This window comes from Rhipicephalus microplus, chromosome 2 (assembly GCF_043290135.1).
Source record: "Rhipicephalus microplus isolate Deutch F79 chromosome 2, USDA_Rmic, whole genome shotgun sequence".
NCBI classification, from domain to species: Eukaryota; Metazoa; Arthropoda; class Arachnida; order Ixodida; family Ixodidae; genus Rhipicephalus; species Rhipicephalus microplus.
In genome coordinates this window covers 260,023,175-260,082,814 of record NC_134701.1, presented here as the reverse complement: position 1 = coordinate 260,082,814, position 59,640 = coordinate 260,023,175, and the positions used below count along the sequence as shown (strand labels likewise).

Genomic DNA, 59,640 nt, shown 5'->3' with positions numbered 1-59,640 from the left:
TTTTTCCTGTAACCAAACAAGTATACGAGCAACCATCGTAGGAGTTTGCTTGTAAACCGAAGAGACAAATGCTTGCTTCGCAAAATGTCTCGAAATGCAAAAAACCGGCTGTGCTAAACAATCTCACAATGCAAGTCTAAACAAGTTAAAACAGGAGGAACCTTTCACTCATTTTAGCACTTAAAGCATGTAAGAGGGGAGTTAAAAAAAACAGCTTGCCCAACCACTTGCACTACATCTTTTTCAGTGCACAAGCGTGATGGTGAAGAGAATGTGTGTTCATATATAGATTTATATATATATATTTATAAGGCCCACATGGGTAATGCAGTGAGGACGTTCACGCACTGATTTTAGCCAATCAATACAAGTATAGTTATTCATCATGCAACATTGCATCGCATGCAGAATTTTGAACCGAACTTGTCAGAACATGCCCCAACCAGGGCGTTCTCAGTTCAAAAGCAGCAAGAGCGCAAGAAGTGCAGGATTTTTCCATTGAAGCCAGCCTTGTAGGAGCATCGTGCACTGCACAGCACGCATGGAAAATGAGCTACGCTCAAAACGGTCACAAAGTTGCAATAAGTTTGCACACAAAATTGAAAAGCAACCCTGCTCATGTCACCAGCACACAGAAAAATTGTGTAGTTTTGAGAAGCAACAGTCTCGTCCTCCATCTTTTTTAATCAGCTTTCGTCTTTTCCGCTTGCTGATTTTTTTTTATAAGAGCGGCCTACACGGATGCTGCCTCTTGCACCCTGATCTCGCTCTTTCGGTGCCTGGTCTTGCGTGGGTAGGGGAAGAGGCATTTCTCTCGGGAAGGAAAGGGAGTGGGTGGGCCAAGCGTTGTGGGTGGTGGTGGATCAGCAGGATAAGCTAGGACGCTTCCTTTTTTGATTCCTTGGCCTCATCGTCGTTGAAGTTGAGCCAGCTCTGCTCAACGATGGCGGCCACTCGTTTCTCGTACTCCCGCCTGTTTTCTTGGTAGAGCTGTGCTGCCAGACTGTTCGCCGGGCTGTTGGGATTTGGTTCGTCCAGAAGAGACTGCAATGAGAGGCAAACAGAACAGCTTCTTTTGAATGACTGCTTTGACCCTGCTTCGAGTCTGTAACTACCAGTTTAGGCGAGAGAACACTCTCTCCACGTCTTGTAAGGACAATAAACAAAGAGCTGACAAGGACAGGCACTTGTCTTTAAACACAGCTTCTTAAAAATCCACTATACTTCAAAGGACCCATCATATACGTATTTGTGTGTGGGTCCATGCTATCACAAAACTGAAGGTTCAAGCGTAGATTGATGCATAAGGTGACGAAAAAATATTCAAACAAGAGATGTCGCTGGAGCCCATGTTTCAACAAGCATTGTAGGAGATGCAATTTGCACATGGCAAGTTCTTGCATCCTACCATTCAGTACGTCATGTACGTCGTGCTCTAGATGGGCATGAATAAAGACTGTGCTACTTTTACTATCCAGAGTTCTTCAATCTTACAAGTTGCGAGACTCACTCCCCATAGGCCCCATGCATTGAAGTTTAGATGCACCATTGGCTGAAATCGCGGGGGTCTGCCGATTGTTATCAGCTACTGAGCAAAACAATACCCATAAATGTTTGCAGCAGTGCCAGCACTGCATGCGGTGTGGCATCACCACGAACAACGTTGAGCAGCTTGCAAAAAGCACATGCAGGGGGCAGCGCTGTGGCACTCTAGTGCTTTGTACCGTTGCTCTCAGATGGCGGGACAATCTGCAGGACCCGCAGAATCAGCCATGGCATGTCAGGCTTCGGAACGCATTTTTGCCATTGGTAAGTTTGAAGCGCACCTTCACGAGACGTGCATGATGAGCCTAGCTTACTCTGACAACTTTTAATTTTTTTTTTACAGTGCAGTGCACTCGCAGTGGCAGTATTGTCACTGAATAATAGAGGTCATGTGCTATGGTAAGACGCATTTCAAGCAGTGCATCTTATATGAGGAACTCTCACGTACAGCCACAATTTTCGCTTGAAGTGGGATTCTCTAGAGAAAAGGGGTCTCAAGCACACTGCCTGCAGACCTTTTGTTAACAGCCTAACCTGCACGTGATTGTGTACATTTTTTTTTCTTTTTTAAAGGTAAGGAGTGAAGCTCCTATGGCCCCACCCCACTGTCACCTAAGCTTTCTGCCGCATTACCGCTAACCACCCTAGCATTTCTAGAACCAAGTCAGTTTCGCAGCTCCCCATGAACGCTTGCTCTCCAAACTGGACGCAGCGGCCTACGCAAGAACTAGCAGCACTGATCATGAATGGAGCATGGAAAAACGCACAACGTGTCTGAAGCGGCTACTCCTTGCGTGTCTCGACTAGCTGCAGCATGTGCGTTGCCTCCGTGATTAGCTTCAGCAACGCACAATTGAGAGCAGTGGTGCGCTGCTGTATCGGATCCCATGGGGCACAGCAAGTCAAGCAAAATGGAACAGCAGCACCGTGCCGGCTTGCGAGCGGAGCTGCGAAACTGTACTGGTTTTATAAATATTGCCCCCCCCCCTACCACCTTGATGAATGCCAGCAACGAGATCAGGCACATTGTGCCATCTGCATCCCATTTCTCAGGAGCTTTTCCATGGCTGCGACACCACTTACTGTTCTGTGAAATGTAAGGTTAAAAGGAAGACCATCAACAAACAAGCGATAAGCAACTAGGGTTTTATTTAATTTCCCAAAGTACAGTTATTCCTCATTATAAGGAAGTCAGCGGGAGGGTGGTAAAATGTGCTATAAGTGGTATTTCAAATAATCGACCACTCAAGAAAAGCTAAAGCAGTCAAGCTTTAACTGCACTACAACTGAGAAGTCAAAACATATTATATTCAACGAAGCAGAACTTTATTGAGGTACAATAAAAGCACTCTGAATAACACAATTAGATGGCCAATCGCGGAACGCACCCAATGGAATGCTACGACGAAAGTCCGTCCGGGATCATTTGGCAACATTTTGGCATATGTGTGATAATAGTTTTATGGCATCCCAAAGCGACAGGGAAGCTTACTTTCATGTAGATTCTATCACTGGACACACCGGCAATGCGACTGCAACTGAGATTAACAGTATGGGCATGTTGCACCATAAAATTTGACAGCTCTCATTCATTCTGCAGTACAGTTGCCAATAATTGATTTTTCTGGCCTGGCGGGAACCATAAAACAGTCTACAAATGTTAAGACATGAAAATAAAGTTCATACGGATTACAGCAGCCTAAAAAGTCTTCGATAATGCCCTGCTTCATATAAACTTAGACAAGCAGATTTGGATGTATTTGGGGCTACAGTTACACCGTCATCGCACTGGCGATTGCTGCTACTGACCATTTTGCGTAGCACAGTTGGTGGCTTCATGGCACCAACAAAACAAAGCTAGCGTCAGTTTCAACAAGATGCTCGCAATGTCTTGTCTGGTTGGTTGGAATTAAAGACGCTGTTCCGAACTGACATCGCACAGTAGGCGTCCCTTCAGCATATCACCTCTATCAAAATGCGGCCACAATTGAACCAGCATGTTTCAGGTCAGCAGCCGAGCATCCTTAACCACTGAGCCACGACAACGGCAGAGAAAATGCGACGCGCATGATGATTAAAAAATACTTGACACACACACAGACCAACACAACTACATGCGGAGTGACAACAGGAAGAAACACACACAAAAAAAAAACCCCATTGTCATATAATTACGACGATAAGAAAAGTTGGCCTCTGAAACTGAAAAATTGCGTGCATTCCAAATTTTTGAGCCACAAAAACTGGCCACTGGAAGCCAAACTTGAACAAGGCAGCAAGAAATCCAACATGGTAGCTTTCAAAATGAAGTGGTGTGGCTCTAAATGAGCAAAAAAAAAAAAAATCACACTTTTGGACATGAAATCATCCAAAAAATCAGTGCCAAACATGTATTAGTGTTATGGGAGCCCTGACTGCATTTATGACGTCAAAAGTCTGTTGGAACAGTTAACAGCTGGGAGCACAGGATATTCTCTCAGCTTCCGTTACTAGATGGTCATCGGTCGTGGGTTTAGTTTTTTTGTGGCTTGTTTTGTGCCTATGTGAAATGTTAGCAATATTAACTCGACATTGCAGGAAGTGCAAAAATGTTGCTGCCACTTTGCGACACTTCTGCTCACCGCTTTGTTCTAGGCGGGTCAAGCTCTTAGTTTGCTTCTAGTAATGCAGCTTAATATGTAGGCATTTGGGACCAGAAGAAATTTTGAATACACAATATTACAAGAAAGCAATTTTATTACTTTATGTTCATGAGCTACACAGACGCAACTGGCCTCATGAACTGTTTTCACAGGCTGCCTTATCAGTTCACTGTGCATTGGAACAACAGTGACACAAAAGCTATATATTTCAGAATCAATGCCCAGATTTTTTTACTTTTTTTAGTCCACCCGGAGATCAGCATCAATACCATGACACCAAATCCCTTTAAAAGATGGCCCATATATGCGATAGCAGAAAGGCCATCTTTTTAATGGCAACATTAACTGAGCATTGCACAAAAATGTCCCTACCACCACCCCCACCTTTTACCTTTTTCACTCTTCTGGACCTCTTGGGCCAAAATTTCGTGACTGCAGCCCCCTAGCCAAGGTGAGTTTGAGACACCTGCTCTAAAGTCAGAGAACACGGTCTTCTATTTGAAATTTTGACTATTTTCGTGACCTACAGTAATTCCACACATTGCAAGAACGACCAAATAATGCTGCGGTTGTTTGCAAAGCCCTGTCCCTTTGGCATGCTACAACTAAGAACTTGATTGAAGGAAAAATCATAATATACACCTACGAGAAATTTAGAAAAGTTTCGTAACAAATGCGTCTAAATTGCTGCTGTTGCTATCGTACTGGACATGAGGTGGATCTTAGCAATGTCAATCTGTGTTTGAATTCTTGAAACATGCAACACAATGCGGAATTGATTGATATGTGGGGGTTTAACGTCCCAAAACCCCCTTATGATTATGAGAGACGCTGTAGCGGAGGGCTCCGGAAATTTAGACCACCTGGGGTTCTTGAACATGCACCCACATCTGAGCGCACGGGCCTACAGCATTTCCGCCTCTATCGGAAATGCAGCCGAGTACCTTGGCCACTAGACCACTGCGGCGGGGCTACACAATGCGGAAGGAGGTGAACAGACACCTGAATGGCAAAAAGCATTCTGTGATAGGATGATATAAAATGTCTCACCTGAATGGACGTGAGGATGGCAGACACATCGTACGTGGGGCTCCACCGGTTTTGAAGAATGTCTAGACAGATGCTACCATCTGCGTACACTGTAGGGGAGAAAAAGAGGTGGGGGGTCCAATATGATTAACTCAAACAAAAGCAAAGGGCTTTCATTAATGGTGTAAATAACCACTAACAGAGACATATTGCATGTATGTGAACAGTGATAAGCACCACACCCCCCGTCGATATATTTAGGGCCCTTGCAGCAAGGTTGCAGTGTGTTGGCTCCACCCAGCCGCACCAGCACAAAGCTCGCGACTGCCCTCTATGATCACTTGACAACTGGCGCAGCAGATGCAAAAGCTGCCTCTAAGCATAGCGCGTCACGGCACCCTCCACGTGTTTACAAGCGGCAGCCGCAAAAGAGAAAGTTGCAATAGCTCTAAAAGAAACTCTTGAAATGAATACGAGTCGCTGTTTTGTGTAGCTCTAAGTGTGAAGACTTCGTCATAACACAAGGGTCTGAACAGTGGAAATGTGACTCACTTAGGAAATGAAATGTCATCACTGTTGCGGCAGTCTAGGTAACACATGTACATTCTAATTTGTTAGCTAATGAAACAACAACCTACACAGTTTAGCAAGAGTCTCTCGGGTACGATATGCAAATGCACGGAGTAAATCCTCGAATATAACAAATGCGCCAGAGAAGTTATTCATGCAAATGACAAGGGTGATATGAGCAACACCTTCATCCGGGATATGCTTGTGATAATGCTTCACCTGCATGCTATGGTTAATGGGATTACGTACCTGCCAGATTTGTGGTTCTCTTCATATGCTCAAGTCAAGACCGCGAAACTTATACAGCCCGTAAAGGCGCACTGAAAATTGCTCCAATGCTGCTTTTCTGTGAATTTTGACATCTCGTGAAAGGCATTGCAACTAGAACAGTCCTGGCCGATACATGTGTCAGGTGTGTCATCTCAGCCACGTAATATTAGCAAAATCATAGTTGAAGTTACCCAATGTCGTTCGCTGCTGTTTCAATGAACTGTGCCCACGCCGAGAAACACATGCAGCATGACCAAGTGACACTTTTAGTTCACACGAGTATAACAAAATCTTTTTGGTGTCTCTAAGACTTCTGTGGTTGTATCAACAATGGCAAGCTCGCTCGCTATGGCTCCACACAGGACTTAATCCAAATAATGCAGTGCATCACATTACGATGACAAACGCTTGACAAAGCTAATCCTCCCTCTGGGTAAAACAAGCCACTAAAAGATACAACCAAGGCTCTAGCTTCGGAGAAAAGTTCTCGCGTTTCGGAGCTGCGGCTAATTTTTCTAGTCATTGTAAAAAAAATTAAGAAAAAAGAGAGATAGTGAGAGACTTAATCCATCTTTTTGTGCCTTCAAAAAAAGAGACTTATTCCATATTTTTTTTTTCCTTCTCATGCAAATAATTGTGACAGTTCGTCGGTACACTATTTTTTTTTTCTTTTTTGCATGACAGCACACGCACCAGCGAAAAGACAACAACTGCGGCAGGCACAGTGGTTTTTGCTTACCACACCAATCTAAATACCTGATAACGGTGCCACTGCATTTTCGCGACACATGTCCAGTGAAATGCATGCCAAATGAGTGGGTGAATTACACTGTCCAGTTTTCCAGCAAAAGATTTATCACCACGTGTGAGTGGTGGTGGTGCAGAATAAGGGATGGGTTAAGAGCACTTTTTGGCTTAAGACACCAAGGTCTTGAGCCACGTGTACACTGTGAAAGTTGTGAATGGCGAAAATTGTAGCTTTTACACTGCTACTAGTAGGAAACTAAGTATGGGATTTATGTATTCATTAAAAAAAATAAAAGTATATAGATATAAACAACTTTTGTTAGTTGTTTGCTCGACACTTCAATGATTCGGCATTCAGTTACTTGCGACATTTCTTTCCGGCCACATGAAATTTGAATTATTGAGCGTTTACTGTGTAACCATGCCCTTAACACAGCTCTATTGAGCTAAGCTGCACTAAAGGAAATCAGAACCATAATTATTCACACAGGTACTATTAACAAGGTCTAGTCCTAGATCATGCTAGATAATTAGAGAACTTTTCCGTAGTCTTTTTATAGTCATTGTGCATAGTCTTTTCATTGTCTGCAGGTAGTTGCTTAAACACATCTTGCGGCAGACACTATTGCGGCAGACACTATAGGTGTCTGCCGCAGGTTGTGTTCACTTGGTTATGCACAAGTGGTGCCTGGCCAATGATTGTGGTGTCTCGACTACTTATGTACGTGTTTGCACTCCCTGTCTTTTTAAGGTGAATAAGAACCAACTTGCTAGGCTTTATGTAATTATTCCAAGCTAAACATTAAAAAAGAATTCGTTGAACTACAGTCACCTCTGGACCCAACATTTCCACAATCCCTTGACTTGGAAACATTTGCTCTAGCAACATTCCTTAATTGACCAATTGTCGTCACTTCAATCTTCGGCCTACCCCTGAAACTCTGCTTTGCTCAACCAAGAATTCTGGCACGCGAGTGAAAATTTCTGGATCACCTTCGCACTACATCAATGTCTACACCTATAATGGCAACAATTACACTCTGGTGTGTGGCCAAATTTGCATCATTGCAAAGCCAAGGCGTAGCTTCATAGTGCTCAGGACCAAACGATAAGCTCAGTGCTTTCAAGGAGGACTGGTTAGGTGCTGGAGAGGGGCACAAAATTGGTTTTTGAAATAATACATCGGTGCGTGGAGTAGTGCTGCAACATTCACAAAGTGTCACCACCGCAGCCTTTCATATAGATGAGCAAGCTTGTTTGGGAGATGTAGAAGCAAAACTCTGAGCCTGTTTGCTGATACTTTATTGGTTCCCACCAACATCACATGTGTGCCTGCTGGTGACAATGCAACAGCAAAGTGGTGCTTACCGTTCGGATGAAACATCTTGGAAACAAACCGAACTGTGGGCGGTTTGTTGGGATACTCTTCTGTGAACTCTAGGGTCAGCTTGAAGGTGCCATCTTCAAAAGGCGTGTCATGCGGCCTGCAAATACACATGCCCATATTAACACACAAATGCAAGGGCATCACTGTACATGTTGCAACAGAGGATGCAATGAATGACGAAGAAATGTGAGGCTTTTCATCTGTGCCGATACACAGTTTTCATAGCATAACAAACAAATCAACACCCTTTGAATGGGATTCACACAGCTTTGCATGCCAAAGGGAAGCTGCTGCATTAGATAATTTAAATGAGCGAAGCATGAGGCACAAAAGGAATTGAAGCTTCTGTTCACATGTGGCTACACATACACGGCCTTTGGCTAGCCGAGGGTTTCTGAATGAAGGACAGTCTCCTACTAAACGGTTCATACGAAGCAATATCGCGCTCGTTGAACTGGGGACTACAAGCATACGAATGCTCACCCGAATATAACTGCATTCCAGATCATGATATTGTTGTCGGTAGGGGCTCCACTGACACCTGCTGGGGGATCTTCTTGTAACCTGCAAAGCAAGCACACTTGCTTTACGTACACTTACTGCCATAAACCCGTATGCAAAAGGGTTCTCAACACGGGCCCAATTTAAGCAACGGCATCTACCGATACGAAAGATTTAGGATAGCAGGACTCGGGCGTTGGGGGGCGCCGACTTCCAGATGAACAAAAAAGAGCCACGCAGATTACACAAGAACGCAAGTTGTTTGTGGCCACATTTCCCTAAAGAGCGAGCGCTTGTTTCGTGCAGCGCTGCCGTCGCATCTCAGCGACCAAGGCACTGCGATTCGATGTACTTTCGCGAGTAGCTAAACGAGTGCAGGGTTGCGGAATACAAGAGGGAATCACGGTCGACGGTAAGCGTGTACTTGGAGGTCAACTAGTCGCGCGAACCAGCCACGAGCGTTCAGCGCTCACTGATGGCTCGAAATGCACCGTGATTACGCAGTTTGGCGATGCCCGACATCGCAGCGTCAGCTGCTCGCCCGCTGGCCAAGCGGATGCTCAGCGTGCGGAGACGGCCAGACGAGGTGCAGAAAGGCCTTAACGCACTTGGTAAGAGTGAAACCATTCGCCACTCAAGGTCAGTCAAGCACCGAAAACCTACTAGGCCTAGGAGCACATCGAAAGAGAAGACTGACTGATGCAACAGCTGACGCTCCTCAACGCGAATCACGCTACCCTACGAAGGTCGTCGCAGAATTAAGCGCGTGGGCACACAACTCGCTAGTGTGAATGAAGATCAAACCACGAAGGGAATGTTCGGAAGCCTCAGGAAATTACGCCCAGACGAGTACTGGGTACACAACTACTGAAAGGAAATATTACGCGCACGGTTACAGTCACTCAAAGCGGTGCTCCATTTCGACTTAACAAAAAAGAATACTGCACGGTTATGTGATACTTATAAGTACAAAACTCGACAGCCCGTTCAAAGCGCAAGCAGTCAATCGACAAAAACGCAACCAGGCATCTCGACCAAGTTTACTACAGCCAGTGCTACCGAAAACTTTGCGCAGGCGGATGCAGGCACTTACCTTTTAAAGTCCCTCATGAGTCTTCGCCTAGCTGGTGTTGACATATTGAAATACCTAATTACCTCAGTTCGCGAAAGAAAAAATCTTTTAGCATCTAGTTGTTTCCAAGGGAAAAATCTTGTTATTCTACAGAGCAGTTGCGTGACGTCTTCATCCGGGAACCCAAAGAAATGACGGTGCGGTGACGTCACCAGTTAGAACGAGAACGCCACCTGGAGGAAGGACAGCGAGTATTCAGTACTTTCGAAATCCGTGGCGACTTGCTATTTTTGCGCTCGTGAAAGCACGCGTTGCCGTGCGCTGGCCTTTGGCGATTAAATAATAGCTGCGCGCAGGACTACGTGAGGCAAGCTACTGGCGCAAGTGACGCTGTTGTGAAAACGAATTGCCTTGCATATTTCCCAGTTGTCTCCGCTGCTTGTGCCAGCGTTTTGCCAGCCAGCAACGCACCCTTGAAAAATCACTAATAAAAAAAAAGAGAGACAGAGAGAGAGGAGGAGAGATATAAATGCTGCAGTTGCCCCAACCAGCGCTAAATGCTACGGTAGAATAATAGGTTTCAATATCCTAACAACTTTCAAGAACCAGTGCACTCAATGTAAATTTGTTTTATTAGACTTAATTCTTTATCTAAGGCGCTTTTTTTTCTTCAAATAACCATTATTGTAAAAACGGTTGCACTGTCGCATGTTAATAACACTGTAAAATGATTCATGTCTTCAAAACAAGGCAATAAACTTTTGGTTAAAAGATTTTAAAAGTATGCATTCATTTTGTAAAATCAGTTTGTACTTGCTTTACAGTCAAGCACGACTATAGCAAACTTGAATATTTGAATTATGGTCGCTTCACGTTTTGGACGACTTGACTGCGTGAACAGTACTCGTCATAAACTAATGTACTCGCTTGTCAATGCACATGGTTCGGCTGGTTAGTTGGCCATTGTACGACTGTCTGTACAGCCATCAACAAAAGTTTGCCAACAAAGTGGCACTGCAAAGAATCTCTTCTTTGTAGCTTAAATGTGTGGGTTGAAATCCAATGGTCAACCAATGTTCATGTTGCAATGTTCAACCAATGCAATGTTCTGAAGAAATTTTATGCTGTGAAGCTGCATGACAAGAAGCATTTTTCACGAGTGCTATACGGTTCTCTAACTTTAACACGTGATCATACAGTTTCTTCATTTTTTTTTCTCAGGAGCCTGATGGAGCTTCTCAATTTAATGGGGCACACAAGATCGACTCAGGGTACTTATAAGTGTGGCAGCTTGGGCTAGTTGGTATGACATGACGATAGTTTAGCACGAGACAGAACGACGACACAGAGACAAGAAGGACACGAGCGCTAACTTCCAACTAAGGATATTGCACAAAGCGCGAAAATATATAGAGGAGACAGTAAACCATGTGACGAAAACCATATGGCACAAAGAGCAAAACATGAGTAAGAGAAAAAAAACAAAAGCACAGAAAAAGGCAAAGAAAAGTCTATAAGGAAACGAAACAGAAAATCAAGGTAATATAACAACTTGCGCTCACTGAAACCTTCGAGGAACCTTAGTTCCTTCTCGGACAGAGACATGGAGCGCTTGCTAATGCAAGACACCTGTTCGCGTGCCATCTGCGCGGCCTCAACGATGACTTACTCATGTTCCTTACTCACGTTTTGTTCTTTGTGCCATATGGTTTTTGTCACATGGTTTACCGTCTCCTCTATATATTTTCGCACTCTGGGCAATAATCTCAGTTGGAAGTTAGTGTTCGTGTTTTTCTTGTCTCTGTGTCGTTGTTCTGTCTTGCGCTATAACTATCGTCAGGGTACTTATGTTTCGGCAGATATCAATATGCTTTACGTGCCATCTCTCCAAGTGGGAAACAGTAAAACACTTTCCAAAAAGGAAAGTCAGCTTACTCTCAGTCATTTAATGCTCAGTGGAGTTACAGCTGTTAAATGTAGATATGATTTTGCCGTGTCACAAAGTAACTGTAATGAAAATAAAGACGCGTTTAATTTTTGAGGCAATTAGCTCACATAGACTTGTCAGTACCGAGATAAACTTCTCTCGGCATTTTGTGAATTTTTTATAGAAAACTTGGGTGCTCATTATCCCAACACGCCAGTAGCTGAATGGCAGTGCTGGTTGTAACATTATTCCAGCTTTACATTTTTACACAGTCATGAGTGTGCCCAGTAGATGCATAAAGCAAAGAAAAACAGTGCATCAGACCTATTTTTCTAAGCTTGAGCGAATAATCGAATGCTTCGAATATTCGAACGGATATCACAGTGTTAGAATTCACTTCAATTCGAGTCTAGAATTATTGAAAATTTCGAAGTATTCGAAATGAACGAATGAATGTATGTATATCAGTCCGCATGTAGCCCCCGTAAAGGTGGTTTCAGTTCAGTAAAGGGGTGCCAAGCTGTGAAAGCACCTGTATAAATGCTATCATCATTATCAGCCTGACTACATTTACTGTAGGACAAAGGCCCCTTCCATGATCAGCCAGTCAACTCGGCCTAGTGCTTGGTGCTGCCACTTTATAACCCCCAAACTTACCAATCTCATCTGCTCACCTAACTTTGTCTCCCCCTAACCCGCTTGCCTTCTCTGGGAATCCAGTCAGTTATCCCGACTAGAGGTTATGCTGTCTCTGTGCTACATACCCAGCCGATGTCCATTTCTTCTTGATTTCAACTATGATATCTTTAACCCCCATTTGTTACCTGATCTACTCAGCTTTCTTCTTGTCCCTTAAGGTTACACCTATCATTTTCCTTTCCATCGCTCGCTGCATCGTCCTCAATTTAAGCCTCCAAATTTCTGCTCTGTAGATAAGAACTGGCAAGATTCAGATGTTCTATATCTTCCTCTTGAGGGATAGTGGAAATCTACCTGTTGTGATTTGAGAGTGCTTGCCGAATGTGCTCTATCCCATTCTTATGCTTCTGGTTACTTCAATCTCGTGGTTCGGTTCAGCGGTTATTACCTGTCCTAAGTAGACGTAGTCTTTTACAACTTCAAGTGCACTATTACCTATATAAATGTAACTTTCTGAAAAGGTGGTTTCACTGCAGTAAAGGGGTGCTAAGCAGTGAAAACGTTTATTTATTGGAAATTCACATTGCCGCAAAGCTCCACTTCAAGGTTAAATGAACACGTCACCCTCACCTTGATTAATCATTTTTGATGCTTAAAAGTTTGTTATACAAAACATAACATTTTGCAGGGTATTTGCATTCTACCAAAAGTCTAATCCTGCTACTATTCAGTGTTGCTTTTCTTTCAACCAAAAAAAATGGCATTTGCACAGGCTTTGTTTCAATTTATAAAATATATAGGCTAGTTAGGTCATGCCAAATATGCCCATTTTCCTTTATAACATGCGATATATAGTATTCGAATTTGATTCAAAATTATTTGACAAAAATTAATGTTCGCTTCGAATTTGCTTCAATCCTAAAAAACACTATTCACACAAGCCTACTAATGTCTTTAGCAGTTTATGACAACAGGCAGTCTAGGACTAGGTTAAACATTATGTCAGAAAATGCTGAAGAAAAAGAAATTCAGATCTATGTTTTCAGAAAAGGGTAGAAAAAATAAACAAATATACAAATTGCAACTGCAAACACTTTATAACAACAATACGGGACTAAAAGCAGACACCACAGTACTACAAACTGTTATAGTTTAAGATAGCTTCTTATTGTTCAAATAAAATGTATACACATAAATGTTTTCTGACGAAGACTGTTATAAAATCAGTATTTGGAACCCTTCCGCCACCACTCTACATAAACCATGTCACACTGCGTCAACACTACATAACAGCTGATAATGGCAAATGGCGTGGCTTATCGAAATACACTAATAGTGTCCATGTTTCAAGTAACCAGCGGGTCGAGAGGTACAGCAAAGATCCAAGTTCATGGCAAGATTGATGATGTTGCTCCACCAAACACTGTGCCAACGACATCCTGGGAACAGTTTCAGCAAGCACATTGATGACATGTGCGTGGAGTAAGAAGGCATCTTTTCGAGTCAGCCAAGTGTCACCGTGGCACTTCGGGGATGTGCTGCCCTACATTCGCAGCCGGCAATGCTAAACAGTGATGGGCGATGAAACTCTTGGTGGGATGCGTGACATCTTTGATTCGTGTTCCTTCTTCAATTCTTCAAGCTGCCTCTGCAGCTGCGCACGCAACTGCAGAAGCTCTCGGCTACGCACCTGCAATGGTTCCTGAAAGAAATAATTTCTTCATAGTTAATCATTGAGGTTCCGTAACAACCTAAATATATACAGGGCCCCATTTGAGGACCATAAAAAGGAAAGTTTATTAACCATGCAACACACTACAATCACATACTACACTTCAATAACATTTCTTTGTTAAACTTATGCTTCTTGCTGATTCACACCATTATTCATGATATACAACCAAATGTATTAACTTGAACAGTTAAGAGCAAGGGTCAGCAATCTTTTGAGACACCAGGCCAATTCACATTAAGCCAACACGGTGAGGACCGGACAGCCAATCGGGGGGGCGGGGCTTCGCAGGCAAGGAGGAGAAGTCGACAAAGTTACAATAATGCACCGAATTGCAATAAAAGTCGCGTTTGTTTTCTGCACACATTTCACAAACTTGAAATTAACGATCATAGGTTGCAAGCGAAATCCCAATGCCATTCGATGTCCGAACTGCTATGTCAGCCTTCAGATAGGAACGGGCAGGGTAGATGGTGTACTTACATATGGTAACTTTCCTGCGAGGCGTAGGTTGCTGACTCCCGAACTAGAGAATTTGGTGTTTCGCGATTCTAATCATAATAATATTCGGGGTTTTACATCCCAAAACCATCAGATTATGAGAGACCCCGCAGTGAAGGACTCTGGTAATTTTGACCGTCTGGCGTTCTTTAACGTGCATTGACATCGCACCAGTACACGGACCTTTACCATTTCGCCTCCACCAAAATGTGACCACCACGGCCGAGATCGAACCCGCGACCTTTGAGTCAGCAGCCGAGCGCTATAGCCAATGTTCTATAAAGGCAGACGGTATTTTGCAATTCGTGATATGTGCTCCTAAAGCAAGCTATTCAGTCACCACTGGCCTTCATCCCCATATCAATGTTGTGATGTTCTAAATGAATGAGCACAACAAAAGTGTGATATAAAATTATGTGGACAATAGCATGCAGATTTCACGACGTAGGAGGCAATAATAGTAGTTAATTACTTTTAGCGGCACCTCTTGCTGCACTCCTACCTTTGCAGGGCAAAGATTTGTGCCTCAAGAGTGCTCAGTCAAAACTAACATTCGTGCAGCACAAATACTGTGGCACGATAAAGCACCAACCTGAAGTCGCATACGTGGGTTCCAGCGGCAGTAGTACCCTTTCCAGAGCTGGATGCGACGCAGACTAGCCACCGGAAACAAGACGTGCTGCTGTGGGTAGCTGGCGTACAGAGGGTTGGTGTACTCGTCGATCTCACTGTTCACCATCGACCAGAGCGACTGGGTTCGTTCACGCACATTCTGCACAATAGACAAAGCTCTTGCAGAAAACAGAACGAATTCTCCTGGGCCACACAAAGAAAACATCTCAATCTAAGCTGATATAACATTTCAATTTAGTGTCCCTTTAATGCATCACTCGGTAGGCGAAACAGGCAGAACATTTTTATAATCACTTCACTCACCTCTTTAACCCGCTGCTGCTCTGAGTTGTAGAGGAATGTGCCAAACAGGCAACTGTAGAGATGGTCCAGGATAGTTATGAGGAAGTGCTCGTTGAATTCAAAAGCATTTTTGAACTGGAAAGAGATTGCAAAGGACTTTTTGTGAGCTCATCACAGGGTGCTTTTTAAGATGAACCCGACCAGCTTATCACACTATGTAGGGTCAATGAATTCCATCTAGTTAATGCACACAAGATATGTGCAATAAATGAGTTGAGTGCTAAACTAAAAAAAGGGTCACTGTTCCCAATAAAACAGAAAAATAAAATTTAAAAAATTATGCATAAAGTCATAAAACATGGCAGGTGTTCAGTCAGGAAATTGACCCTTACTTGGTTCATGATCTGCCATGTGCAGTCAATGAACTGGAGAAAAACGGGCGACCGGTCTGCATCCGAGTGTTTGTCGTCTCCGTGACCGATACGCTGCAAGAGGAGAACACATGCAACAACTATAAATGCACAGGCATTGTGAATGGGCAATGTATCTCGTCAGTCATTTTATGAATACACACAGATATACAACTGAAATCTAAATACCTCTTTAAAAATTGCACTTCAACGGTGATGCGAAATGAAGACCAGAAACCGTGCGGCTACTGCTGACACTTATGAATAATGAATCCACGAGACATGGCAACAGCATATGCATTTTGCGAGAGTACAAGCTGTTTTAAATCAGTTGCTGACTGAAAAGAGCCATTCATTCAGGGCAGCTAAAGCCTATAGGACAACTGAGAAGGAGCTGCAGATGCACAACTTGACTAGGAAGATCAGACTGGCGAGACTTCGCTTCTCAAGACACCACCATCCTCTCGAGAACAACCTAAGTGCAATGAACCCCATGTCATTTTCATTGGAAACAGTACCGCTTGTTCCCACCTCTGAAATGCTATGTGCACACCAAATGATATCACTGTCATAGTTTGTGCCAACGAAGCCAATTTCACTACATAGGTATTGTTCCTTAGTGGAGTAGCTCGTGTGCCCGAGTACTAATAATACATGGGTGATGGTGTCTATGCCTTTTTCTTTAGTCAAACTAATGTCATGACTATGGTGGAAGTCAACGGCAAGCATCTGTACACATTTGGTTCATTCTAATGTTCTCAGCATTAAGAAAAGAACCTTAGATTAAAGGAACTGACACCCAGAAGGAGAAGTGGAGGCTGTAGAATGACACTGAATCAAGCGGCCTCCACAGCTACAAGTGTCCTTACTCACCTGAGCGAACTTGTGGCCAAAGCTGAGCCACTCCTTCTCGACGAGAACCTCGAAGCCTCGGATGGTGCGGTAGTAAGGGTCAAGCATCAGCATGGCCAGACTTGTAAGCTGCGCGGTGCGGTCCCATCCATCAGAGCAGTGCACTAGCACCGACCCCTTGGCACCTTCGAGGCGATGTGCAACACGCAAGGCCCCAGCCAGTACAGCACGCACGTGCTGCAGCCAGTGGGTGGCTTCGAGGGCAGACAACCAGCGAGACTCGTCGGCAGCACTGGGAAAGCAGGTCTCCTTGAGCTTGCGCAAACTCTCCCGCATCACGTGGATGTTGTGGATGTCCAGGAAGCACAGCTCGGTGCACCGGTATGCCTCGTCACTCTCGTAGCCGCCACCTTTCGCCTGCACGCGAGTTCGATGCAGACAGCATTTTTAGCATTTGCTCGTCTATAATGTGAGTGCATATTCTGATCTCTCAAAAGTGCAAGCAGTACGAGAGCCGTGAAAAGTGGCGCATAACTGTGACCACACAAGGTGCTCTTTAAGGTAACGTATTTTCTCGCATACAACCCGCACAAATATTGTAAACAATGAACTTTTTTTCAAGCACACGAGTGCCCCCAGTGGGCACATAAGCAGCCGCTGTTGCGAGATTGCAGGCCTCATGCTGTAGCTTCCAGCTTGCGCCATGCCAGTGCATGTCTCAGATAAACTTAATTTGGTCAGGTTGCTGCGCAATTCAATTGCGAACTTCGGTGTTTAGCTACAACGACCTCTCTAGAGCTTCTATCAGTCCCACTGCTATCAGTCCCACTGCTATCAGTCCCACTGTTGAACCAGTTGAGGGACTTAGAAGCTTCACCTTTTCCTTTTTTTTTTGGCTCCAGTACACTTTACGGCATAAATGAAATAAAAACATAACTCAGCTGCTCATGAAATGCAGGGCCGGTGTATATTTTGCAGATTAATTTGGAATTAACATTCATTGACACTGACGACTAGTACAATTTAAGGTTCTGATAATTGAAAATTACATAATAAAGTACAGTATAACTAACATTTACTGAAAAAAAAATACATAAACTTGACAGCGTGCATGTCTGGCAATAAATAATAAGGGACATCAACTCTCATTGACGATGCAACTACATATGTTAGAATAAATCTTAGAGTGCAATAATAAAGGAGCAGGGCATTGAAAGAAATACACACACCACAAGCACTCAGTTATGCCGGCAAGATTTCTCGCATGGTCAAAGTTACTGTGCATTCACAAATTAGATTATATTTGCATGACTGACAATGCGAAGTGAGATGAGATGGCTCCATTCCATGAATTTGGATGCTCTGTGAGGCACGTGTTAATATAGAATGATGGACCAGCCCCAGCATCAACCAGCACGCCCGGGCAGTCAGTTGCGCCAATATAACAACCCCAACATAAGTGAAAAACAAACAAACAATGGGAAAGCATCTTGACACATTTTTATTTGCCCACAGCAGATTTCTGTAGCCTTTTCTGCACTATAGAACAAATGGGACTAAGCTTATTCTAGCGGAAAACATTATACCTCACCCCATATCACTTCCCTAGATTTTCCAGCCTTGCGATATATCTTATGCATAGATGAAGTGGATTGCACAATTTCTAGTTTTTTCATTATTCTCATGTGGAGAATGTTCATATTTATCTTTCTTTGCAATACGAATGAGCAAACGGATGCTAAGATATGCATCCCTTTTTTCGCCTTATTTAGATGATCAATTCGCAGCTGGAAAATGCTGCGCAGCTCATGCGTGCAAGCTTTTATCTAGTGGTGTGCACTCGCAAACATAACATCACAATACCTTGTTTATCAATCATCAAATGGGCCGATAAACGTGAAATAAAACCTACTTTCACTGAAGGCTGCAAGCATACATGCTCCGCAGTGAAAATTAGAAGCATGCATCAAGAAACTGCCAATCATCAGTGGAAGGTAGTCGAATATTCCATTCTCATATTCCTTTCTAGTTTGAACATGTTTAGAACTTGTTCACTTCTATTTATAGCGTGTTACTTGTAAATTTAAAGCAGACAACCTCTATACGTATACCAGAATAGTGCAGCACTTCTCTGTAGTTTGGGGTTAGCTGCCTCCAATGAATTAAATGCCATAGCAAACAAAGTAATATCAAGTAAATATGAATTTGGTGTTCCAGTTCACATAGCTCATGATCACACGTTTTGACTACATGAATTGGCACGTGACAACTCCGCATGCCGCTTAACTGCTCCATCTGACATACATCCACTTGACAGTACCTACACTGTCTGACTGCATTATTTCTTTCACATTTCATGTGTAGACATACATACAGGCGCTTTCAGACAGGTGCAGTATTTAAGATTTAATAGCAGTCAATAAATGGCAACGTGTTCTTTTTGTGTTATGCTTCCATGGAGCAACCAGCAGCGAGTGACGAAACAGCGGGCCAGCCGCACGGAAGAAGCAAAATTTAGTAGGTGCAACTCCGCTCCTTGAGGCGACCAGATAATGTCACAATGCCAGAGGGCCAAATCTGGCTGGCGGCATCTAGCAATCATTGCCGCTGTTTCAGTTACAGAGCAAACCAGTCGCGCACGTTCTGCCGCAGTCATGAAGCGGGAACATGGCGCGTTTGGATGTGCTTGGTCGGTAGCGTTGCCTTTTCTTTTTTTCGTGGTTGCGCCCTCATGCCGCAAAGTGCCGCTAACTGAAATGTCTTTGTCCGAGCATGTTATTTTTGTTTTGTTATCTAGACGCCCACGGACGGCGGTTCTATCGAAAACTTCACCTCCTAAATATTTCTTCCTCCATGGCCAGCTGGTATGCTCAGCGTATATACACATTTTTCCCATAGTGCTTTATGTGCCCGCATAGCATTCTGGGATTTCAGTAAAACTTGCGTTGGGTCTAGTTGGTACATAGCACATTCTGGGATTGCTTGAAGAAAGTCTGTTGGAGCTAAGGTCGAGATAAAAAATGCAAATACACCAGTCTGCAAAGCTGAATTCACGAAAGTGCTTAGAAGCTATGTAAAAAACGTAGCTTTACATCAAAACGCGAAATCATTTTTACCAAGTTTACTGCTCATCGTTGAGGGTACGAGCTATGCGCAAGAACATCCTATGCCTTAAATTATGTAAGTAAATTCAACAGTGTGTGCAGAAGTGACAGAGCACTATGAATCCTGCAGTTCTAGTGTGCCCCTGTCGACAAAGAGCAGAGCTCCGACAAGAGCGCAGTTCTGGGCAACTTTTGCTGTACTGCATTGTGGGTTCACATATTATAGGATGCATTTTATTTTTATACAAGCTGCAATGGCTACACTGGCATGCATGATGGTGTGCAAAGCACTCAATGAGCTGGTGGACTAGGTGATTGGCCAACACTACGCAGTTTTACCCTTACTTTTCAATTTAACTCTTGTTGCACTTGGAGACACATCCCATGCTTCTCGGCACAAATTTCTACTCTCCGTACAGCCTCGACAAGCCAGCTTACCCATCCAACTTTTCAATATAGCAGGTGAGCCTACTTCCACAATAAATGATTAAAGAATGGATAAATGTTCTTGTATAACATTAGAAGCGTAACTTGCAAGCACAACACAATAAAACTTTTCAGGTCAGTAAATTTACAAAAGAATATTGCACTATACTTGTATGCATGCTGTAAGCTTGTGATACCTATGAAGCTCAAGTGTCTTGCTCTTGGGAGGCATTCTCAGATACTTGTGAGATTGTTTTTTAAAAGGACGCTAAAGTGATACAATGAATTGGTTTAAATTGACAAGTTGTACTCTGAGAACTCCCAGGTCATTAATTTCACCATCATAGGTTTCTTAATACAGGATAAAATCAAGGTCAATGTTGCACTTTTAAATTTTGAGCCGAAATCTGCACATGTGTTATCACAGATTTCAAGGTGCATGCAGTATCTTCACATTTTGGAGACATTAGCTCAACAAAATTTCCTGAAACTTTCCTGAGTGTTAAATCTATGCTCCCCCCCCCCCCCCTTAACGTAGAACATTGTACTCCACTTTTGCTGATTAGGAACAATGTACAACTTTGTAGACGTCCTTTACGACATCACAGCATTTGGCGCGGTAATTTGTAAAAACGCCGCCACCAGTTTTTTTCTTTTTTTTTTATGCTCATTTAATTACGGAAAATTTTCTTGGGGCAAGTGTGGAGATTTTGGATTTGTAAAAAGCAACTTACTAGCACAAGAAAAGTCATTTTGCTCATTAGTGTCCTTTTAACTGGTTGCCCGACAAAGATAGCATGAAGCTTAACTGAAAGGTGTCAGCAATGAAACGGTGAAACACATCAAGAACAAGTGCGGCAACCCTGCGGAAGCTGCCAGGGCAAGTTCACCTTGTTGGCCACCGCGTTCACGCTAGGTCGAGCGTCCATTATGAAGAGCTTGTGCGAATGTGCATTGGCGTCCATGATCATCTGCAGGTAGCTCTCGTCCTCCGTACTGCGCTTGCCGCTCACACCAACGTTGGGCTGACTGCAACGGGTTATGGTAGCCTGTCCCTCGGGGTGGATCCAGGACAGAACCTGGCCACAACCGGTGGAAAATGTAGAGAAACGTTAGCTTCTCGTTCACTCAAATAGCCGAAGAAACGTTGCAAGCCATAAAACACCAGCACCAAACTTCAGCCTTTTTTAACAGGTGTAATGTATATATACTATGTGGTCAACCTGACCGTGTGGACTAAATGAACGTACCTCAGCACACACAACTGCCTGCATTGGCTAAGGCTAGACATACGGCAGCCCTGATGGCTGTGTGCATTCTGGATTTGCCTAAGATACTGTTTCGTGCTTCACTCCAGGATGACATTAGGTGAGGCTTTTTGGTTAACAGCCGCAAAAGGCTCTCAACTTATATGAAAAGTCAAGTATGTGGGGTTTAACGTCCAAAACCACCATATGATTATGACAGATGCCGTAGTGGAGGGCTCTAAGAATTTAGACCGTCTGGGGTTCTTTGACGTGCACCCAAATCTGAGCACGGGCCTACAGCATTTTCGCCTCCATCGAAAATGCAGCCGCCGCAGCTGGGATTCGATTCCGCGACCTGCAGACCAGCACCCGAGTACCTTAGCTGCTAGGCCACTGCGGCGCGACTGAAAGTCAAGCATATAAGCAACATGCAGAGACATGAGGTACAAACGTACTGGAATTCGGCCCCGGCTTCTAAAACTGGCCACTGCTTCCAAAAGACTGTCATCGGCAGCGGCAGGAACGGCTAGCTGCAGCACATAGAAACAAGTTGATAACATCAACACGCAATTAGAAAATTATTAGCGTGGCTAAGCAGTACATAAAAACACATCCGAGCCTTTCTATGTAATAAATGCCCTTTTTGGGACTCCAGTACATACATTCTTACAAGCCTGAAAGGTTACAAAATAGATACAAAGACTTACACAAAAACCTAATCTCAATTTATAACATAAAACAAATACATTTATAAATTAAATAAGTAAGATACCAAGCAGCCCTCTCAAAAAAGACACTAAAGAGAAACAATGACTTGGTTTAGATTAACAAACTGCACTCTGAGAAGTATAATGCCATATGCGGAGAAAATCTAGGTTGAAGTTTCATTCTTGAATTTTACACCGCAATCTCGGCACCCCCGTGACAGAAATTATAAAGTGTATTTTCCCTATTGTAGTGACATTGGCTCAATGAAAATTTCTGAAACTCATATGCTAGGTCTATGGCACCCTTTGATGACAATGTACTTTATTATTGGTTAGAAGCTACACAGAACCCAGTAGAAACCTTCAAAATCTGTGACTCTAATTGCAGATAATACTTGTGTTCAGTTGCAAGCAAGCAACAAGATGTGCTCTGCATGCAACACAAGTGAAAGAGTCAACACAGAAGTGCAGCACCACGGCAACTCACGATGGCAGGATAGGTGTCGCACAGCTGGTAGTTCTCGTTTGCCCGGCTCAGCCGCCAGCTCTCGGTGGGCAGGCCCTGGCGTCGGTACTCGGCCAATGGGTCGTAAACAGCCCAGCCATTCACTGTGAATCGTCCACCATACTCGAAGGCGAACAACGGCTGAAATATGTAAAAAAAAAAGAGCCACCACCCAATAAGCAAATTTGGTATCTCATTCCTCTGTAAATGAGTCAGTAGCTTCGACATTCATACAATGCTATTATTACTGACTACAGTGTAAACAACTGACTATACTATATCTTTTGTGAGCAATTACGGCCGTATGCCACTGAGTGCCACCACTTGTCTCACTTTTGCATTATTTCATAGCTTGGCAAGCTTCTAGTCACAGCAATATTGGCATTTTTGGTTTTTGTACTTCAGGAACATAATCTATTGATTCGGTTTGAAACTTCAGTCTTCTATGTGATCCCAATTATTTATAATTGAATCCTAGTGGGTTCAAGGCAACTTGAATATAATTCTAGTATTTCTTACAGGTCAGTTCAGTCACATTGTTTGAAGAAAATCCATATCACATAACATGATCTACACTGTGTAATAAATACAAAATTAAACATCATTCAGGGGGTGCTGGAGTTACTTGATTGGGGTGCCTTGAACATACTTGATTCAAGGACACCTCATCTGATTTTGGCATTGCAATGAACAAGCCCTGCCTCTAGGTGGCATGCACTACAGTCAAAATCTTTGAACAGAAGGCCATGTACGAATTATCTGACACAAAATGCATTGCTTACAATGCCACCAACCATGGCACAAGTCTTCGTGATGTTATGTTATCGCCGTCCACTTATCACCATGAACAGGCATGTGACGTATGAAGCGATTGTTGGTAGAAGCCGAGGAAGAAGAAGTCAGAGAGAAGAATAAACATGGAGTATGAGCCGGGCCACATCACCCAGTCATCGTAGCGTCACACGAGTCGACAGGATGAAGACCTGGCCACCACTCATCAACCTCGACACATCATTCACGAAGCCACCTGCAGTACGCCTCAACTGAATATCGACCACAGAAGAGGTGATCTCAGGCGCATACAGTTACCGGCACCATGACAGAACCATCGACTGAGCTCGACATCCCCAAGTACACCGGATCAGCGGACGACGGACCCGTACAGGACTGGTTCAACCTATTCGAGGTCCACGCCGCCGCTGCATCCTGGTCGGAACGGGAGATGATCATCAACTTCACTGACTACATCTCCGGTGAGGCATTCAAGTTTTACCTGACACACATATTCGAAAACGACGAATCATGGCAAAAGATCAGGGAAGAGATGATTACCCGCTTCAAAGAATACGATGAAGACATGTTCATACCTCATCAGCGGAAGGCTTTTCAACTGACCCATCACAGTTACGCGAAGTCTTCCCACAGTAAGCCTATTTTCCAAACGAGATCTCAGAGAAAATATACCACCATTGTACCATCATATGACTCTTCCGAAAAAACGTCACGCATTCGAACACCGACTGGTAACGTGCACGTCGCAACAGACAAGGTAAAGCGACCGTATACTGAAAGGAATCTAGAAAATTTCACCAAAAAACTGAACCTATACCCGCCTTTCCCAAGTGCAATGAAATCGGCAATTACAACGTGTTCACTGAACCACAACACTTCAGATTTTACAGAACCACTCAAATGCCTTGATACATCGTGTCACACACAAGGCCCAAATGGTTTTGAGCGTGTGACGGAATTTGCGTGTGACGAGCTGGTGAATCCTCGCAATACCAGCCCCCACCCTGACGTTCCTGACCAGGGTCGTTCGACAGACACTGTCAGCCTAACTACGCTGCAGAAAGAAAAACATACGCCATCAGAACCACCTGAAGCCATGTCTGTTGTGCTCTCATCGTCAAGTGCCAACACACATGTGAGTCAAAGCACTGCAGAAATTTCGAATCCACCAACGCCGGCGCATTGTCAACTGACAGAAGCATTTACAATCAAGGATGACTCGCAACCATCTTGGGAGCGTTCTCATCAGCCTGTCACGCTGCTTTCATCGCAGGACAAGCCTGGCAGTACAGTGTCGACTACCGACAATCTACTGATCACATCACCATCTAAAGAAAAGCAGACTCATGTTCCTGAAAGAGGCCCATCTGACGAACTTTCACAAGAAGACGAGCAATTTCAACAAAGGCAACTCCACGAACTCCAAGAACTGCAACGGCTACTCGAACAAGAACAACGATCAAGTGAAACCTCCTCACGAGTACACTTGTGGCTGAAAGATCATCAGAGACAACATCGATTAAAGAAGCAAAGACGAAGTCGATGCCTAAGCCATCTGCACAGAAAGCAGCGTCTACGACGGAGAACTTCGTGCCTACGACATCCGACTCTCAAATGCTACAAGTACTTCGACCCTTGCTCATTTATGACGAGAATCGCTGTGTCATCAGTAATTTCTACGTTCAAGGCGTGCTTCAGTTGGCCAGAACGCAACAGTCAACCTCGCCCACCAGAATTGCTGCGTTTACCGAACTGCTGCACTCTCCCCTGAAGTCATTGAAAGTTTACGGAACTACCCTGGAGCATAGGACCAATTCTGAATTTTGACGTTTGTGACTTTTTAACCTCTCCTTGTTTGCTTTTTCTTGTTCGTAATCCATGTCTTCTTTCGGGGAGAGGGGGAATCGTGTGACGTATGAAGCGATTGTTGGTAGAAGCCGAGGAAGAAGAAGTCAGAGAGAAGAATAAACATGGAGTATGAGCCGGGCCACGTCACCCAGTCATCGTAGCGTCACAGGCACACACATATGCGCAGAGCTGCCGAACAGGATGCGCGCACCTGTTAATGGTGACAACTGGACTGCGTGCACTATACCATCACAAAGGCTTACCGGTGTTTGGGTTTCATTTGCTGATAGTACCCAAACCTGAGAAAAGAAACAGCTAGGATATAAAGCGAAGAGCGTTGCCTATCCTTTGTTAATTTTGTCTCTGCATTGTCCCATACGTAGAAGAAAAAAAATACGAACACTGCAAGCTCCCCTTGTCTCTGCATGCCACTTTAATAGAGTGAGACTAAAGCTTTTTTTCCCCCATACCATGTGGCTTGTCACTCACCAGGCTGTTGGAGAGTGGGAAGGCCAGCTTGTGCAGTTTGTCGAAGATGTCTCGGCGTGAGTGGTTCTCCTGCTTGTGGGCAAACTTCAGGCTGCGCAGGTCTTTGCAGAAGAGCTCGATGCCGTACGCATTCTCTCCGCGACTAGACGCGTAGCCGACCTTCTCGATGCGACTCACGACACCAAGCGGGACTTCCAACGTAAACCGTGGCTCCTGCCCCGATCGATCGACAAGTAAAAAAAAGACAGCGAAGCTCAAAACAATTGTTTGTGCAAGAAATAAATATTCCATCAAGATTGCTTGTGCAGGATGCTAAATGTTCGTTAGAAATAGAGCAAGAATTCAGATTACACAAGTTTGGTGACAGAGATAGAAACAGTTTAATGTATTGTAATAGAAAGTGAAAAACACGCTTAAAATTTTAATGTCAGAAATGAGGGAAAAAAGGAAAGAGTTGTTCTATGTAAGAATCACAATGCTTAGTAACTAAAAAAAAAAAAGCCAGCTGGTAGCAAAGAAAGCAATAAACCCTCAGTTAGTCAAGTAGAGGTGTAACCATGGGCTTGCATCGGCGATGTTTGTGATGGCAATATTATGTGTGAGAGCATTTCAAACTATATGCAGTTGTCCTACTATTTAGAATAGCTAGCTGCAATTAGTGAATTTCATCGAAAATTTAAGAAAAGCAAGCATTCGTGTAACAGCCACACAGACATTTCCTGCACTATTCTATTCAAGCTACTGGACAGCTGTTACATAGCACTACTATGAAAAATACTATGGTAACAATACAATAATAAGCTTTACAATGAATGAGATATGGTTTTGCTTAGAATCCAAAGCATACAGCATTCGCAAGGTTTCCATATTCTTTAATGGAATGTAGTGCCACAGCAAGGCTTTTATAATGATTTAATTTTTAACATACATTCAATCCTGTATTTATTGAGCGACTAAAGAGGCATGCTGCCAACATTACAATTAGAAGCAGGAAGTCCTGATAGGGAGATGATAAGAATGAAAGAGAACTGCAGAGTTGTTACATTAGAACTAACACTGACATTTCAGCTTACACAGCTTATGTAAGAAGTTAGATAAAAAATGAAATATTAATGCTTAAAATCAGCAATGGTCAAAAGCCAACAGACTAAGAGTGTGCACAGGCTTAGTTTTTTTTATTTTGCATTAGCTGAATACGACCTGACCTAGCAATGTTAAGAAGCACACATAAAGAAAGCTAGTGGCAGAATGCCTGTACACTTACAGTGAACTGTTTGGAGCGGGAATTCTGTGAGAGGAAAAAAGTATGGCATTATTCTAACTGCCCTTCCACAGAAAAACTCCACAAAGAATCACTAACAAGTCTCACAGTACTACAACTCAAAATTAATGCACTTGGCTATTGTAAGAACTAATGAACCATTCCCTTCGCAAAGAACAACAAAGAAGGTGGGAACAGCCATCAAGTGAGGTTATCGCAAGTATACCCCTTTCAGCCGCGGCGGCGATATCTGTACACAACACGTTTATGCTATTTGTGCCAACTAGTGGCCAAATAAGAGAGCAAGATATATAGCTCATTAGATAAACTGAACTTTCTACATACTAGTCAATATGTTTTCAGTAAACCTTAATGTGCTGCGTATAACCATAGCCGTAGCCTTTCCTAAAATTAACAAAAGGGGACTCTGGTGCTGCGATCGTTGAGCGACCATGGGAGTGATGGGTAGTACATGGATTTACCTAGTCCTCGTGCTTCCGGGCGGCGAACGCACTTGTGACTTGTGTGTTTTGGTTTCGTTTTGAACCAAAGAATGAACCGTTCTGAACATCATGACCTGTTTTGAATTGGCAAGCCTAAAAGGTTATGGTGGTGAAGCGTAACTGCCGAACATTTGACGATTGTTGTTTCGTGACAAAACAGCTTCAAGCTATGCAAAGCTAAAAGGACTGCGAAGTACAAAAATAGGCAAAACTATGTAGTACCCATCATGCTCGCAGAAGCGCCATGTGTTGCAGCTCCCAATGACGCTAGCGGCAGATTTCTCTCGTGTATTTATAGGAAACTCTATGATCATAGCCAATCACATCCGTGAAAGCATAATGATGTTCGATGAGACATTCAACATTTCCTATCCAGAACCAACGACAAAAGTACTACTTTCCAAAATTAATGCAACTAAAAGCTATTTTTACACACGTTTGGGGCCTGTGATCTCATTCTTTTTAGTCAAAATTAAACATGGCTGACAGCATAATAATAAAGTATTTAATTTAATGTAAATTACAATGCAATTGATCGATATGTGGGGGTTAACGTCCCAAAACCACCATATGATTATGAGAGACGCCGTAGTGGAGGGCTCCGAAAATTTCGACCGCCAGGAGTTCTTTAACGTGCACCCAAATATGAGCACACGGGCCTCAAGCATTTTCACCTCCTTCAAAAATGTGGCCACCACGGCCAATCCCTGCGATGTGCGAGTCAGCAGCTGAGTGCCTTAGCCACTAGACTACCGTGTTGGGTCTGACATGACACTTGTATAGGGTCTTTCTGCAAATGATTTCAAGCAGTAGCATGGCTCCGTGATAGAATACTTGACTGCTGCGCAGAGAACTCGGGTTCAAATTCCATTTGATCCAGAGTATTGTTTATCATTTTATTTTTCATGTCTATTAGTTACGCCTCTCATGGCAACGGCAACAGCAACCCTGCTCAACGCAGGAATGAGCACCTAAGAGCAGCGCTTTATATTGAGTGTTTTGGAAAGATGGTATATCAATTTGACACATTTGTAGACAGTGCATCATAATTCACAACGGAAGGGGGCACGTAAAAAATGTTACAGGCCAAGCACCATTAAAATTTAAAAGAAGGGTCCCACGATGCACCATGCTATCTTTTTCATGTGTTTGTTATTTTTCCTATAATGGCTTTCTAATCTTAGTGCCTACATCACTGTGTATGCACATATTTATAATATTGCATACTTTTTTATAACTTAATTGGTGCTCAGATATTTAAAGCAGTTTTATTATGATAGCAGGTGTTAAAATTTACTTTTCTTCAACAGATACCATTTGCTTAACCTGTCTAATCTCCATACATAGTGGAAGAAATTTTGCAGTGTACACTGATGCACCATGCCCTTCAAGGGCTGTTGGTCCTCTACAGTTTCAGCAGCTTGTTTCGAAAAGTTACAAAATGCCACCATGCACAACACTGTCCTCAACATAAGTGCCCAGCACGTCAAACTCATGTCCTTACCTTCTCAACGCTGCGAAAGTACAGCTTGTAGTTAGTGATGAAGAGGCATCCACGAATAGGGCCTTGGAATGGGCACAGGTAGGTGACATCGCGTGCTGCATTTCAACACAGGTCAATGTCACATCTGCTGCACTTAATAACATCACCGATATTTCATTATGGTCTCGCCTCTTGAGCTTTTCATTAGTGCAAGCTCTTTCATTATGGTTTGTAGGAGCTTTCATTCTAATCTAGCCTCTTCTGCATGAGCTGTTTTATGAAGTTGACTAATAACAACTCGAAAGTCCAGTTCAATAATTCACAATCATTTGAAGCCAACCAACTTGACCAACGTTTTCGAGGAATGGGAATTTTTGTCGGCTCGAGTTATTACCTCAAGCGCTCTCCTTACGTTTTCGGGAGATTTGAAATAAACACCAAATAACTGCCAATGACCGGTCTGACAACCGGGCAAGCACTCCCTTCTAAAATCTGGTCGGATTATCCTTCACCATAGGAGGGGTGGAGGTGGGTGCGCTTGCTCGGCATTTCACGCTACGCAAAAATTGTGGATAACAACACATATAGGACATTTATCTCACGGTCATAACGAGGTAACAAAACATTCACATTGACCAGCAATTTTCAATGGAAAGATAAGTAAGCCCTCGAAAATACTGTTGATCACCACCAGCACATAAAAACAGAAGCTTCATCACCTTTCTGAACAACATGCGGCTGTTCTCCAGGCAGCAGAGGTGGCTCTTGCGTCTTTGTCACTTTGGACACTTCTCGCATCTGAAGCAAGTGAAGGGAACTAAATTAATGGGCAGTGGTGCTGCTTAGTATGGCCGTTACAAATTAATTACCACAGTGGTTACAAATGTAGACTAATGTCGTAACTTTCGTTGACTAAAGCCTTAGGCAGTAACTGTCTCCTTAGCTCAATAAAATTTCTTATATGATTGTAGGGGCAGTGATAGTTCGGGTCAGGTCAAAATATGCGGGGGCATTCATTCACGCATAGATATTTTTTTGAATTTCTATTTCTGTGTTTCTTTTCAAATGAGGAAATGAAGTTGGCGCAGTCTGGGGATATGACATAAAACGTATAACGAGTTTTATAGTTTCGAAAAATGCAAAAACGTACTCTGCCAGCATTGATATTTTCTTGAACATATGCCACCACTATAAATAAGCAGCTCGATTTCGTTACACCTTCGCTGGTCTGATGTGAAGTACTTGTAACAAAAAAAAAAAAAGCGCCAGAAAGGTGTTCGCGGATTTTTCCGATAGACGTCATGTCGGTGCGCAAATTGCGTGACGAGGTGCGCAAATTATGAAAATCGCACACACCTTGAGCTCCTGCGTGAGTTGCATGTTTTCCGTGGATGTCGAGGAGGACGAGCAGAGCGACTTTGACGGCGAGTGAGAGCTGTGGCTGCCCACCGACCGCGGGCCGAGCTTCGAGTTTAGCGAACCATTTTCCGAACCTTCCAGCGAGTCAACACTGGCAGGCTTTAGTCCGTGGCTATTGTGGGCTGCTGGTTCTCCTTGCTTCGTCTTTTCCATAGCTCTCAGGCAAGAACTCGTCGATGATTGCTTATTTGGGCCACAGTTTTCACTAGCTCCTGTTTTGGTTTCTGATATCTAGGGCGCCGCCATCAAAGAGGTGGAGCACTGAAGTAGTGACCAGCGTGAATAAAGTAGAAGGAAGTGTCACTCGCGGTACGAGTTCAAACATAGAACGTACTATGATGCAAACCCTCGGCAATGAGGAGTTCCGACGCACAATTAATAAATGTTCATCTGTTTTACTACTTCGCTATTTACATCGAAGGTACTGCTGCTACAGTCACACAGTCACAGCACAGCTCAATCACACTGCAACTGAGCCCGGCTTGACTTGGCTGCGCTTGGCTGCTGTCTGGTGTATCTAGCCAATTTGTTATTGCATTTTTGTTTCGTTTTAGAGCTTTCGCGTTCGGCATAGAGATCGGGATAGGTGTTCCCTGGATCGGGGTTCTGGAAACTAACCGGTGCTAACGGCGGAAACTTTGCAGGTAATCATCTGCTGAGAACACCAATCTGCTCTAAAGCCGATCGTCATAATGTGGTAGTGCTACGGCTAACGTATGGCCTTTGATTTGCTTTCGGGTGCTATCCGCTGGATGTTTGTGGCGAGTGTAGTGCACCTTACGTCGCTTCTTCTTGAAGTTTCATATTCTGTGCTAACAACAATGAACGTTGGCGGTTGAGATCTTCGTATGATTTACTATAAAAACTGAGCTTATTATTTTCATTTCTATCTTGCAGTGCGCATTATGTCGGCCGACGCGGAGAATATTCGCGTCGTGGTCCGATGCCGTCCTCTCAGCGAAAAGGAGCTGGCTGCAGGATGCCAGGAAATTGTAACGGTAAGATTCCTACTCGTTGTTTTATCGTAATTGTCCTTGTACTACATCACCACTGTGAACTCGCACTGCAGGTCGACACTGTTCAGGGTACCGTCTTGGTCACCAACCCAAGCGGGGCACACGGAGATGTACCTCCTAAAATGTTCACGTTTGACACTGTCTTCGATGTGAATTCCAAACAAGTCGAAGTCTACAACCAGGCAGCTAGGCCGATTGTTGAAAATGTGCTCGAAGGATATAATGGTCAGTGAGTTTTCAACTTATAATCTGCCACTTGAAACGAGCGAAATTGGGTATTGGTGCATATAACATGTATAATCGCTGAGCACGTGCGTCACATACAGTACGTATTCAGTGTTATGGGACTCGAATAGTCATTGCGTATCTATAAGTGTAATGTCTCAGCCAATTCCATTGCCGCCACATTTACGGCAGTGATGAAGCTGTCAAATGAAATGTGCAGTAGCATTTTCTTAATTCATCGAATTAAGTAATTTCTAAATGATTTTCTAAATGATTTTTCCTTTTCAAGAAAGCTGCTAATGTGAACATCAATTTTCTTCCGTCTCGGTCAGTCTTATTTGAAGATACTTTTGTTAATGAAATGTACCACGTACTTACAGCATGCCCCTTGCTCAAAAAATTAACATTTTTTTTTTACCGGCCTTTCCAAGTAACGTGTGCTGTTAGCAATTTTTTAACAAGGTAGTGTAGTGGCAGGAGAAATGAACAAGACACCTGCTGTGCAAGTCGTAAAGCAGACAATTTTCAATATCGTGTAATTAAACATACTTTATAAGCACATTTATTTGCAGCTTCATTTGCTAGGAACAACTAGCAATTAAAAATTTTTTGTCTCAGTTGCGCCTAAGTGACGTTTTCTCTTTGCAGGCACAATTTTCGCTTACGGACAGACTGGTACTGGAAAGACGTTCACCATGGTGGGAGATCGCTCAGTTCCGGAGTTAAAGGGGATCATTCCAAACTCATTTGCTCATATCTTTGGCCATATCGCTAAAGCTGAGGACGACAAAAAGTAAGATGCTAGGCCAAGATGTGTGATTGTCAACTGTTTACTAAATTGTAGTTTACTTTGTCTTCAAGGTTCCTAGTGAGGGCATCATACCTTGAGATTTACAATGAAGAAGCCAGAGATCTTTTGGCAAAGGACCAAAATGCAAGACTCGAAGTAAGTGCATTACATTCTACTAAAATGATTTCTTGCTTAAAGGGACACTAAAGCCAACTATTAAGTTGACGTTGATTGTTGAAATGGTGGTCCAGAAACCTCTTAGTGTTACTTTTGTGCCAAGGAAAGGCCTATTTTGAAATAAAATCACGTTTTAGTGCTCCGTGTCGGGTTAGCGCATTTCAAGTTACCCACCTCAAGACACAGACCATCTCACGTCACTTTTGCGAGCACAATGTTGCCCGGCTTTACTGCGCTAGTAGCAGCAGACCGAAGGCAGCAGGAGCCTAAGCAGCAGCAACGGCCATTGATTAATTTCCCGCCATTGGCTTCAATATTGCAGGTGCTTTTGTTTCAACTGCGCCTCGCTAGATGGCACCACCTGTCCTGTGTAACCACTCGAAAATAGAATTTTTGAACCACTCGCGCCATTCCGCATAATAACGTCCAGCAGTTCTTTTTTACGTGAGTCAAAGAGAAACGAACAAGCAGCATTTTATTGCGTCTCTTGACGCACGGAACATTTTTTTATTTAGTGCAGTTAGATAGATTACTAGTGATTCATTGTAGGTGGTCCGTCTGATGTCATCAGAATCATTTTGAAAATGTTCTACTGCGGTGTTTGTGTTATTTTGCATTTACTTTAATTTATCGGTAAGTAGGGCTCTGTTGTTGACAATATTTTTCTTTTAGATGTTGTCATACATTGAGCTTTCACTCTGACGTAAATTGTTATTTGACTTTAGTGTCCCTTTAACTTGAAAACTTAAGTGTGAAAGATGTACATGTAATGTCCAATTGCCTGTTTCAGGTTAAGGAAAGGCCAGACATCGGTGTATATGTCAAGGGACTTTCAAGCTGCGTCGTCAAAACAGCAGATGAACTGGATCGAATCATGACACTTGGAAACAAAAATAGTGAGGTCACGTTGGTTATCTTATGCAACTGTGTTGCAAGCAGGATATTTCAAAAAATGACACTTAGGTTAGCAAACTGGTGCAGCTTTAGTGATGCCTGAAGGCATTACTTCATGTTTGCTCATTGTTTGGATCTGTGGGCCCACAATGTCACGAAGCGAAGCTGTGCCTCTGAGCTTCACTGCAACTGTTTTCTGTTGAGTTCTGCTTCGTGCATTTGCACTCTGTAGAGTGTGGCCATGCACTGCCACACTTAGAGGAATCATGACATCCTTATTCACTACTTGGGCTTTGACATGCAATTAAAACAAGAAAAGTTCAGCTTCTATGTCATCATTTCTGTTAGATAAATGAAAATATGGTTCACATGTAAGTATTTGTCAGTCTCAACTGTTTTAGCTTGGCTTTGGAGTGCCCTTTTAGCATGGCTCAAATGTTCCCTTCCTTAATTGTCGCTTATGTGTATCACTGAGTACTCTCGTTTTCCGTTCTCAGGGGCTGTGGGTGCAACCAACATGAATGCACACAGCTCTCGTTCACACGCCATGTTTACGATCACCGTAGAGTGCAGTGAGTGCGGTCTGGACGGTAGGCAGCATGTCCGTGTTGGCAAGCTTCACCTGGTTGACCTGGCGGTGAGTTTGAAGTTAATTAACTGAATTGCAAAATGCAATGCATATATGGTGCCACATTTTCAGAAGCACGCCAAAAAGTAAGGACTATGAGAGGACGTCCTATAAAACTTAGACAAAGCAGCTTTAGTAGGGGGTGTGCGAAGAGTAAATTTCAGGCTCGAAGTTAACTCAATCTGAATGGTGATTTGGTCAGATATTTCATATTGAATAGTTTGAATAGTATATATAGCACACATTGTTAAAAAAAATGAGCATATTTGTCATGTTCCAACTAACCTGCACAATGTTTTCTAAAGATTGGACAAAGTCATATACGAATGTCGTTCTTTTTGGTTTAAAGTGAAGTTGAAAGCAACTTTGAATAGTAGCAGGATTTGAGCTTCAGTAGGATGTAAGTGATAACCAGTAAAATACATCACATTTTAACACTTAATATGCTTAAAGCATATAAGCCTGTATAATGAACTTTAAGCTTAAATTATTATTCAGTGCAAAGGTAATATGTACATTTATTTTTAAAGACTGTGTTCGTTGCAGTGCGATTTTTTTTTTTTTTTTGATAGGGCTTACATGGCTTGGCACTTCTACACTGCAGTGAAACCACCTTTACAGGGGGTTACTTGTTTAAAATACGCATATTCGTTCATCTCGAATAATTTAAAGTCTTGTCGAAGCTATATTCTTTATTTGAATATTTGAAGTGCTTGAGTATTTGCACATGCTTAAACCTTAGTTTCAGGAGTTATCTGCCAATCCTCTTGTAAATTGTGCTTTGTTGCTTTCTATGTTTCGTACCATTTGTCGGTGCATTCACTTTGTGCATGTGAAGACTGACAGCTTTGTACTGAAGAAATGTCATGCAGGCATTTTTTAGCAAAAACGTGCATTTGATCGCTTTGCCTATATGCATGCAACATTGTGAAAATTTTCTTTTGTGGAACAAAAAGCAGATTACTTTCCTTCAAGGACATAACTGTAAATAAAGTCTTAATATAATGTATAAATGGTATCAACTATTATAAGGTTAGTTGTTATAAAATGCATCTTTTTATATTTTATGTATCCTTATAGGTCTTCCTGGTTTCTGCTGAAGTCATGGTTTTTCATATTGAATTGAATTGAGTTTATTGCACAATAAGGTTGCGAGGAGACCAGGCAAAAAAGCTGCGCTGAGCAGCTTCAGGGGAACCTGGCCGCCTCACACGCTGAGCGGTTACAGCAATTCAAAGCATGTGCTATACCTAATGCATGAACAGAACAGAAAAACAGTAAACAAACACGGTAAGAAATAATGAACGAGGGTATTGTGTAAACATTCGAAAAACCAAGATAAAAAAAATACCCGTAGTGATGGAGACAGCAAAAACAAAAAACAAAAAAAAAAAAAACCTGATGAACCTATGGCAGCACAATCAATCATACAAATATGCCACGTAGGCTTTTCAGCAAGGGAGTGGATACATCGAGACCATTTTCTTTGTGTAACCGATTTAAAATAGCCAGTAAACAAAACTGTAGCATTTGGTTACTGTATAAAGTTCTGTTTTTGCTGACAATCCAAGGTTCCCTATGACGAAATTTATAAAAGCAGTTATGTTGCTACAAAAATGCCAGTTGTATCAAAGAGTCATTATTCTTAATTTTGCCCAGTGTATACATGCGACAAAGCCTATATGTGTAAAAAGATTCAATTTTATGGTACTAAGCTCTATGAACAAAGGAGCAGCATGCTAAAGATATGGCATCCTGGGAACAAGGCATATAGCTCTTTTTCGTAGTACCTTGAGTCTCTGAACATTTTCAACTGTAGTGGTCCCCCAGACTAGAATTCCGTACTGAACCAAAGAAAGAAACATAGAATTATATAAAATTTTGTTAATGGGGGGGGGGGGGGGGGTTTGTAGGAAAATAACTGCAATGGCAAAGCTTAGTACCTGTTGCTTTAGATAATTTACTGAGTGATTCACTTGGTAATCCCGTGACATAGTTTCGAAGAAATATATGCCAAGTGATTTGAAAGCCAGCAGTATTTCTATTTCAGTATTGTTTAATTTAATGGGGCTCAGTTGAAAATGTGTATTACAGGAATGAAACATTACTGCTTTTTTTTTCCTGCATTTATTTCAAGATAATTGCTCGTCGCCCACTTCTGTATACTTGCAAGTGTTTTATTGGCTCGATTTGACATTTGAGAACCTAACTCACCCTCGAAAAACATGCTATATCGTCTGTATAAACGATGCACTTTGCTGATGAGTCAACACTTACTATGTCATTGATGTACAATATGAGAAGGTACGGACCCAATATGCTCCCCTGTGAGACGCCTGTTGTTACAGATTCCAACTCTGAATGGTCCGCAGCTATAGTTACGAATTGGCGCCTGTGTTGAAGGTAGGGTGTGATTAGAGAATGAGCTACGCCCCGAATACCATAGTGATCAAGTTTTTCAAGCAAGGCATTGTGAGCTATAAGGTCAAAGGCCTTTGAAAAAATGAGAAAAATGCTAAGCACCATTTTCTTTTCCTCAAATTTTTGCAATATAACCTCTTTTTGGGTCATGACGGCTAATTCAGCTCACCTGTTTTTCGGAAAACCAAATTGTGCAGGCCTTATATGATATTAAAGTGGTCAGTGAACAAACAAATCAACTCCAATATTATTTTCTCTAAACCTTTCTTGCCATATCATTTTATGTCACCCTTTTGTTATTTTTTGCTGTAAGAACTTATTTCTATGTTATAAGGGACAATAAAAAATGAACACATTTGTGACAATCAATGTTTTATAGCACTTGCAGTAGCACTTCTTACAATGGCAAAAGTCTCATGCAAAACTTTGTCAATGAAGTATCAGACAGCTCTGAATGTTAAACACTTCCTTTTAACAATCGTAACAGTGTATCACACTGATATAAGCTTGATCTTTCATTTGGCACGTTGGCGAAGTCTTTGGCACTTACCACCTCTTTTTGAGCACGCTTTCTTTGCAGTTTTAGCTATACCTTGTATACTGAAACTGCCAAGCTACACATGGGAAGTCCCAACACACTGTCCATGAATATGGCTGTGGGGTGATCCGTCGTACGACTAAAATCTCGGTTCTTGTTGGAGACAGTATTACTTTAATAAATCAATCCATGATTTTTTTTATTTTATGTAACTTTAGGAAGATTGCACCATCTCTTCTTTCAATTGATCTGGAAAAAAAGGTCTGGTTCAGGGATGAATCTCTAGCCACCATTTTTTTTACTTCGTAAGAAATTTTAAAAAATATAACATCTTGTCGTTTTCCTTTTCAGGGTTCAGAGCGTCAGAGCAAAACAGGCTCTTCTGGTCAGAGGCTACGAGAAGCTTCGAAAATCAATTTGTCTCTGTCAACTCTCGGTAATGTTATCTCTGCTCTGGTTGATGGCAAAAGCACACATGTGCCTTATCGGAACTCAAAGCTGACCCGCCTGTTGCAAGATTCACTTGGTGGCAACTCAAAAACCTTAATGGCAAGTGTATATCTTTAAATTCATGCTCCACCTTCATACATACTGTGCGATGCTGGGGAAGACAGGATATTTTCTTGCAGTGGTTGTTCTTTTTAAAAGTAATACTTTAAAAATTATATTTATATCAAAAGTGGAGAAAAAGCAACCATAATCCTAGCTGCTGCCTCTTATCTTCGCTGAGGGCATGGTGCTGCAATGTTTACGTATACAATCCTGGGTGTGCAGTTAGAAATCTTGCGTAGTCAAAATATTGTCGTCAAACGGAAGCAGAGTAGAGTCTGCATTATCTCTTAGTGCTCTTCACACTGCCATGAAAATGTCGACATTGGGTGAGTTTTGGCAAATGTCATCATAAGATAGTTTCAGTGATTTTTTAAGTTTTTTTTAAAAATAAGATCTCGTAGCCAGGTGGGAAAAAGTACGCCTTGTTGGGTGTGACATGTGTACAATGCGTTTTCATCGGCCATAATGATGCATATTTTTCGTGTCTTACAATTTGTGTTTCATTATATGCTTGACACATCAAGTAATAAAGTGAATAAGGATCCCTGTAGTCAAGATTGTATCGCTGGCCGTGTAATATTTAAGAGTGCTGTTTTGAAGCTAGGCTACTTTCCGGCACTGAATAAAGCATTCAGTGCTGGGTATTCACGGTCAGTTCCAAAAGTTTGCTTGGGATAGTTTTTTTTTTATGTAGTGGTATGCCTTTGTTATTCAGTCTGCAACGTTGTGTTGTACTAACCTAATTGGACCTATCCTCACCTTACCTAGGTCACTGTGGAATGTGCCTATTGCTGCAGAATGCAATGCGAGTTCTAGGCTGCCTGCGCAACATTTCGAGACATTCATGTTTCCTATAATTTATACATCCAGTGAACCATTTTAAGTGTAAAACTGACTATAGTTGGCTATTTTAACTCTTCTTTCAATGTTATCAGCTTATACTTCTAGCCCAACCGGAACTGAAAGCCAAAAGTGTCAAGAATTTGAACTTTTTTGTTTTGTAGATGTGGCTTTGTCAATCACATACTGAACTATGCAGTTCTTTTGGATTTTTAACTGTGTAAGCTCCGTGAAAGGTGAAGTAGTCATAAACAGGCTTCAGCAGTATGTGGCATTTTTGGACACCAAATCAGTGTTGAGCTGTCATTGTGACAGTTGAAGGGAAACAAAAGGCAAATATAAAGTCGGTGTTGATTGCTGAAATAGTGGTCCAGAAACCTCGTAGTGCTACTTTCGTGCCAAGGAAATGCTTTTTTTGAAATAAAATCATCACCATTTTGATGGTCCACACGGTCTTGGCACACTTCAAATTACCTACCTCAAGACAGACCTCCTGACATAACAGTTGCCTTGCCCAATGTAGCCCACTTTTACTGTGCAGCCTCCTACGCTAGCAGCAACAAAGTGACAGTAACAGGAGGCACAGCAGGAACAACAGCCTTTGAACTATTTCTTGATTGCTTGGATCAACTAGGCTTGGCTAGATGGAACTGCCTATCCAGCTTAACCAGGCAAAAACGGAACTATTGGACCACTCGCACAATTTTCCATAGTAATTCCAGGCTGTTCTTTTTTATATGAATCAAACAGAAACGTACAAGCAGCATTTTATTAGCTGTTATAATGCATGGAAGATTCTTTCTTAACTGCAGATAATTTGGATGCCAGTGATCAATTGCAGTCAGACAATTTGACGTCATTGGGATCATTTTCAAAATGTCTCACTCACAGTGCATGTCTTGTCGTACATTTATGTAAATTTCTCGTTAGTAAAGCACTGCTGTTGATAAATATGCCATTTTAGAGATTTCAAAACATTGATCTTTCACTCTGATGCAAACTGTTGTTTGCCTTTAGTATACCTTTAAATATTGGTAAGTTTAGTCCTGAGACTTTCAGCTGTGGCTGCCACTGGACGACTTGATCAAGATTAGTACATGATAAGATGAATTGCCTTGCATTGGTGCTCAGCCATTGGTTATGTTCGTTTTGGGCAAATGTGTTGTTGGTGTTGTGCAGCCTTGCTCTTGGCGAGTTGATGGGATGCCTTCGCTTGTCAAATTTTTGCAGTTCTCGGGAAATTCTGTCTGTCTTCCCATAATGCTTCCATTGAAAGCTATTGAGTCACTGGCAGACCTGTAAAAATTGCCATATTTTTTACTTTAATGCCGTCGTGCTGTACGATAATGGATAAGTGCTCAGACATTTAATGTCCTGGTACAAAACTTTAGAAACGTTCATCACAGCTTTTTTTTTTTGGGTGCTTACATATTTTATTGATGTTTTGTAGTGCACCAACATTGGCCCTGCCGACTATAACTACGATGAAACAATTAGCGCTCTTCGTTATGCCAACCGAGCCAAGAACATCAAGAACAAGGCCAGAATCAACGAAGATCCAAAGGATGCCCTGCTTCGTCAGTTTCAAAAGGAAATCGAGGACCTCAGAAAACAACTTCAGGAAGGTGTGCAGCCTTTTCCTTTTTATAAATCAACAATAGTCGAGCTTTACTGCTGTGTACTCGGTACAAGCTGAAGTTTTATGTTGTAGAGTTAAAACTTTGAATTTGCGCATGCTTCGGGATGACTATTCGTGGGGAAATAGTGATCTTCCATTGGTAGTTTGATTGCAATGGCATTGCACTAATGAGCTTAACGTCGTGAGATTAATGCCAGCCTCAGTGTGTTCATAGCACTGAGGGTGTAGTGGGGAGATGGTTGTGTACTTAGATTCAGATGAATGTGAAAAAAAAAAAAAAAAAACCGAAGTTGTCAAAATTAACTTCTAGTACCCCACTGCGGTATGCCTCGTAATCAATAATATCTGAGGTTTTGCGTGCAGAAACCACAATATGATTATGAGGGACGCTGTAGTGGAGGGCTCTAGAAATTTTGACCATCTGGGTGTTCTTTAAAAGTGCACGGACAACGTAAAGTGCATGGAGCTCCAGCATTTCGCCTCCATTGAAATGCGACTGCCGCAGTTGGAATCGAACCGGCGACTTTAAGCAGCCCTGCGCCGTAACCACTACTCTACCATCGAGGCGGACAATGTGCCTCATAATCAAATTGCGTCTTTGGCTGGTTAAACTCGAGAACTTCATTTTAAAAAATTGTGGCTACTTAGCATTGCTAAGAGATTGACCCCATCTTATTCATTAATAGTAAATGGAAGTAACCAAGTTAAAGGAGAAACAGCTGATGGTTGACAAGATGTTGAAGTGGCAGCAGTAGGCTTTTACAAATGTAGTGACAGATGTGAATTCTCTGTGTTCGCCTAGCAGAATGTGCAAATTTACTAATCACGTACCTCAGTGCAGTAGCTTTAATGGAAAAAATACTTCCTTAAGATGATGCAGAAGCTAATAGTCGGGCATAAATTTCTAATCACTTAGTGCATTCGTTACTTTTCAGGGGCTGACGAATCAACACCTGAGGATGAAAGCAGTGAAGAAGCTAGCTGTGGTGATGATAGCACCGATAAAAAGGACAAGCGGAAACGGAAGAAAGGTTTGCGAGTTACGGATGTCTTTCTGTGAGCTAATTTGTACTCCCGGTTATTGATTTGATTACAGTGCTTTGAATGCCTCATGCACGCTGCATATTCTTGATAAATGCCTTCTTGCTGGTGTTTTATCACTGTAATACTGACTTCTACATCGATTTTATTAGGTAATGATCTTTCTTTGAATGAAAAAAAGTCACCAAAGGCACAATACTGTCAAATTGTTGGGTAATTGTCTCTATGTGATTATAACAAAAGCTCATCTGCTTTTCAACTGCATTTATATTGATTTAGCTAGTAAAGGAAGTTTTGAACCAAGTTACTCATTGGGAAGGCAATAGTGCGGTGTTTAATTAGTAGAAATCACAGGCATGCTGGTTGTATTTCTTTTGACAGATTGACCACACTTGAGAGGTGCAACTTTCCTGTGGTCACTTGAATGTAATTTCAAACACAGATTGCTGGGTGTTTAGTTTATTTTAAGTTGGAAATTTTTCAGGTGTGTCAACATTTCTTGGATCATCAATAATTTTTATGGGTGTGCCTTGTTCACTCAGGGGCTTTCTGTAGAGCTGTGTGAATAGTAATATTTTGAGCGCAAAGTGAATAGCAATAATAAGTGTGAATTGTTATCGAATAATAATTGAATTGATCTGTAGACGGATCGACTTCTAGAGTCAATCTGTTTATGGTCATAGCGGAGGTGTAAAGACAGCTTTGCCGTAGTACTGGAAGTTGATGCAGTGAGGCACATTAAACATATGAAGGCGCCACCATAGCAGTACAGTGCATCTCCAGGTTGGAACTGACGTTTTCTCGAGTCACATTTACAACCACAGCGGAGTTTGAAGGGCAGCTTTGCTGAAATGTGAATGTGATGGGGTGAAGCATATAACAAATTTTGAAGGGGCCATAGTCAATAGCATGTTTACTGTATTTGTCTTCGGCAAGTTCTAATAGTTTGAATAGTAAAATTATGGTGCTAATCAAATAGCCAACACTATTTGAAAAATATGTGAAAGTTTGAACATTTGCACTCCCCCAGTTTTCGGTTACATAGTCTAAAAATATGCTTCAAAAGTATATAAAAAATGCACTGAATGAAATTAATTTTGGTTGCAAGGCTGATTCACAATTAGGGTGTTGTACAAATTATGGCAGATTACCTTAAAAGGCTGTACAGCCATAACAACACTCTTTTTTTTGTATTGCTTCTAAAATCAAACAAGGCCATTGCTAAGACACATGTATGTTGTCTTGCTGCTTTGGAAATCAGCCATAATTAATTCCCTAGTATCCACAAACATAATAGTATATAGGTCCCCTGGTATCTGTGGTGATTTAATCATATTCTGGTACGGTTACATAAACTGAGAAGCATACATTTCTATGTCTATTTGTGTGTTTGTGTGGCGCAATTTCTGTTTTGTTGTTTGTGCAGCCATTTCGGAAGAGAAGATGCGTGAGATACAAGCGCAAATTTTGGCTGACCGAAAAACCTTGTCAGAGAAAAAGGACATGGCCCAGGAAGAGCGTGATCGTCTCGCTAGTGAACTCGAGATAAGAGAACAACAGCTGAATGCAGCAAGGTTGGTTCTTGCTTTTCGAAAGCTCTCGGTTCTTTACTCAATTTCATGCTTAGCATTATTGTGGGCCCTTGGTGCCCTTTTTTGCTTGTTCCCGAGTTTTCTGCACATTTGTATCGTAACTTTGCGGCACAGTTGTGTGTAGCCCTTCCTCTGCGAACGGCCACCTCTCTTGCAACTGCTGTGCTGGTTCTTTCCACGAGCAGGAAACAGCCTACCTGCAATATGATGCCGTACAGAGCATTTGTTGCCATTTGGTATTAACTGCTAACTAGATGTGATTACTGAGGCCGCTGTACTATTTTAAATGTATTTACAGCCCCGTCGAACTGTGCATGTTGCGAGCTGTGTCAGGTAGGATTCGTACAGCTCACTAAGGCATGTTGTTTAGTACAGGGCCAAATAATACAAAATGCTTGGGATTTATATGTCGAAATTGTGCACGTTCAAGTACTAACATTGTCTATGCACAGAATGATACCATATAGTAATAGCAGAAAAGTTTTGGCCATCATTAGACAGGTTTTTTTTTTTTGGCTGCTGAAGTATTCTTTATGCTTCAGACCAGTGTTGACAGGAACAGTTTCATTCCCTAACCCTTCTTAGGGAAGGGCATATTTTCAGTTTTTAGCACGACCTGCCATCAAATACAAGATAATTTTTGTGTATGTTGGGTGTCCAAAGCTATTCTTTTGCCATTTTTGTTGGACTACTGGAGCTTTTTGTTCGCAGAGAAGAGCAGGAAGGTTTGATGCAAAAGCTTCATGCACTCGAAAAGAAGATCATCGTTGGAGGTGAGAACCTGCTTCAAAAGGCTGAAGAGCAAGAACGGCTCTTGGAAGAGAGTGCACGAGAACTTGAAGAGAGAAAGCGAAAAGAGGCTGCTCTCAGAGAAGCCCTGGAGCAGAAAGAGGTGGGTCAGGTTTCTTATTTGCTGAGCTTCAGTGTGTGTGTATATATATAAATATATATTAATACGGGACTTTCGTTGAAGTGGGGTAGAGGAAAAAGAAGTGAATGTGTTCTGTGCCAGGCCTGACTTCTGCAACCATCTATCATCCCGCTTGTACAATAAACATCTCTCACCTGTAACATAATTGGTGAAGAGTGCTGGGTAACGCCTTGGAGCACCGGACAAGTACGGCGGAAGACACACCCTTGGAGCTTCACCGGAGCTGCAGACTCGCAGGACTTCCACCGCTATGAGTCATCATGATCCCTGACGGCGAAATCCAACCAGCTGCGCCTAACACCTATGAACACCATTACAGGGAACCGTGCCCGTTCTCTGGGAAACCTGGAGAGGACGTCGATGAATGGCTCAAGCACTATCGGCAGGTGAGTCTGTATAACTGCTGGGACACAACCGGCCAGCGCAACTACGTACCACTTTTTCTTGAGGGAACCGTGTTGATGTGGTACGAGAATCATGAGGAGACTATGTGGGCGAATTTCGTGGACGAAATCAAGAAGTGTTTTGGAAATCTGAATATGATAAAGAAGCCTGCTGAGCATACTCTGAGCCAATGTGCTCAAGTCCATGGGGAGAGATGTACGACGTATATTGAAGAAGTTCTCAAGCTTTGCAAGAGTGTGGACCCACTAATGACTGATGAGGATAAGGTCAAGCATCTCCTTAAGGGCATTGCGGAGGAAATCTGTCACTACCTTGTAGGAAAGGAGGACTTGCAGTCGGCCAATGACATCATCCGACATGGCCGAACATTTGAGGCCGTTAAAGCGCGGCGCATTCCGGCAAAGTTTGGTAGACTCCCCAACGTCACAACGGTCGCAAGCAACGACGTAGTCCCTCCACCCAGCGATCTGACGTCAACAATATGAGAAATAGTGCGCGAAGAACTTGATCGGCGAGACGCTGCTGCGCCGTCGATAGCACATGGCCACGGTTCTTATACGTCATGCGGCCCCCCGCCTGCGTCCATCAAAGATGCAGGCTTCGTAGACTCAAGGATGCCGGTACAGTTGCGTCGTCATGCCTATAAGTCTGATCCGCGAAACGACTCCGTGAAAAGGTCACCCCATGATAGAGCAGTGTGGCAAGGTTATGCCATTGACCACCTTCAGCAGCGAGTGGGGCGTGAAGCACCTGTGTGCTTTTACTGCGGCGTTTGTAGACATATAGCCCGCTTCTGCTCAGAGTGGCAGCGGTCACCTCTGCCGCAGTATCAACGACCCCCGGCATCCTCACGGTGCGCAAGTACTTGGAGAAATTATCACTGGCCACCCAGCGGCTTCTACCGAACCGACTTCCAATAGACCTTCTGCAGCGATTCGCCAACTTCTGTGCGCAGTGTGACGCCACCAGCCTCTTCCCTCCAGCATCGGTCACCATCACCAGGTCGTCGGCGTCTCACTTCTCCTCCTCCACTGGGAAATTAGACGCCGCGGTCGGTGAAGGTGAGGTCGCCGGACATTTTTCACTGCAAACAGATATGCCTCCGTCAGTTTCCATGCTACAAAATAGGGTTAGTGCTCTTATAGATGGTGTCCCCACGTCCCAGTTAGTCGACACAGGAGCAACTGTTTTCGTCATGAGCAGAAATTTTAAGACTCATCTTGGCAAGAAAGTGATGTTCTCTTGGTGAAGCCAGACAACGTTTCGTGCAGTGAGTGGAGAACCGTTGCGCCCAGTGGGAGTTTGTACAGCAACTGTTAGTTTCGGCGCTAAATTGTTTAAGGCAGATCTTGCACTTTTTTTTAAATTCTACTCATGACGTTATCCTGGGGATAGACTTTCTGAAAGAATGTGGAGCCATTGTGGATTGTGCAGCTGGCGAAGTTTTACTGTCTGGTTTTTGTGAAGAGCCCACGCGAGGCCAACAGACTATCGCAGTCGTTGATGACATAGTTTTACCAGCCCAGTCCAGTGCCTGTTAGTATTTGTGGTATCACAACAAATAACGTTGACGTTATAGTTTACCCAATCCAGCTGAGCTGTGCGAAAAAGGATGTGGTTGTGCCGCATCGTGTGATTTCTGCAAGTAGTGGCAAAGCCTTGGTATGGGTGGTCAGCACCTCTTTTGAGCCGATTGTACTGCCTGGTGGAATGAGGCTGGCTGTGTTTGAATTCAACGTCAGGAGCAATGTCAACATTGCAGTCATTAGCAACGACAGGAAAAAGGAAAATGCGTCGGATGTGGCTTGTCCTAGTGATGACATACTAATAGATATGATGAATAAGTTGCTATCGCCAGAGAAGAGACAAGCGTTAGTTCGAATACTCTCCAATCGTGCAACCGTTTTTGATTTTGCACTCAATAGCTGCAGAATTTCTGCACCACCTTCACGCACTCATTATGCGATTGATACTGGTTCCGCCCATCCCATTCGTCAGAGACCATACAGAGTAGCTCCGTCGGAGCGTACAGTTATTGCTGAGCAGGTGGAAGAAATGCTGTCGAGACGTCTAGCCCCTGGGCAGCACCATTTATACTTTAAAAAAAAAAAAAAAGGATGGGTCTTGGAGATTCTGTGTAGATTACCGGCGGCTCAACTCAGTTAAAAAAAAAAGACGTATATCCGTGAGAACGACTTGATGTCGTTCTCACGTGCCTTGAGAAAGCAGCACCTACCTTGAATTCCAAAAAGTGTCATTTTGATGATCGTGAAACTCTAGTTCTTGGCCATCTCATAGACAAACACGGCGTTCAGCCTGATCCCCACAAAATCACCGCGGTCAGCACTTTCCCTCAACCACGCTCACTATGAGAACTCCGAAGCTTCCTGGGCCTGTGTTCGTATTTCCGGCACTTTGTTCCTAGCTTCGCCGATGTTGCTGAGCCTCTTACTCATCTGCTCAACGAAGACGTACCCTTCAAGTGGACGAAAGAGTGCAAGTCATCGTTTTCGCAGCTGAAGCTTCTACTCACTTCTGGGCCTATTCTTAGTCATTTCGATGCGTCGGCCCCAACTGAGGTTCACAGTGATGCAAGCGGAATCGGTATCGGCGCAGTATTAGTTTGGCGTCACGGCGCCGCCGAACATGTCATTGCCTAGGCGAGCCGTTCTTTGAGTAAAGCTGAGCGCAATTACACTGTTACAGAGCAAGAATGTCTGGCAGCTGTCTTCGCCGTGCACAAGTTCCGCCCGTGCATTTACGGCCGCCGATTATCTATCGTCAGAGACCACCACTCGCTTTTTTGGCTCACTGGTCTACAAGATCCAACTGGTCGTCTTGCAGGATGGGCGCTCTGTTTGCAAAAATATGACTTTGATGTTTGCTTCAAAAGTGGCCGCTGTCACGCAAACGCTGACTGCCTATCGCAACTTCCCCTTCCCACGACTGAATGCGACGCCGACAATTTAGACAACTGTCTGGCCGCTTTTGACTCACGTTTTCCAGATTTGGAAGCGTTCCGAACAGAACAACGTCATGACCGTAGCCTGGCTCCTTTTTTCTCATCTGCCGTTGATAAGCCGCTTCAGAGCCCATTCATTATACAGGATGGCATTCTTTACATGCGAAATTTCGCTGCAAAGGGGGCCTACTTTTGGTTGTCCCCAAATTATTGCGACCCAACGTGCTGCAAGCTATGCACGACGATCCAACATCTGGGCATATGGGGTTCGCCAAGACCTATCCCCGCACACTGAAACGTTTCTACTGGCCCCGCATGCGTCAGGCTACAGCTAAATACGTGACCAGCTGTGAGCATTGTCAACGGTACAAGAGTCCAACAAGTGCACTGCCAGGATTTCTCCATCCCATACCGCCTCCATGTTTTCCCTTTGAGGTCATCGGTATTGACTTGATGGGCCATTTTCTACAATCTATCACTGGGAACCGCTGGATTATAGTCTGTGTAGACCACCTCATTTGTTATGCTGAAATTGCAGTGATCTCTGCTGCAACAACCGATCACAATTGTGACTTCCTGCTACGCTACATCATCCTCCGGCATGGGCCCCCTCGTGCCATCATCAGCGACCGTGGCCGGCAGTTTGTAGCCGATGTCGTGGAAGAGTTGATTCGCCGGTCTGCTTCCCAGTTTCGTCACGCCACTTTGCATCATCCACAGACCAACGGTTTGACTGAGCGTTTCAACAAGGCGCTCATTAACATGCTCGCTATGTACGTTGATTCCAAGCATAAAAACTGGGACGAAGTTTTACCGTTTATGACCTATGCCTACAACACTGTGCTACAAGAGACCACCGGCTTTAGCCAGTTTTACCTTTTCTACATCCGTGAGCCACGTACTACCCTCTCTCCCGTTTTCTGAGTTAGAAACCCTATCCCTTACAGAGACACCCTGTCGCGCAGAGGAGGCATGGCGCATCGCGCGTCTCCGAACTTTCGCAGCCCAAGACTGTTCAAAGGCTCGCTACGATAAGCGACATCAACATGTGTCATACAGTGAATGTGATATAGTGTGACTGTGGACTCCATATCACAAGAGTGGTTTGTTCCAAAAGTTTCTGGCCCGCTTACAGGTCCTTTTGTCATTTTGTCGCGCCTTAGCGGCATTACGTACGTGATGTCACACGTCACATCTTCTGGCCATCGCTCCAAGAAAACTGACGTCGCACATGTCGCCCGGTTGAAGCCATACCACGTGCGACACTAACTCGCCCAGTGGGCATCGTCTGCAATGGGGGAAATGATACGGGACTTTCCTTGAAGTGAAGTAGAGGAAAAAGAAATGAATGTTTTTCTGTGCCAAGCCTGACTTCTGCAACCATCTATCATCCGGCCTGTGCAATAAACATCTCTCACCTGTAACAATATATAAACAAATACACCATTTTCTCAAATATGGTTGGTGCACTAAACAAGTTTCAGTGTTTAAATTCTGTGTGGAGTTGTCTTCCTTCAGGTACGAACTGTAAATATTTTTTGGGGGGGTTGTTAGTACATTTAGAAAAATCAGGCTTAACTGCACGTGTAGGCTCCTCATCATGTTAAGTCGCAGAGAAAAAGTTACTCTAGCCTGGTTAAACAAACTTGCAAAGATTGACTTAATAACTGGTAATGGACAATATAGAAAAAAAGAAAGGTTTTTCCAATTATGTCTTTATAAAATATACAGTGGCTTTAAACTATCTCTGCTTAGTATATAGGTATAAATTTGCCTTGCCAATTTGGCATCACGTTTAAACATGTCCGAAATAATGGTAATCTCCTCAACATCTTTACATCTTGTTGGTTTCCTGTAAAGTACTGCTGTATGTATAGTACGCTGTGCCAATTTTGTAGTAATGTGAACTGATCCGTGAAAATGCTCTGTTTGTAGCAACCCATTATGCTTGGCTTTAGTTGTAATGGCATCTTATGAATTATTGGAACTGGTAGAATTTCGGGATTTTCGTTTGGCCATGGCTGTGCCGTGATACTGGTATTTACTCGTAGCACATTTTAACTGTGCAGGCTGAGCGGCTGGACATGGAGGAGCGGTATTCCACTCTGCAAGAGGAGGCAGCGGGCAAGACACGTAAGCTCAAGAAGGTCTGGGCTCTGCTCATGAGTGCGAAGGCAGAGATGGCTGACCTACGTCAGGAGCACCAGCGGGAGTCCGAAGGGCTTCTCGAAAACGTGCGCCAGCTCAGCCGGGAACTGCGGCTCAATATGCTCCTCATAGATGCTTTCATCCCACCCGAGTATCAGGTGGGCCTGCCTACTGGGCACTTGTATATTTCCCTGTTGGACTTGTGGTGTACACGTATCCCGAAGGAGTATGGCCACCAGCGTGGGTCCGGTCTTAGCGAGCCGCAGGGCACGCGTTAACCGTCGCCGTGGTGAGAACACGATACTGCTCAAGTCGCAACACTTTATTGTGGCAACACCAAACGCAACGGGCGCGAGGCGCCGTCAGCGAAGTCCGACGAGCCCCGAGGGACGGGAGTCGACGGACGGAAAAGATAGCGTGGCTCACCGTTTGCTGTCCCGGAGAGTATCTGACCGCTCCCGACGCAGCGCCCGAAAACCTCTCGGGAGTCCCCGCGCGTGGCGCCACAGTCAACATCCGCTTCCGGGTGAGGGAGTCACTCCGCTCTCCCACCACGGCAGACAGCAAAGGAGGGCAGACATGTCGGGACATGAGAACGGCAGAAAAGGCGGCAAAGCCCACGCAAAGGCAGCGGGCTAGCCTCAATTCCCATAGACTTCACCGTGTAACGATTTTGTTAATGTAGTCCTGTAGTGGTGGCTTGTGTAGTGGTTTCAGGAATCAAAGGGAGATGAAAGTTGAAAAATGAAAGTTTTTTTCGATTTTTCATTTTGATTTGCTTTCACAAGTTTAGTTTCTCTACTTTCACGACAAAATAACTGTTCGAATATTCGAAGTTCAAATATTCGCACACCCGTAGTTAAAGGATGATATCGTGCTTACTGTTAGTTTGTTTTCACGCGAATTTCACGATGAAAGTGTGTCTTATAGCCTGTGTCAATCGGTATGACAGCACATAAAGATTTGAGGTGGTACGTCCAATTAGATTAATAGAAATACTCGTCTATATATTAGTGCACCAATGGGAGAAATGGGCTTAGACAACAGTAGTATTTCTTCGTATTACCTGCGAGCAAATTGTAGTCCACAGATGGGTAAATGACAGCCTCTACACCTTACTTTTATTAATGAGCTAGAGTGGAACTGCTTTGTGTAGCAGAATATTAAGGACATTTTAAGGTGTGGGATATTTAGATGTTCAACTTAATTTGATTTGTAAAGGAACAGAAATGTAATTTACTTATAAGGTCAGAGTGTGTACTAAAATTTTCTATTGGCATTTATTACACATCCCTCATAAGAAACTAACATCATTGTCATAATAATGAGCCATAGTGGGTTTTAATTTTTGTTTTTGGAAGCAGATGCTTATTCCTTATTACTTTGAAGATTTTTTAGGCAATGCCCTATCTGTGAGATGTTTTCATCTTCAAGTTGCACCAAACATTCTGCATGTGTTATTATTTCAGTTGTTTTTGGTCTCCAGTTCTTGCTTTAACAGTTTATATCAAGGATTTACTGATTCAGCTGTTCAACAACGCAGGAGCTTCTAGAGCTGTGTGTCCAGTGGAACGAAGACATTGGAGAGTGGCAGCTGAAGTGCATTGCATACACGGGAAACAACATGTGCAAGCAGAGTTCTCCTGATGTTGGCAATGTTCATGAGGTTAGTGTCTTCACTTGAGTGGCGTTGCTTACGTGTGCAACATTGATGACTTAGTGGCATCTAGTAATTGTGCAAGTAAAGTGCTGACAAAAAAAGGGTGGTGTCATTGCACCAAGGATCTTGCATGTTCTACTACAGACTACTACTTACCCATTGTTATTGCAGAGGTATGCATAACTCTACATAGCATGCTGGTTGCCATTGTTCACCTTTATACTCATCTGTACAACAAAGTAGAACTTTGTTGACCCTGTCTTAAACTGAGAACTTCCACACTAGCCTCCTCGCCACCTTGAGACAATGTTGCATCAATTTTCTCTGAATGCCAGACTTACCAATAGTTTTCCTAGGCCATGTTGGACAGACCAACAACTGTCGCCATAATAATCGTTGTGTGTTAGAAAGTGGAATGCATCTTATTAAATTGTACATGTTAAGACTTCTTATTTCATTGAAATGGGGTCTGTTTCTCAAAAGTTGTTAAGTAAAAACAGCACCACAGAATAGACACAAAGAAACAGCAGAGTGCTTGTGTTGTTTCTGTTCTTTGTATCTAACCAGTTGCACTGTTTTTATTTTATGATACAGACCAACCGATTTGCTCAACTCACCACTCTGCTTCTTAAGAATTACTAGATCTGATAAGAATACCAGGTTGTATTCCAACTCCAAAGCACTTTCAAGGTTTTATATTCGTTTCATGTTCGTTTAAGGCGTCAGCTAAATTAATTGACATGCTGTAGCTTGATTACACAGAAGCCATCTCTTTTGTATCACCCATATGTACAGTGCCAAAAAGGGCAGAAGTTCAGGGAAGATAAAGGTGTGAGTTGACGATGTGTCATGAACAAGAAAACTTCCTGGAGTGCTGCTTATTTTCTTTCTTTGTTTACCATGATATCTCTTCTTTCTTGCGAATGAAGTTTTCAGTTATATGATCGAGTCCCAGTAGGTTCATTTGTAAATTTATGTGTAAATTCACATGTAGTAATGCCCAAGATTAGGTTGTTTAGTGTACATGGGGACAACAAAATCAGCTGAAAAGTAAGAAAATAGAAATGAATGTATGCCTCTTTACTGCCCTCAAGTGCTCAAATTGACACATTTAAAATAGCCCTGCCAAGGCACTTATTTAGCGGTCTCAGTGCTTGTATGGTGACAGGAGTTAGCTGGTGCACAGGCGTGTAGTTCAAGACAACAGTATGTCCTGCGACAGTGGGTGGCCTCTTTCCATTCATGGTGTGGTTCACTGCAATACGTTGCATGTGCTTGGCTACATAACACTTCTGCATTGTGAAGAAGCTGATATCTTGGGAAGAGAGGAAGAGAGAGAGAATATGGGAAAGGTAGGGAGCTAGCAGAATGGTGCGTGAGAGCGCTGGTTTGAAGTTACGAGATAATCAACATAGTGGTGGTAGTGGCTTCAACTAATGTTTATTATGACAGTGAACTCTTTATCATGTGAACATCTGTTCAAAATCAGAATAATGACCTTTTAGAATATTTCTGCAGTTTTGCTATACATTCTATGCAAAAATCTTTCAGTTAAGCGAACTTCTGAATAGTGAACATTTAAGTTAAACTAACTTAATCTACAAATGGGGGCTCATTTTGTAGATAAATTTAATGAAGTTTTGTGCTCTGCAGCACTAATGTAGCTGATGCGTGCAGCCCCCTAAATCACTCATACATCGGCGGCAGTGCGCCATTGCTTGTGTGTACAGTGCTTCCGAGGCAAAGTGGTCGTGCGGGAGTTGAAAATGAGCAACACACACTTCAGAATCATTCCCAGAGCTATCAGATTTGGGAATTGTCACCAGTCTTCGTCCAAAGCAAAAAAAAAAAAAAAGAAGAAGAAGAAGAGTGCGACGAAGTTCTTGTGGCAGAGGCAGGTTCAAATCTTGTCTCTTTAGCCGAGGCGGTAGGGCACAGTAGAAAGCAATGAATTAATCCAGAGGCAGTGCACAGTAACATATACTCTTTATACAGCTTCGTCTCCTTGTCTAAAGAAAAATTACAGAATTCTTCTCAAAATGAATTGCAGTTAAAATATTTGACTTCATTTCTGCTATGCCCAGCGCTGTATCATATCCCAGTGAATATTCAGTTCATTGAACTTTCAGTTAAGTGAACTATTTTCTTGGGTCTCTTCAAGTTCACTCAAGTGAGAGTTCTCTGCAGTAGGGTTTGATCATTCAAATGCTGTAATGACCATAGAGGACCAAGACAAAAGCAGCTTCATTCAAAGTGCAAGCATTTTACAATGTAAAAAATTGAAACGGGAAGGTGTTCCAGCATCTAAAATTGGTTCTGTGTAATGCATGGTGGTGCCATAAAGCTGTGCAAATGATGAGACAAGTCCATAAAATTGGTCAGTGTTTGATGATATGCTAAGCATGAGACGTGTGTGTGTGTGTGTGTGTGTGTGTGTGTGTGTGTGTGTGTGTGTGTGTGTGTGTGTGTGTGTGTGTATATATATATATATATATATATATATATATATATATATATATATATATATATATATTACTTATTTTGGACACCTAGCAATATCTCAACAGTGGAGTAGTACTGAAAGCAGCATCTAGCTGTATGCTTTCAAAAGCTCGGCTGTTTTTTGTGCTTCCATATTATTTCAGAAATCTGATCTAGACATCTCTCACGTGTACTTGAGCTACTCACCGGATGGGCTGCAGATGCCTGGCCGGCACCGGTCGGGTAGAAAGTCGGCTCGACCAAAGACCTCTCGTCCAAAATCCTCTCGCAGGCAGGTTCAGCTATCTGTTTCTTGGCAAATAGCTGTAGTCGTTGCTTATTGTGCACCAGTTTTGCACACTTTTCTTTTGAGTGTTATTTCACCTTTTCTTTGTACTATTGTGTAATACTTACTTCACCACTAGCAGCACTCTGTGTTGCCGTAGTCTGATGTGTAGAATTTTTCATGTCGTTTTATGAGTAGCTACATACTGTAATATTGTTATGAGTTTTTCTCTCAGAATTTCTCAGGCGAAAAATAAGGCTTTCTGAAATTTAGAGGATACCAAGATTAAGGAATCTGTAACTTTCTTTCTTTATTTTTTTGCAGGGATCACTGTGGAGTTGCCGTGGGAAGCCTCACGCAAGTTTAGCTCCAATGGGCACGCCATTTTTTATTCCTGCTCGACTCTTGCTTGAGAAAGTGCGGTGTCATTTTGTAGTTTTGTTTTTGGTGCGTGTTCTACCAGCTGCCATGCCAGACCAAAAATACCTGTGCACATTAGTAGGCTCCAAATAGAGGCTACTGTGCAACACTTAACACAGAAAGAAAAAGGTACTGCCTGTTTCTTTCTTTGTGTGTGTGTCATGTCACATTTCACTGCTTTAGCTTTGACCAATAATCATGCCCAATGCTTAGCATAAATGTGGCTTTTTATAGCCTTGCATATAAGTACAGTAGGCCAAAACTTTAGCTATTCCATGCAGCGGTCACTTTTTTGTCTGTCAGCGCCGTATTACAAAACGAAGTTGCAAGAAATTACTTCGAGGACATGTGATTTTTGGGCATACACTTGTCCTCACCTTTTTTTGAAACTTAATCTAGTGGTATGGCAAAGATATGCAGAAAAAAACTGCCACTCATGCAGAATAGCTATAGTTTTGGCTGACTGTGCATGCTATTGAGTGTCAGAGGCATAGACAGGAATACCTGTACTGGTGGCCTAATCTTTTGATAGTTTGATAATGTGACTAAGAAAAGCCTTGCATTACACAATTAATGTGTACGAGTGAAAAATAAAATTTAAAAAATTTTTATTGCAGCAGCCAACTATAGATCCACTGCATTGGTGGGTCTGTGACTGTAGAATACTCATGCTGAGCAGTGAATAAGGTTGCTGGCTTTAAGGCTAGCCACCATGGTTGCATTCTAGTGGAAAGGTGTTGCAGAATTCCCATTGGGCTGCATACTTAGCGCACACGTAAGATATTCCCAGTTGGTAAAAATTATTGTGCACCCCTCTGATATGGTTGCGTGTACTTTACAATATTAAATCCAACTATTTAATTTTATATAAACCCAGCATCTTTATACTGGTAACTAAGTTGAGCATAGGCATCCACTGTAACAAGAGCTCTGTATGGGCTGGGTAGTAAACACGTGATGACATGTCAAGCCTGGCACTGCTGTTCTTAATACACCTCTGGTATTCTGTTTGTGGTAGTACATGTTACTCGGTGCACTAAATATGAAAAGGAGCGCAAGACTTCAGTGTAACGGAGACCTGCATTGATATAACAAAAAAGCTTAGTAGGTGGCACGTTACACAGCAAACGACAGTGTAGGAGGCGTTGACTGCTGTTGCACTTGTGGGTGTTCAACGATAAGTGCTATCTTTTATACTGATGAATTGTTCGCAAATGCCTAAAGCCTTTAGTACCATTGTCTATGCTTAGATTTAAATGCTACACGTATACCATGCAATGGCATTGTCTAGTAGTAGCATTTAATTGTCTCGCATTTTTCATTTTTCTTAAAGTGAATGCGTTCATTACTGATTGAGAACCATCTTCTCTGCTTGTACTACAATCATGCCAGATTGAAACCAAATAATAAGTGGAATGGAACATTCATGCTTGATTACTTGAATTTTGGAGTAGGAAATTGTGGTTTAACCTAGCATTAAAGCTAGTAGTGTCCCTTTTTTTTTTCAAAAGACAACTTTCTTGCAATGCATTTCGCTCAACCAATGGTGACGTGGTCTTTTCTACAAACAGCTCATACTGCCACAGTTTGGTTGCCCTCATAATTCTCAGCCTATGTCTATGTTCACTACAGGACAAAGGTTTCTCCCAGTGATCTCCAATTTACTTTGTCTTGTTCGAGCTGATTCTATTTTGTGCCTGCAAAGTTCTTCAATTTCGTCACCCCACCTAACTACACAGAAAGTGTAAATGCAACTTGCATGATTTAAACATGTGTAAATGACAAGTTCCAGCATGGGAAGCTAGAAATCTGTCTTCATTTGAACTACGACAGGTGGTGTCATCACTAGGGTGAGCATGAAATGCCAAGAGTTTTACGAAAAGTGTCTATCACACCACGTTAACACATACTGCTTCAATCTGCGGTAGGACAGAAGACTGCTGTTTCGTCACCTCATAAAAAAAGGTTATCCACCTGAAAGCAGCATAAAGCTTCAAAGAAAACCAATAGGGATTTCTTGGAATTTTTAAACAAAAAGAAATGATTAAAAAAAAACATGGATGGTCTAGCTCATTGCTTTAACTTAACTGACATGAAACTTGTTTTAGTTAGCAAGGTGGAAGCAATAGTGAATGACACGAGCACAGCTTTGTTGACATTAGTCGTTGGCTGCCTGTGTTTCAACAGCGAAGGCAACGTGTGATGCTTGCCGAAAGAAGCATCACACAATAGAACTTGTTTTGGAGGAATGGCCAAGAAAGGATGCATACACCCAGCAATTATCCTCCACAGGTATTCCAACTTATCTAGGTTGTTGCCCATAAGACTGGATGGTATCCAGATAGCAGGAAGTAGTCTGTCTGGCCTTGTAACTCTGGTCAGAGAGAGAGAGTGTGTGTGTCAGTGTTTACAAATATATGAATGCTATATTGAGTGAAGAAATGATGACAAATTCCAAATCCCAGGAAGAGTGGTAAAGGTAGCCTCACTTTGAAGGGTATTCGTCTAGAAATAGAAATCCTTATTAATCTTTTTGTAGCTTTACGCTACTGGTTAGGTTGATGGCAACATTTATTTTTCGTGAAACTTACCCATGTTATGGATTGACGTGAAACTGGTTTGCGGTAGATAGTTTTGTCTTTTCATGTTGGTGTTTTGTTTTTGGCATGATAGTATGCATAATTTTCAAGCCTAAATAGTTAACTTTACGTGAGAAAGGTATTCCAGAAGCTCTTGTTTTTGGGAGAGATGGTGCTGCTCTTTCATCTCATTTACTTCTCCCATTTCACGAAATGTTATTTTTTTTTTTGTACCTCAGTCATTTGCACCAAGTTTATATGAGATTTTCAGTGCATGACATCTATGTAATCTTCGTGCGTTATCATTCTTTTTATCTACAGCACTTCATAAAACTGAGAATCCGTCCTGGGGTTCCACTTTGCATATCTTCAAGTATCACAAGATACAGTTTGGTAAATAATTTATTCAACAAAACAGGGCTAAGTGCAATTAACTGGTTGACTATTGTATATATTGTGAGAAGCAACAAAAATACTTCTGTGTTATGATGTAAATTGAGCATCCTTGATATTTATTTATATTTATGTATTTATTGAAGTTTTTACATACTTTGTGTTCAATGTGCTTATGCATTGTGTGTCGGTGTACTATTCACGAATTTTTGTTTGTGCTAGGTGTGATCAGTTTGGGCAGCGCTAAAAGCAGCCGTTTAGAGACTCATTTCAGATATACCACCACTGGTGAGATATGCTGTGGTTGCCATTTTGGGGAGGGTGGCCATGGCTGTGAGGTGTTCCACAGTGTTCCACTTGAGTTTTGTAAATTTGATAAATCGTGGTACATTGTGTTGTCATTGTCACTTTAACACTACTTGTATGCTTAACAGTGATTCCTGACTGTATTGATTAAGCAGCGTAGGTGTTGATTTAAGCTTATAGATTGATATATTGCATACAGCCAACTCTTTTACTTTAAAGTTGTACTTATAACACTAAGGTTGAGCATTGGTTTAGTTGGTGCAGCATAATTCAATGTTTCACAGTACATGGAATGAGGACGAACCAAGAATATAAAAAAAAAACCACCTGCTTTCCTTCGCCAAAGAAATAACAAACTGTTCTCCATGCTCTTAATGTGGATGCATGCAGTTTTCACAAATGAACGAAATGTGCAAGTATTTTCTTCATTTGCCAGCTCATCTTCAATATCTGGAAATCGCCCTGCATGCGGGTCGTGGCAACTTTTGCTTGAAGAGTGCACTCGAAGATCCACTTCTACAGCTTTTGCCAATAGCGAAAGCAAGTCTATGGCATGCTGAAATGATAGTCTGCCCTTCTGTTGCCATTTTCTTCCTTATGAAAAATAAGTTAATGCTTAAGTTAACACTATTCTTGTGGCGGACACGACGAGCCTTTGTAACTGCTGCGTCGATTCTTGGACAAGGTGGCTGACGGATCGCACTGCGCACAATGACAGCATGGGACCTATTGTGCCTATTGTAAATGCTTCCAGCGAGGCAGAAAGCCACAACCAAATGTGCCACTGTTGTTGTCAGCAACAAATAAACGGTGGCACTACGTAATAGCCATGACGATGGGTAGCTATGGTGTAGTTTCTATCGCCCATGCTACTTTAAGGCCCATTTTCTTCTGAAAGAAGGTGCGTGTTGGAATTGCATAAATATGGTAATAAAATTATATTCGAGTGAAAATCGAACCAAGGCATTCCACGTGGCAAGCAGGTGTTCTAGCACGTAGCCACAGCAACACGTGAAACTGCGTCTTAAAAAAAGTGCCACAAGAATTTCATGTAGCAGGAGGAGTCTGCTTAATGCATCTAATACTGCATGAACCATAGATTGCACCAAGTGTCAAAACATGTGAATTGTGTAACGAGTGGATGGCATCAAGCTGCCCACCCATCGCAAAGCGTGCAGCTGCGCTGGTGCATGTGGCACCTTACAGACCCGTAGTGGGTATCTCACCGATTCGTGAAATGTTGAATTATGGTATTAAGTGGGCACTTTGCAACAATACTTGCGTGAGGCACTCTGGGACTGTTGGAAACAGCTAATGCGAAATGCACAAATGTTCCTTGCGGCATGGTTAAAGGCGATGTGTACAGGGCCCCAATAGCACTATCGCATTCTGCTCTTGAAGGCAAAGCTCAAATGTCCTCCAAGTTTTTGATATTTTTTTGCTATTTGGGAAAGAATTTCATTTTAGTCTACATGCTCTCTGAAAAGGTTCCTCATCCAGTGAAATAAATTCCCGAGATGTTTTGGTATGTGCCAATTGTGACAGTGGTACTTTCAACAAAAATTCCACTTCATTTTTGTCCTAATATATATTTTGTTATGCAGGTTTATGTACATTTTGTATTGTTTTTACTGTAAGCTATTTATATTTCGCAAATAAATGTGTGCTTAAAACTGTTTCCGTGGTTATCTTTATCTTGTACCACAGCATGCAAATTTATATTGGTACTAAATTTGGAGAGTACTGGTAAGCTTTTGTGAGTTTTCAATTTTTGATGTACATCTTTGCTTCGAGGGCTTTCAAGACTTTCTCTAAACTGTGCAGAAGTTACCTAGTACAAAGCGTGTGTGTTTTGCACCAGCGCAGACCACTTTAACTAGAAGTGCTTACTCCCTATGAAAAACTCTAGAAGCATTGTATATTACACTGTATAATCTAGCTGTATACAGGTAAGCCTAGATTTAACAAAGTTGACATATTTCCAGAAAATTTTTCATAAAGAGGATTTTGTTATATAGAGGTTCGGTACGAAAATACCGAAAATAAATGTACAAATCGATCAAAAGAGAGACTGACTGCAGAGCTAACCCAAAACTATTATTAAGCGGCAAAAACCTTCGTTACTATTGCGATAGTAATTATATAGGCACTCATGGCGGGTTTTTGCCGTCGCCGCCATGCTCCGCAACAATT

The 59,640-nt window shown here is 42.6% G+C and overlaps 3 protein-coding genes across 7 annotated transcripts; 1 reads left to right on the top strand and 2 right to left on the bottom strand.

Annotated features, from left to right (window-relative positions):
* Positions 1-640: 640 nt before the first annotated feature.
* On the bottom strand, positions 641-9,965 carry Ubc6 (ubiquitin conjugating enzyme 6). Its single transcript, XM_037421107.2, has 5 exons — positions 9,785-9,965; positions 8,674-8,754; positions 8,172-8,287; positions 5,238-5,326; positions 641-1,044 (listed from the first exon to the last, which is right to left on the bottom strand). Exons 1-5 carry the CDS (start codon positions 9,826-9,828, stop codon positions 877-879), a joined length of 498 nt encoding a protein of 165 aa, XP_037277004.1. The 5' UTR covers positions 9,829-9,965; the 3' UTR covers positions 641-876.
* A 3,442-nt stretch (positions 9,966-13,407) lies between these two features.
* Positions 13,408-30,874, bottom strand: mtm (phosphatidylinositol-3-phosphate phosphatase). Of its 2 annotated transcripts, XM_037421105.2 has the most exons (13): positions 30,461-30,874; positions 29,824-29,902; positions 29,126-29,220; positions 27,122-27,145; positions 25,858-26,070; positions 22,711-22,869; positions 21,972-22,046; positions 21,160-21,348; positions 16,761-17,156; positions 15,870-15,962; positions 15,499-15,612; positions 15,155-15,334; positions 13,408-14,031 (listed from the first exon to the last, which is right to left on the bottom strand). In XM_037421105.2, exons 1-13 carry the CDS (start codon positions 30,674-30,676, stop codon positions 13,894-13,896), a joined length of 1,971 nt encoding a protein of 656 aa, XP_037277002.2. In that variant the 5' UTR covers positions 30,677-30,874; the 3' UTR covers positions 13,408-13,893. The 2 variants fall into 2 exon arrangements, with proteins under 2 accessions (XP_037277002.2, XP_037277003.2); XM_037421106.2 differs by lacking the exon at positions 27,122-27,145.
* On the top strand, positions 20,270-54,309 carry Klp64D (kinesin-like protein 64D). Of its 4 annotated transcripts, none has more exons than XM_075880473.1 (16): positions 20,270-20,305; positions 31,421-31,521; positions 31,593-31,764; positions 32,413-32,557; positions 32,626-32,710; positions 33,522-33,627; positions 34,123-34,262; positions 37,564-37,761; positions 40,055-40,229; positions 41,179-41,274; positions 42,711-42,858; positions 43,588-43,768; positions 49,244-49,480; positions 50,866-50,988; positions 53,628-53,755; positions 54,074-54,309. In XM_075880473.1, exons 2-16 carry the CDS (start codon positions 31,429-31,431, stop codon positions 54,114-54,116), a joined length of 2,070 nt encoding a protein of 689 aa, XP_075736588.1. In that variant the 5' UTR covers positions 20,270-20,305; positions 31,421-31,428; the 3' UTR covers positions 54,117-54,309. The 4 variants fall into 4 exon arrangements, with proteins under 4 accessions (XP_075736588.1, XP_075736584.1, XP_075736571.1 ...); XM_075880469.1 differs by lacking the exon at positions 20,270-20,305 and adding an exon at positions 31,072-31,167; XM_075880456.1 differs by lacking the exon at positions 20,270-20,305 and adding an exon at positions 31,080-31,217.
* Positions 54,310-59,640: the final 5,331 nt, after the last annotated feature.

Excerpts from the sequence above, each read along its gene's own strand:
- Ubc6 (XM_037421107.2), bottom strand. The coding sequence starts at position 9,828 with ATGTCAACACCAGCTAGGCGAAGACTCATGAGGGACTTTAAAAG. Across the intron at positions 8,755-9,784 it reads CTCATGAGGGACTTTAAAAG|GTTACAAGAAGATCCCCCAG; the intron begins GTAAGTGCCTGC and ends CTTGCTTTGCAG. Across the intron at positions 1,045-5,237 it reads CCATCCTCACGTCCATTCAG|TCTCTTCTGGACGAACCAAA; the intron begins GTGAGACATTTT and ends CTCTCATTGCAG.
- mtm (XM_037421105.2), bottom strand. The coding sequence starts at position 30,676 with ATGGAAAAGACGAAGCAAGGAGAACCAGCAGCCCACAATAGCCACGGA. Across the intron at positions 29,903-30,460 it reads AACTCACGCAGGAGCTCAAG|ATGCGAGAAGTGTCCAAAGT; the intron begins GTGTGTGCGATT and ends CACTTGCTTCAG. Across the intron at positions 15,613-15,869 it reads CATGGCAGATCATGAACCAA|TTCAAAAATGCTTTTGAATT; the intron begins GTAAGGGTCAAT and ends ATCTCTTTCCAG.
- Klp64D (XM_075880473.1), top strand. The coding sequence starts at position 31,429 with ATGTCGGCCGACGCGGAGAATATTCGCGTCGTGGTCCGATGCCGTCCT. Across the intron at positions 40,230-41,178 it reads CAGAAAACAACTTCAGGAAG|GGGCTGACGAATCAACACCT; the intron begins GTGTGCAGCCTT and ends GTTACTTTTCAG. Across the intron at positions 42,859-43,587 it reads CAACAGCTGAATGCAGCAAG|AGAAGAGCAGGAAGGTTTGA; the intron begins GTTGGTTCTTGC and ends TTTTGTTCGCAG.